Source organism: Lichenostomus cassidix, chromosome 5, assembly GCF_008360975.1.
Source record: "Lichenostomus cassidix isolate B80296 chromosome 5, HeHo_3.0, whole genome shotgun sequence".
NCBI classification, from domain to species: domain Eukaryota; kingdom Metazoa; phylum Chordata; class Aves; order Passeriformes; family Meliphagidae; genus Lichenostomus; species Lichenostomus cassidix.
In genome coordinates this window covers 30,398,665-30,470,753 of record NC_139486.1, presented here as the reverse complement: position 1 = coordinate 30,470,753, position 72,089 = coordinate 30,398,665, and positions in this window count along the sequence as shown.

The window sequence follows — 72,089 nt, the reverse complement described above, 5'->3', positions numbered from 1 at the left end:
ATCCCAGAGGAACAAAAATTGAGGATGTTCAATTGCCTCATTAGAAATTTGCAGGATCACAGAAGGAACATACATATTAGACTAATGAATGATTAAATTAAATATTTTGCTATGTAAGCCTATTACTGTAATTTGGGCTAACTTCCAAATATACTTCAGACAGTAGCTGTAATCTTTTTTTTTTCAAGAAATTCAAAGTCCAGATTTCAATAGGAAGAGCTGGTGTAATTTACTAAATCATGATGAATAGACTTTTTTTTGTTGATTATATTAGACCTACTGACATGAAGTGATAGTGAGGAGAAAGACAATTATATCTGCATGTGAAATGTAAACAGATTCTATAAGTACAAACCAAATTCTATTGCAACATAGCTATAAAACATTGATATTAGAAGCTCATATTTGACTGGATTCTTCTCCCACTCTTCATGAAGTAACTATGAGGTTAAACGCATCTATTTCCTTAGCACAGGCTATCATAATAAAGAGAAAAATTTAGTTCCATGTGACCCTAACATTTAGCTCATTAACGTTTTTGAAAATATTCCTTGTTAAGAGGTGCTGTCCGTGTACAAAGTATTGATATGGTACTGCAGCTATTAAGCCTTACAAATAAACACATTTCTACATTACTGTCAATTTAATGCTCACTTTCTAATCATTTAATGTGAATAAATGCAATGTAATCTGCATTCATGCAGTGCTCTTTTTGAAGGCATGTTTGTAGACCTGTAAAAATTACTGCAAACTAATGTTGATGATGTAATGCTAAGTTTATTTCTCACATTCACAATTAAAGAAAAAATCTAAGTACATACTGTGTAGCTGCATGCAGTGCTGCATGCAGGGAGACTGATGTTGAAATGCTGGGGGAAAAACAGTTTAAAATTATTCTGAATACAAACATTTCCCAGTTGATTAAAAGACCAGTTGTATTTTACCTTCAGATTACATCACCTTTCATAATGCCAAACATTCAGATTTTTTTTTAAGAACTGCCCTGCCTATCTTGTGTCCTGCCCATGACTGGGGAGTTGGAACAAGATGATCTTCAAGGTTGCTTCCAACAAAAATAACTCTATAATTCTGTGATTCTCATAAATTATTATAATGAGACCTCACGGAACTGTCAGGCTGAACATAGCCTGTCTTCAAATGTTTAAAAGAAATTTTAAAGGTCTAGAATGCCAATGAGCATTTCAAAATAAGGGAGCTCAGCTGAGAGTACCTTGTAATTTAGTCTTCCACAAAACAGAATGGAGTATTTTGCTTAATAACTACCATAAAGATTGTAATTATTACTATAAGAGGAAGGAAGGAAGGAAGGAAGGAAGGAAGGAAGGAAGGAAGGAAGGAAGGAAGGAAGGAAGGAAGGAAGGAAGGAAGGAAGGAAGGAAGGAAAAGAGAGAAAGAGAAAGAGAAAGAGAAAGAGAAAGAGAAAGAGAAAGAGAAAGAGAAAGAGAAAGAGAAAGAGAAAGAGAAAGAGAAAGAGAAAGAGAAGAAGAGAAGAGAAGAGAAGAGAAGAGAAGAGAAGAGAAGAGAAGAGAAGAGAAGAGAAGAGAAGAGAAAAGAGAAGAGAAGAGAAGAGAAGAGGAGCTGTTTCTGGCTCTGGGTTTGTTTTTTTTTAAAAAATTTGTGTAGATGTTTCTCATAGACAGGGACAAACCTATCCCTCTCACTTCATGGGAGGTGAGAAAATCAAATCTACATATGAAACTCAGTGATTTTCCTTTATCTCAAAAATAGTCCTGGAACAGAAATCCTGAAACATCTGAAAAAGACCAGAACTAGACTGTTCTTTTCACAGTGGCTAAAACCATTCAGGTAGTTCAATCCGCTACCCAGTGAGACAGAGGAATATCAGCTGCTGGATATAACAATATAGAATTCAAAAGGGTGTAAAGTGTAGAGCAAATATTTCAGCATGGAAAATGGTCAGGCAGATGCTGTAAATGATTTACCAAATCAAAGAAAAGGTAAAATTTTAATAAAAGCCTGAGTTCTGCACTCACAGATCCAGGATTTGATCAGTTGATTTTGGCACCTTTTTGAAATTACTCATATTTAGAGACAAATATACTCTGTGAAGTAAAAATGACCTCTGCATGAGAAACTGTACATTATACGTAAGTTTGCATAAACACAATTAATGCAGGATTGCTTACTAAAACCATAAACTGATGACAGATATTTTTATTTCTGTATATCAGAGTGTTCTGAAAAAAAAATACCATCCTATGTTACTAATTCACTTTATTTACCTTTTAAAAAAGTCTCAGATGCACTTAGTAAAAGCAGCATGTACCTGTCTGTCAGCAGAGCAGCCTTTAGTGTTTATTCACCTCCTATTCTGCGGAACACATGCATGGAGCAGCTGGCAGATGCATTCAGGGAAACAACTGGTCCCTGTCAACACCACCCAACCTTCTGAGGCCAAGCAGGCACTTAGAAAGTCACAAATAAAGACCAGGGTTTTGTTTTGCCAATAGCCTGGTGTGTTTTCCCCTCCTCTTTTGTTCAGAATGTGCAACACCATCAAAGGGACCTGATTAGAACAAAGGAACAGGGATCACTGTAACAATTATGATAGAAATGAAAATGCATAATAAAAAACAAACCCCAAAATCAGGAAAATAATGCCAGGTGAAGATGAATACACATCCGCTGGGAACAATTACATAGCAGATGCATCCAAAAATTCATTATCAACATATAATTTGACATGTTCCTAGTAATGTTATTCATTGCATTTACAAATAATTCATCACAGGTGTTGTGAACCAAAATGGCATACAAGATCCTTATGTTATTCACTAGGACAAGAGGAAATGTCCACTTTGTAATCGCACATTGCATTCAATTTTATTAAAAGGTTTTGTCTTTTGTTGTGTAAATCCTTCTGCCATGCTAGATAAATCAGATATAGCAAAACTGCTTTCTTTCCAAAACATATTTATTCTCACCAAGGGAGTGGTAAATATACTATCATCACTTCCTTTTTCTATTTTTCTCCTTTTTCTTAAAACCAAAGTACATGATTTTGCAAGCTCTGTTTTGTACTGTTAGTTTCGCTGATTTCAATTACTTCTACTGTACTTCTAATATCGCAGATCTTGTTTCTTTGAGCTCCTTTTTAATAATCAGATCTTCCAGCAGAGGCAAGTCCTGTTCATACAAGTGTAGCACTATTATTTTAAATAGAAAGGTATATACATGAATGAATGGAGCAGGGATTGATGAAGGGTATTTTGTCTTTCACTCAGCTCAAGGCAAAACTCTTATTTAAACTTTTTATTTATTGTTTCAGGATTAATTCTGCAATGAATTTTTGAAAATTTTACTTGTGTTAGTATAAAATCCAGTCATCAGTAGAAACTAAGAAAAGGTAGCATTTCATTCCAGGTCAGATTCCATAAAAAATGACTAAACAAATACACCTGCATTTATCTTGTAGTCCAAAATTAATGAAAAAGATTCACTGTCATTATTACAAAGCTTTATTGCAATAGTATAACAATAATTGATTAACACTTGATGCTAGAAAGTGACCCAGCAGCACTGTGGTTTTTAATCCTCGTATGCAGTGTCAAATAGGACCTTCAAGCACATATATACAGATAAACTCACTTTTGAAAAAAAGAATTAATTAATGATTAGCCCCAGCCTGGGTAATATATGATTCATTCTGATCGTATTGATCACTAATGTAAACATGGTTGAAGGTTTTTTAAGGTAATTTTTGAGTTAGCTACTGGTTGCTTCATATTTAGCCAACTCTTGTTCTTTGTTAGGACTTCTCCTTGCTACATTTGACTGCTACACCAGATGCAGGGTTTTGCTGTACAGTGATGCAATAGGACTTTACAGTTTTGCATCTGACCTGCTCATAGCTCACCTGGCTCCACCGTGGCACACACAGCATGTGCACATCTTCAGTGGCAGCTGAAGATGGCGACTCTCTGTACGTAATTTAGCATGGTGAAACACTGTGAAAGCAAACAAGACGAATTCACTGTTTGGAAGATTCCTCTGAGGAAACCATTCAAACTAATTAGCAAAAGATTTGAGTTCTACTCTCCCCACTGACAGCTGAGTGACGTAATCATAAGGCTAAAGAGTGCCATTGTTTCTGTGTGACAAGTACTGCATGAAAAGGCGAAAAGATTCAGCTAGACTGAAATCTCCACCTCATTTCAGAATATATATGATTTGAGGCGTAAAACACCTGTTGAAGTGATGGGGCACTAAAAACTTGTTGGCCCTAGATGACTACACAATCTACCAAATTATTGTCTTGGTAGAAGCAAAATATTGTCATTGACATTTCTTCAAGCGGGCATGATTTGATTATGGGGAATGATTTCTCTTCACCTCCCATACTTATTCCTTTAAAGAAGAGGGTTACAACTCTACTTTGAGCTATACATTTCAAGCTACGACTCTTCACTGGAAAAAGAATGTACTTCCTTGTAAGGCATATTGATAGATAAAGGTCTGATTTTCAGACAGATTACTTCACTGATGAGGGATATGAAGAAGCCCAAGTGTCTTCTTCAGGTTTGTGGACTCTGCTCATTAATAGCTGTACAGTGTTGTGGTATCATGGCATTCAGTTCCTCAGGTAAGAATCTGAAAAAATTAGGAAAGAAGAAGTGACATTTGAAAATGGTCTTCAGAATTTCTCCTCTGTTCCCTGGAGCTGCTGCTTGCCAGTTTACATTCCTCAAAGAAAGCCCATTAAACTGCTGAATTTAACCCAACTTCCTGTTACGATTCATCAGGATAAGATACCACCTCCTTGTGGTAGTGCCACCAATTTTCTACAGCTGAGGGCAGGAGGCAGTGATCTGAAATCAGCAATGTTACCTTTTCAGTAACCTGATGATTCTTATTGATCATGATGTTAAGAGAAGCTTTAAAATTTTCCTACCTGTCTTAGGGAACAGAGTGGTGCTACTACATGATCTTTGTTTTTTTTCAAAGGAGGTATAGTTTTTATTTTCAAAAATCTCTTCTTACTTTAAAAAGAGAACCATCAGATCAGGCAGTGGGATTTATATATAATTTATACATTGATATAAATGATTTTATGTACAAAATGCTACAGATTAATACATTGATGCTGTAAGGAAATCGCCAAATAGAAGCAAAATATTATTTAAAAAGAAGATTCAGTGATTAAACAAAAAAAACCTGTAGATAATTCAGTGCAGTAAAGCAGGAAAATTAAAATTTGGTCATGAAAACTCTGACAGGTTTCTGTCTTCTGTAGGACATTCTTCTCTTAACACAGCAAGCTACTCTCCTGCAACTAGACTCTGCAACTAGACTCTGCAAGTTGCCATTGTTTTTACCTGGTGAAAAAAACTATAATCCAGAAATATTCTGCAGGACAAAGTCTGACTACAGGACCAAGATCCAGTTTTAAGACATTAAATCATGAAGAACGTCTGTGTAAGTCACCAAAGACATTTACATAAGTCTCCCTTTCTACTGAAAACTGTCACAAAACGAGTGCCATATCTCTTACAGAAGCTGTACAGTACCTTCCCATTATGTTTATTTACAGGGGACAAAAATAACAGCCAATGCTAGAATACAATGTAAGATAGCTGCAGACTAATTTAAGGAAAGGCAAATGGAAAAAGGGAAATGTAAAAGGTGGGGAGGGGAGGGTAGAGAAGAAAAAAAAGGGCAAACCTAGATCAGATTTCTCTTTGTGAACTTGCTTTCACAGTCCCCCTTTGCATTATTGGCTTCTTTTTATGAATGCAATGATTTTTTTTAATATGAAGATAAGCAGAGAGATGATGCACCAAAGTTTCACAATTGCAATGGTATTTGATATTGACTATTTACAAGCTAATATAGGCAAATTGTCGTTTTTGTCACAAATGTTTTAGTCTACAGAACATATGCCAGTGTTTTAATGTGGACAACCTACAAAAAGTGAATGGAACTTATTGTTGTGATTTGCTTCTGAATACCTACAAATATGGACATTTACACAATATCTTTATTATTATGTGTGTTGTGCTCTATCATAACTCACCAAGTTATATATGTTGCCATTCTGTATACTTGTCTGGAAGCAAGAGAAAACATTCATTAAAATTCTTGTCTTGCTTTAAGTATTTTTTCCTTAGCATATTTCAAAAAATAAATAAATGAAGTGATGGGAGAAATGGGGAATAAATTAATATTATGGTTCCATTATAGGCATTGCAATTATCAAAAAACCCTTCTTTCCTCTAACTCATCACCTATAACAAAGCTATCATTACATTTACCTGTTTCGTAGTGTATCTACTTGAGGAAAATATGTCAGTAAGCATCAGTTTCTAAGTGACTAGAGTTAAAATAATTCTCAATAAATCTTCCTTTGAATCTTTTAACAGCAATGTTAATAATGTTATATGAAGTGTCAAGTGTTTTCCTTTCTAAAAACCAATCAACTCACAATTTAAGATTTGGTGGATTTACACTTATTTTGAATAAATACATAAATGCAGCCAAAGGACAGTGATATGGATGCTTACATTTCCCTAAATAATGTAAATAAAGAGGAAGATAAAACTACAGCAATTGTTTATAGAAATGGCTGAGGTAAAAAAAGAAAATTAATTTGCTTAATTTTTTTAACATTCCAGCATGGAAAAGAGTTAATTTTTCAGGTATGAAAGAAGTTACAATAAAAAGAGAATTAAGGAAATTAAACAAAATTAAGGGACTTCCTATTTACACACCCTCTTCCTGCCCTCCTTTGCCTGAATTATATCTGACTTCAATCCCACATAAACATCCTGCCAGCACTTCCTCCACAGGTAGAGTGACCTCCTTCTGGACGTGAAGAATGACGTCATGTACATGTTCTGTACCATTTGGCCTCAGCCATTTCAGTTTTGCAGTTGTGGACAGCAACACAATCTGTCAGTTCTTATGCCAGACTTCTTTTTTTTTTGTCTCTGTACAAAAGTACAAAATTTGTCTGTAAACTCTGTGATGTTTATAAGCACTTCCTCAAATTTATTCTCTATGATTTTTGAAAACCTTCTACTCTTATTTAAATCTCCCAAGACGGGGTAGATAAATAACCCCTGGAAATAATTTTTGGATTACAATGCAGAAAGCATTTTTATTGGGTTGGATATCTACAGCAAAACAAATATTGTGTGTTCATAAATGGAAAAGAAGTCAACACTCCATTTTATGCTTCATGATAACAAATAACCACAGATATATTGGAATCTATTTCTACCAGGTCCATTCTAGCAGAGCTATTTTAGCTGGTATATCACACAATACTGCTAACAGGTTTCTTCTGTGGGTTGCCTGTTGTTTTGCCAGAGGAGCTCTCCTAATTCAGTTTTACGTTGTTTCTCCTGAGGTAGATAATTTGAGTAAATGAGTTTCTTGGGACATATTTCTGTATCCTAGTGGTTGTGGTCACTAGAATATTTAGTGACAGCTCAACATAATAGACCCTAAGAATTCCTTCTCTCTGTAGAAAAAGGCATATCTGGATGTTCTGAATTTCTTTTTCAATAGTGAAGAATTTATTGTCATTATAAAAAATACGGAGACTGCCTAAGACAATGAATATGTGTGAATGTTAAGCATCTGGCCAAGATCTGAGAGTATGAAAAGCCCTTCTTTTTTTCATCCTTTCCTTCTTTCTCCACCTGAACTGTTTCAAAAATAGAAAGAAGTACAAATAGCAATTTTTTATATAAACAGGGGAGCTCAGGCTTGAATTTTTAGTCTTTAGCTCCATCTTTATCCATGTGGCTTAGCGTCCAGTGCACTGCTACCTCCATACATGGTTTTCTTCTGTTGGCAACCTTTTTAGACTCTAGTATTCCATATCTTTAACAAGCCAACTATACAGATAACAGCAGTGTACCTTATTTTCTCCTGTGGTGTCTCCTATAAAGACTTTTAATGCAAAGGTCTTGAGCCAAGAGTTCCATAGAGGAATTATGATGTGGTATAAAAGGTAAAGGTGATAGGGAGTATCTGTAAGGGGAAAGAGAGAGTGTGACTGTTAAGTGGTGGCTATTAAGGGTAGCTGCAGGGAGAGCTGCCTTGTAAGGTCTAGCAAAGAACCGGAATGTGGGATGACATATCCCAAAAGGATTAAAGCAAATGAAATCCTAACTAAGTATTATGTGCAAGAAAAATGTCTTTATCTTCAATAAGATTTAATTCTGAAAGATGATGCTGATGATTTTTAAATGAACTCATTATGTGCGGTACAAATGTATAGTAAGGTGTAATTCAAAACAGCATATGACATTCTGAAACACTTAAATCCATAATTGACTGGATTTTTACCTTTATCTTATATGGAGGATACTGGTCTTGAAATGGTATATAAAAATGGTATATTTGCAGAGATTATTCAAAAGATCTTGTAAAAAAAGTTGTGAAATAAAGTATGCAATGCCTCTTTTTTATTTTCTCTTTTTTCCCCACCCTCATTTCCATACCATCTTTAAGCAGAAAGCACAGTTTTCATGTGACTAGAAAGATGAGACATTGTCCGCAGCTAGAACATCACTAGCTTTATAGTCATTAATCTCTATTTGAAATATTCATTATGTCTGTTATCTGTAGAATTATCTAGGACATCAGCAAATTTCTTCTTGAGTTCAGTAAAGTTTATAGTAAATTTGTATAAATGTAGGAATTTATACATATGCTCTAACCAAACACATCCCTATATGCGGAAAAATTAAAGAATTAGAGTGGTCCAGGGAAGCAGAATTCTTCCTGATGTACTTGTCTATTTAGAGAACTTTAGAGTTGCTATACATGGTCTCAGTGGTATAGAGAGCACATGGCAGTGGGAATAATCTCTTTCTCAATGCCATTGCATGCTGTGGCTGAACCCTCCCTGAAGAGCAGTTCTTGCATCATCTGTGACCTGAGAGAATGGTACTGAAGTAGCATGTACACCTAACACCAGTGTCGGATGTCTGGACATCTCAGGGTGCATTAAGTTCAACTACAATTTCAGTTTCACAATTATACAAGCACTATACTTGCTTTTCACAACTATTCCTACAAGAAACTCTGTTTCTCAGAATGTTTACGGGTGCATGAACACCTTCACACATGTGCTTACCACACCTAATGCTTCAAGTCCTTCTCTTCCTCATGAATATTTCAACCATGCAGACAGAAGGAAAAAGATACCGTATTATTCAAGTAACCACTAAGATCAAGTGAATAAAGATAGGCAGAAATAATCAAAACTATAGTCTTAGCAGGTACTTCATGACAAACCACAAGACTTATATTGTTTGCATAAAGAAGAGAAACCACTTGGAAAGAAAATCACTTTCAAAACACAAAATTCGTATTTATATAAAATCTGTGAACTGAAAATACGCTAAGTTTATTAAAAAAACATAGCTGCTGCAAGTAGTTTACATAGCTGAAGTAGTTCACCAAGCTCTGATAACAATGCAAACAACTTGCAGTATCTAGAGCTTTAACAGTACTCAGAGATCATGTATATCTCCCCGGTTGATATTTGTCTAGTGAAAAAGAAGAGATATTCCTAAAATGCACATAAAACTAGAACGAAATAATTTATAATCATAGGAGCTTGAAACCCAGCAAATAGTATCTCAATCTTCCTGTATTCTTTTTTATTCACTGCACCATAGCATGAGTAATTTTGAAACTGTAACATTCCATTTATTGTACAATTATGTTCTATTATTTTCCTGTTGCCACAAAGCTTCCATGAAAACACGCTCCACATATGCCTTAGCAGTTTACCTTGTATGAGTATTTGCATTAAATAAATGAAAATTCACCTCTTTCTAAAGATATCATGCTGAGACACAAAAGTGTTCCCTGCTATTATAAATGTGCTTGTACAGATCTAAAAATTGTAAATGAATTTGTAGATGGTTGGTTCCATTTAAGCAAAATAGACTGAGCATAGATCTTTATGAAAATGTGTTTACCTAACCAGAAAACACAAATATTTCTATTAAATAGGCTGATTTCTTGTGGATGTAAGACTTTAGAGAGCTATACTTAAAAACAGCATTCCGAAGACAGTCTATAGTCTCTTTCTCTAACAATATTTTAGGGTGCAGGAGAAGCTTCAGAAGTCCAGTGGAAAGTTTATATAAATGCATGGTATAGCATCTAGGGGAGAGATCTGTCCATTTATTTCCCCAGTACTGAGCTAGCTAAATAATTGATTTGCTTAAAATGGGGATCTTACAGCTTCCATTGTAATTACGTCTGCTATTGCAAATTTAAAGAGTCAAGCTGACTGTTTATTTCTTCTATTAAATGCAAAATGCATACTATTGAACTTTATTTTTATTTAAAATCACATTACTTTTCTGAATGGTTAATGAAGAAAAAAACAAAACAAAACAAAACAAAATGACCAGCAGTGTGTGTGTGTGTGTGTGTGTGTAATACACATTGTCTAGGGTTTTGCAAATGGAATTAAACACCAATAGGCAAAAAATCACTTGAGGAGAAATGAAGCTTCAGAACAAATGTATTTCTGTGATACTGTCTGTAATTCATGCTAGATAATCATGAACCCAGCAGCTAATGACCTCTATCTACTCTGATACATTAAGTCCAACCAAAGATAATGGTGTCCTGCGTAAATTAACAAACCCAGTGGTAAACTTGCTTCTAGTTCAGCGGGAGACAGTGTGCAAATTAGCATTGGTTCTTAATAAGATCAGTGTCCTGCAATCTACAGTTCTATAGTGTTCATAATGCTGTTTCTTTTCAGGTGAAAATTTTTTCTCTAGAGGACACTTGCACAATACATTTTTCTGACAGAGAATCATCCTCACCCTAATCAGTTCCCTCCTTGAAAACTTTCCCTGTTTCTTGTACTTTCACGCTGTGAGTGCTGCTGTGAGTTGTTGGGAATGATTATTCATTTGTAAGCTTCTTTAATAGCATTTCCTTTAGATGTTGAGGTACCCAACAGAGCAAACCAGGATTTGATTTTATAATTACAACAATTCAGCAAAAGTAATGGTCACTCTATTGGCAACCTTTTTCTAATTTGTTCATCATCGTTTATTATCTTCTGAAAATTTCAAATAAACTATTATCTGTTATATAATTCAGAGGCAAACTATTATCAAGGACCTTATTCTGGGAACTACACTGCATATTGCCTCTGTATGCTTCGAGTCAAACTCTATCCACCCAATTCAGAAATCAGATTGCTCAACAGCTGCCCTGCGGTGTCCTCTGCCATTTGAGAACAAGTCCCCATACCCAGCTCTCCACACCATAGAGCACATTATGCACAAAACCACACTCAGGAGAAATTTGGAACTTGCAGAAAAAGAGCAATGGTATATTGATATTTAGCAAGATTATCCATGTGTCTTAAAACAATTTGTTGGAGTTTCTCTTTCTTGGCTATAAAATCACAATTGATTATTTGAAAGCAAGATATATTTTTAAATACCCTCTTGTCAGGTTTTTTTCAGCTTTTTTTAAAATACCGCCTAAAACTGGTAGATGGGATTATAGTGGGAACCTTTGTATTAATATTGACTCATTCATTTGATCAATTTCTTCTGTCCCTCTTTAAAAAAATATTAGTGGGCAATCTTTCCACTACCCAGCAATTTCTATAGAAAATAAGACCACAAGTGACAAATAAAGAAGTTATGTATGTTGTCCAACAGTAGGTGAATACTTTTTCTATGAACAAAATTTTTACTATATTAGATGAGATCTAATGAAGGCATTTCAGCTATAAATTATGTGCTGAAAAATGACAACGTTCCCTAATTTGTCTGTGTATAGTGAGGAATGATGATGAAGCTGGGGGCAGGGGGATGTTCCGGTACATATCTGCTAGAGAGACAAGACTGTGGTATATTCTTCTAATGGGAGTTCTGTAAGAAAAAGTTTAATACACAGCTCTTGTCTGAACAATCCTCTCACTGTAAAATGTTTACCTTTAATGACACGTACTATTATTTCATGATTATTTTAAAATACACTTAAAGAGTTTTACATGTTAACCAGCTACTAAGAATGCCTTAATAGACAACTAATTTTTGTTAGAGGTGTCTCGACAATTTGAATTTTATATGCATGCATTATGTTTTCTTAAAATGGGGAAATTATGCATCTGAAGGAATCTGTCTAGAATAATGGGGTTCTATAGAGGTTACTTTAATCACGTTCACCAGCAGTTATAGCTGTTTTACATCTTATTTGCAACAAAAGGGAACTCTAATTATCTTCCAAAAGAGCATAAAATGGTGTGCTTTGCTGCTTATGTAATGTTGATTCGTGAATGCTGCTGATCGGAACTGACAACTAAATACATGTCACACTTTTAAGAAATCAGTGGTGGTGACAGGATAACCCTCTTTTGTGACCTGGGGACCAGGAGATGAGGTATATATTTGCTTGCTAAGTAGAAACAATTTACAGTTTTTCACTTTGAAATAAAAATCAAAATCCTGTTGCAGATGGGTTATCCATGTTTTTTAACAATGCACCTCTTCTGTTATGACTTGGAAGCTACCTTCCTAAAACAGATCTAGTGCTTGCAAATCCCAATAAAATAGTAAGGTTTTTGCATATTAGTCTCACTTTTTATAAATTCCTGACTCTTTGTTTTATATTGGTATATACTTACAGGAATGTAAATCCTTACAATATCTATAATAGGTATATATTTGCTGCACTTGTCATAAGGGACAATAAAGAAATTCGATACCTTTACAGCATGGTTTGAAATGCTTCAATTCAAGCTCACACATAACTGCAAATTAGAAACATTCAGCCCACCAAAACCTGCAAAATTCATCAAATATGATTTAACTGTATATCAACACCCATGCCACCCCTGCATACAGAACAGTTGGCTTATATTCCATTTCAATATGGATTTAATCCACAGAGATATAAATGCATTAGGCATAAGTGATATTTGCTACATGGCACTGTTTAAGAGTCCTGGTGGAAAGTTAATACTTTACATCCCATGCCTGAATGCTCTGTGTTTAACCTAGATACTGTGATACCTGCCCTGTATGAAAGTTTAATTCACAGCCTTGTTTATTTAAACTAAAGACAGTAATTAAAATGCTTATATAGGCTGCATTCAGCCTTCTTTTATCACTGTCAATTTTCATCAGCATTGCTGGGATTTAGCACCTTAGTATGTCTAACTCTGACTGTATAAATTTAAAATAGTCTGTATTTATTACTGTATACCTTGTCTATGGTACTTACTGAATAATAAATATTTGTGCAATATTTCTTTTTACAAATTTGTCAGCTTTGCATGCAAGTGGTATTTGTATGTGTGACTGTGTGTTAATATGCAGTAAATCATTTGTAGATGATAAAATAAAGCTAAACATTCTCCTCAATTGGAAAAAAAAAAGGAAAACTGGGTCCACTTCAACCTACCCACACAGTCTATGGCTTAGAGATGATTAAAGGTGAAAATGTATTTTATCAGAAGTCTTTCTGATAGTAGTCTCTCCTCCTGTTCACTTTCTCTATCCCTAAATCATCTACTCATGTAAATAATGCCAAATCAGTGATATGAGTACCATTATATTCCAGTGCTTTCACTTAAAGTGTTCTCCAAAAATTTATTTTATACCCATTTTATATCAGTATCATGTAAGTAAAAGATTTGATCCACAAACTCCTACAACTAGCTTCAGCAAGCAAATTATTTTAGAGCAGAAATAGGCATATGTCTGAAAAAAGATTGGTTTTGAGAGAAGAGGAATGGTCCCAAAAGCTTTTCTGTCTAGGTTCCTTGAGATTTTAAATTACATTTTCATTAGATGTTGTCTATTTATTCTGCTGTGTTTTCTTTACTTTGCATCTGAGCAATACTCTTACACAGTCTTTAAACGGACAAGAATCGATCTCTCCTGCCAAATACCAGGGGAATGTCCTCTGTACTTTATGATCTATTTTTTTATACTGGGTACAAAGACATATTTTGTTGTAATTATCAGTACATTATTCATATGGAAAGAAAATACAATTTTATGAACTATTGAATGGTACCTTTTTGTTTAAAAAGCAAAAATCAGGTGCAAAAAAATCAAGTAAAAAAATGCAAGGTTGGTCAGTTTTTTCTTCCTGAATCTCTTTGAAAACTTTCCTCCATTTTCATCACAGCTAGTTAGAAGCTCTGCAAATCTGGGACAGAAGCAGTTATTTCTCAATACTTAAGAAGATAGAAAAACTTATTGGTTTGTCTTATGTGTATACCACAAATCCACAGTTGCATTTTTCATCTCCACATTTCCATTAGCTCCACATCTCCATTTCACCTATAGCTGAGACTTGAGACTATGTAGGATGTTTTCACATCTATTACCATTTGAAGCCAACTTCAATACCCTAAATTAAATTTTGTTCTTTAATTCCAATTAAATGTTTTGTACCACTTTAATTTGCTGCATAAACAAAAATATGCTTTTCTCTAACAAAAAGGGGCTGGAGATATGGATAGTTTCATGTGTTGGTTTCTTTTAGTACAATTTCACTTGATCTAAATAGCACTTTGGACTATTTGGTGGGAGGGTCTGGTCAGCCTAGTCTTGCCTCTTCTATGAAGCTCCTTCCTCTTACCACACTCCTCAGAAGGCTACTTTATACTGAGAGTTCCTGGACTGCTAATGGCCCAAACTACCCCACTTTTGAGTCAGAACATTTTATACACGGAAAGCAGTAAATATATAGAAATGCAAATGTATATTTAAAAAAAAGTGAGTTTTTGTATTTTACTCAGAAATAAATGTTTGCATTTCTAAAAACTCTGAGTTCCTCTCAGTCTTGATATCTGTCTTCAGAAAACAGGAGAACAGTGTTTTGATATTTTTATGCTTTATTTCAAATAATAAAAATGACAGTATTGAGGATTTTGACCTGTGTTTCTTTTCCCAAATTCCCTCTCTCTGCATTGAGTCCTTGTAAAGGAGAAATCTGGAAAATCAGCAATGTGATTTTAAGCATTTGGAGCTACGTAGAAACATAAAATGGTCTGATGAGTTCTTCAGCAAATAATTGTCAGCCCTGCACCAGGATGGTCTCCTCCTCTACCAGGCTGGCCCAACTCAAACCCTCATGTGCCCAGCACTGATGCAGGCAGACCACCAGTTTGCATCTCAGGCTCTGCCTTCTGCTCACATTTCTCTCAAATTTTCTCCCAATCTCTCGTTCCCAATCTCCTGTAAAATTTTACAGGCACACCAGCCCTTTTTCTCCAGAGAGCCTCCTCTTTTCCATCTCTTTACTCTGAAGGATCCTTTTTAAATTCCTTTTTCAGCAAGTAGACATAGCAAGAAGCAAGCCTCATGTCCTACTTCATGTGAAAGGTGGGGAATGAAGGGGACAGTCATCTGTCAGGTTGGTGAGAGAAGAGGAAGCCCTCCCACATCAGGCTGCACTGGCTCCTTTCCTCGGGAAGTGAGTGAGCTTGGGACGCAGGTAATACAAAAGGCTTTCCTTGTGACAGAGCCAAAATTTTTTGGAGGCGTGGAGGTTCCCATGTCATCTTGCAATCTCCGCCAGAAGCCCATTACTCATCCCTAATTCATGGGTGCTGGCGTTATTACTACGCTACTCATTAGTGTTGCTACAACTGTGAGTGGGAGCTCCAAGCAGACGTGTTACTCTCCAGGCCTGGTGTTCACAAGCTGGCCCTTTGTGAAAGCAGTTTTATTTTTAAATGTCAACTGTGTATTAAGTAATGACTCAAGGGAATAACAAATCAAAGCTCAAGGCTTTGAGTGAGACACATCTGTCTAATAAACATAGAGTTAGATAGCAGTGGATCTCATTTAACTACCAATCTCTCTCTAAACTCAGCTGCTCTATTTCCCTTTCTCATATCTAAATATGCGTAAACCCAGACCTTCCACAGGTAGCAGGGCCAAGTGTGAGAAGCAGCAACAAAGCCATACTTCAGGTGTCAAGAGAGATCTTGGCACCTGAAGAGCAACACAAAGGAAAAGAATACTGTTCATTGACAAGTTGTTTCTTTTCTCACTACTTAAAAATCCAGGCCCAAAATATATGACTATAGAGCCTGATCAAAGCCCGTTAATTTCCATAGTATTCTTGGCATTGACTTTGATAGGCTGTGAATCAAGCCCATCCCCAAGTAGAACATATGGGTCTCTTGCACAGCTTATTTCTATTCATACTTCACTTTTTTTTTATTTATTTCATACATTATTCACAGTTTGTGATGGCAGAAAGACAGTTTATATCAGTGACACAAAGAAGACAAAGAAAGAAATACAGCATATGTGTTGTCATTATTATGAAAACTAAGGCATATTGGGCACAATGCATTTCATTTTCATTATATTACAGGATTCTAATAAGCATCATTGATAGTGAAGTTACTTGTCCTTAGCACAAGCAAAGAAGAAAGAAATGAAAACTTTTCAGGCTGTTTTTGAAAATCTTGTATACTGTCTAGGCATTTTAGGCACAAATTTAATTTCACTTCAACATCACAAGTTCCTTTGATGACAAAGTCACGTATCTTTAGTCCCAAACACAAAAGTAAATAAGACATTTAGATAGTTTTCTTTTACTTTGAAGGCAGTTTTATATTTGAAACTGTGAGTGCATATGTCAGACACATTGAATTTTCTGGTTCAGTCCAGCTTTTGGCTTAGTAAGGGCGATTATCTAATACCTGATAAAACACAACTGTGTCTACCTGAAGATCTACAGAAATATATGAAATATTTAAGTAAATACAGATTAGGATAGAAAAGCAGGATGAACTGTCTCTAATGACCAGGCCTCTAGGCCCAGCCCTATGCAATGCATGCATTTCTAACCGAGCTCCCATATTCATAAATCTGAGTTATAACTCGGGGTCTCAGAAGATCTGGGGAATGTTGAGATTTTATATATTTTATTTCATCTGAATTTTAATTTAATTTAATGAAATTTGTTGCCTAATATCTATCAAGGTTTTTTTTACCCAAAGCTCCCAAATATTTCTTTCACACAATGCCTGCACTTTCTCTCCACTTACATCTGCTTTTTTTGTGCAGATTAAAAATTAATGTCTGGTTGCCAGGAGGAGAGAGTGATTATGAAATCCATAGTAGCAATATTTTAAACAAATAAATAAAAACAGCTGGGAAAAGTCAACAAGATCTCCAAGTCAATAGTATAATGTCTCTAGAAAATATGGACAGAATATTTTCCCATTGAGATGTGGCAATGGTATTGCTAACAACATGCAGCAACTAGGAAAGAAAACACTAAATGGCAATAGCCTTTTGTGGTGATTTTTCTTTTGGAAGGAAGAAAATGAATGAGTATGATTTTTCTTGTGAGTCAGTGATGAATATTTTCCATGTATGCCACTGCTGAGTTTCCTGTAGGTCATAACAGATACAAGTGGGAGGATAGGACAGTGAGATCACTGGGAGAAGTTCACAGAATTAAAAAATATATCCCCAATGCTATTTCATTATTTTAGTGAACAAAGAGAATTCTATTTAAAACTATCTATTTTAAAAGATGCTTTCTCAGATTTTTCACTCTGAACTGAAATTCACCCCCCACCAGAGCAATAAGGTCATATTTGTATGCACTTTGTTTTACAAAAAATTCTCATTCATCAGCTCTGTCCCTAAATTCTAATAATGCGAATGTGCATGCTGTTTAATACATTAAAAAAAAATACTTCTTATGAAGATAGGTAGACAGAGTGTTCCTATGTATGTACATAGTTCCCACATTGTAATGCATATGTAGAGATAATGCTACAGCCCTAACCACTTAAGCATAGCCAGTGTTTAGATCATGGCTGTGTTATTTAGTGGTTAAATCATTTTTAAACTTAGGATTTGCTAGGTCATCACATCACAGTTTAAAAGAGCCAGTTAGAAAACTCTTCCAAACCTGAGAAATATTTTTCAAGATTTTTTTTTGCTTTCCTTTTTCTAGGACCAGAGCTAATTTTAGTTCTATGCCAAATAGGCAGTCTCCTGGCCTCTTGGGATAGCAAACCCATTCTTCTAATAGGTGTACATAGCTCTGATGACCACTCTGCCAGTGCTCAAATGCTGTGCACCACCAAACAGTTTATACTCACTTTATTTCTCAACAGCTGGATGGACAGCCTTGAAGAAGAAAACAGGGGTGTATTAGGGTCTTCCTGAAGGACACATGGTGGTGGAAATATCTTGTAGCATTGTGAGAGACCAGCTTGCTCTTGAACCTCACCTTGTAGTGAGATTATCAAGGCATTCTACCTTGCCTGAGTCTCCTTCCTTCCATTTCCTCTGTGTCAGTCCCTCTTGTCTGGGCACACAGGAGTTTGCACAGGGGAGGACTATTTGAAATTGAAAGGTGGTAGGCACAGACTGCATGAACCATGGCATCTTTCCATCTCTCCCATCTGCCCTCCAAAATCTTCCTGACTTTCCAAGACCTATTACCCATTCTCTTTTCACTACTTTCTCCCAAAACACCTGTGTGGCTTCTTGGTTCCCACTCCTAAATACCTGGGAATGTCTCTTTTGGTACAGCAATTTTGAATTTTCTGCTTCCAAGAGAGAGAAAGATGCAAACTATTTTATCCTCATCCTCAGAAAAACAAATTTCCATTGTCTCTTCTGCTGAGGAAGCTTGAGACACCTCTAATTAAGAAAAAGAGAAATTTCCAGTTTTTCTAAAAGAGAAAAAATACAAGCAAAGAATGTGACAATGAGATAAAGTGCAATCATCAATGGAATATAGGAAAATGCCACAAGTTACTAGAGTCAATGTCTTTCCAGCTGTGACCCAAGAACCTATCTAAGATTTTGACACTTAAAATATGACGTACTGTGTGAACAGATATTCGAAAAATGTTTCCAGTGAATCTGGAAGAAAAATTCAATACACCTAAAGTGTATTGCATCGCTACAGAGACTCTGGCTTGTTTTCAAATAAGAAAAGTGCAACTTTTCTTCGTATTTGTCTTCTTAAAAAGAACAGCCAGCCTATGCTATATGCTCTTTCAACTATATTTCAACTATGACTTTTTATTAATGTCACAGTGATTACTTGCTTTCCTGACTCCATGTAAGGAATAAGATTTGTTTAATCTCCTTTTTCTCCAAGCCTACTTGTCATCCTGAGTTCCAACTTTAAAAAAAAAATCTTAATCTGGCTAGTTGTCTCATAGCATTTGGCTTCTTCTAGATTAGGGTGGGTTTTGTGTCTTTAATAAAAGGAGGATATTTTAAGAGTAACGCAATGCTGACTTCCAATATGAAAAACTTTTAATATTGCTGACTTAAGGACTATTATTACAGATAAAATGTCTTTTGATCTACTCAGCAATGTGAAAATACTATGTTTGCACCAAAGAAATATTTAACTCAACCAAAACCAGCAAAGAGAAGAAAATTCAAGAATTAAAAAATCTGGGAACAAATCATTAAAGAACAAATCTTTAAAGTATATAGCAACTTGTCTCATAGTCTGAAACAAATGTCTGAGTAAAAATCTTTCACTGAAAATCTGTACAGGTACAGATGAAAATTATTCCTTGTTCAGCAGCTTCCTGTAGCTAATAGCATAAAGGAAGTTTTAAATATTGTCACATCTAAAACTGGATTCTGAATTTTATTTTCCTTTTATGACAATTCTCAGGACTGAGACTCCTGAAACTCATAATTCTGGTTTACATGTTTAAACAGGGAAAGGAATCAGTTCTGCAATTTTAAAAGGAGCCTCAAAAACAAAAAAGAATTTTACAAAACTGTGTTATATTAGGAGACTGAATGAAAGCATCAATTAAAAAGCCATACAATGAAGTGGCTGAATTTATCTACAGGTAAAATATAAGTCTGAAGTTTAAAAGTAATACTTCTTCAAGACAGTGCCTATGTGCCTTACTCATAAACTAGGGCACTGGGATTAACCTGAAAACTAAGCAAACATATAAGATTCTTCATATGTCACAGAGAACACAATTGTTCCCGCAAGATGAGTTTTCATTGTTACCACCATCTTCTAAGTGTATAGGCAGACACAGGTTTGCAAAAAGTAGTGTAATAATGCATTAACCCAAAGAATACAGCCAGAAAATATAAACATTTTTAGTCAGGCAAATCTTTCTTTAGGTCATGTGTTTCAAAGTAACATAGATATTTCATGACTATGTCAAAGCCAGTTTTGCAAATATTTAGAATCAAAGTAAATGAGGTCAGAATTTTGTGGAAAAGACCAGTCAATTATCCTATAATTAAAGCCTGCATAATAATGTATTACACCATGGAATATAATTCACATTCAGTGTGCAGCTGTACAACTTGTATTTCCTAACACCAGAATAATAGACTCTGCAATCTCAGTAATTGTAGTACTGACTTGAAAATCTTGAAGATACAGAAGACGTAAAAGACATTCTCTCCAGAAATTGTTGGTTTGTTTTTTCTTTGATAAGCACAATGACATTATGTCTCTCCTCTTCATTCAAAACTGTGGTGAGCAAGTCAATTTTGTGCCTTGCATTGTTAAAATTTTGTAATACTTTTGCAAGACTGACATATGTGGATAAGACTAATAAAGCCACACCTTTTAAACACATACTCTTGTTTCTCCTGGCCTGCAACTGCTTACCTTATTGCATCTACTGTACATTCTGCCCTAAGGAGGAAATATGTTCACACTCTGTATTAAATACCTTTACAGAGCAGAAATGCACATGCCTGTAAGAGAAGAGTAAACTGGCCCTCTCTGAGCTAGAGAAACAGATTGTGAATGATTGATTTCTCAATCAAAACCAAGTATTTACATGCCTTCAGCTGTATCTTGAATAGAGGTGAGCCTTCCTGGTTCATTTGCTACAGTCTCTTGGCATCAGTAAGATACTGATATAGAAGGCAGTGTTACTCATGCTTAAATACATTTATTTGATGAAAGCAGAAGTTGCTACTTAGTCTCATCTGTAAAAGCTTCAGAAGGTAGTAAATTATTTCAAACATCAGGCAAGAAATCAGGCTATTTACACACATACATGTATTTTTAGAAAAGCCTCAATGAGAGTAAGATATTAGAAAAAGGCTTTAATCAGACCCAGTAATATAACCAGCAAACTGAAGAAGTTCAGGTGTGTCCCAGCAGATGTGGCTGGTTAGTGAAATACCCAGGATATCAGAAAACTCAGGTATCCTGGGTGCTTCTTGTAATTTCAGTGATGTTTCCTCAAGACTTTTTCCTCTGAAAAATGCATTATTAAATAATGTAACATTATCATACGATCCATAAATAGAGGCAATGACCTTTATCCACTTTGTAAGCTGTACATATGATGTACGTACCAACTTCGGTGTTTCTCGGTATACAGTATTGCCAGCTGGGAGGTGAATAAATCAATTATTGTTCATGACTGTTGCTTTATGGGTTGTAAACAGTGGATCTGAGTCAATCAAACTCAGATTTTTATCCAAAGGAATAATTGACTGTTTATGCCACTAGACATGAATTGCTGCTTCATTAATTATTAGCTAGCCACTATGTCCAAGAATGGTGATAGAAGAATATTATGTGTGCATATCTTCATGCAACTTACACCAGAGCTGGAGTATTATCATTAAAATAACGCTTGTTGTCAGTCATTAGGGCTTTTTTCCAAGTTCCGTTCATGCTTACATACTCATCATGCCTCTTCTTGTTTTTGTAACTCAGTGATGCACAGTGAGTTCTAAATACCATTTGCTTGTTCAAGGCCTGGATTGTTGGCTCCTTCCCTTACAGTGCTCTGAGCAAAATCAACATTTTTCTCATTCATTCTACTCCTTTGCTTTTCAGTGGCAGAGCTACCAGTGAAGATGATTTGCAGTTTTTGATAGATCAACAGAGCTCCCCAACAAATTTTAATGAATTTTAAGCACGATGCTTGACAAAACCAATGACATTTCTGTGTATGTAAAGTCTATAGGTAATTGTCTGCACTGCCTCAGAAAATGACTAGTGTTTTTCACTGCAAGCACAAGGTTATACATTCACTAAATTTGTTGTATTTGGTAAAAGTAGAAAGTGCACATTTCTAAGTTCTAATAGAGGCATATAAATAAAGAGCTATGTGTAGCTGCAATTAAATCTTCTGTCATTTTAAGACAAAATTTTAACAGAAAACACCTGGATGTGTAATTGCTCTCTATCACAATAAACAGAATGTTCATTTTGAACTGTATTCCATATAATTTTTCTAAGTATGTTGGGGCTTTTTAGTACAGATTTTCTTAAATTATATGGATACAACAAGCAAACACAATGGAAAACAAGAACAAGACCTAAGTTAGTTTGTCTCCCTTCTTGTAACAACTCCCCTATGTTGTTAGAAGGAATGACACTGTAAACTCCATTGGGTACTGTTAAAATATCTTCAGGAATTTATCAGTTATGACTATCCATTTCTATTCTATTTATTCTTTATTACTGGTCTGTCCTTGGAAATTTGATTTCACACCACTTTTTAAAGGGACATAAAATCCTTGCTTACCTTTGCCTTTAAGTAGCTTTGGAGGCTTGCTTACCTTTATGCCCTTAGCCCCAAGCAACTCAGTGTCTGGGCAAGAGCCTAATCAGCTCTCTGTGCCAATAAAATGAGCTCATAAATTCATGGTCAGCCTGATTTACCAAACTAACAATAACAGCTTTCAACTTGAATCAATAAGAGACATGAGTTACCACAACATTTTGAGACACCCCAAAAGGCAAATCTAGATAGTAAATCAACTACTGTCCCTGGTTTTCTAGAAATCTCAAAAATCACAGAATGATAATTTGAGTTTGGAAGAGAGCTCTGGCGGTCATCTGGTCCAACCCCTTCCTGTTCAAGTCTGGTCACCTAGAGAAAGTTTCCCAGGACTATGGCAAGATGTCTTTTGAATATTTCCGAACTTCATTTTCAAGAGACTATGCGACTCATTGTCTGTGACAGTGCTCAGTCACTTTCATGCTAAAAAATTGTTTTTCTTTAAGACAAATAGTACTGGTTAACCAGCAGTGATGATGAGAAGTAGAAACTAGGAGTGATAACTCTCAGTTTCCCTGTGATTACTCTGCGATTTCCATGGTCAGACACTACAGAGTTGCATTTTCATTTTTACGTCAGTAGGTGTGTGTCACGTCCTAGAACAATAAAAAAGTCTTAATAAAAATTAATAATGGAATAACAGAGACCCCATTGCCTGAGTCACCCAGTGAATTACTCAAAGACAACACATGCATGAATACTCTTTGTTCCTGTGCTAATTGTGTGAGGTAACTTCACTGTCAGACCTTAGCCACAGTATCTCTATTGCTGCTTCCTAATGTAAGGGGATTTATCCTATACATGACACTGAAGAACTGATTACAGAGGACAAAAAAGATAATAGTAAAAATATTTGAAGACATCATCCTCAAAATATTTGACCTCCACAGTACTTCATCTCAAGTGGAAAAACAAACCTGATGGGGAATGGTAAGGCTAGTTGCGGTTACTAGAGAAGTTTCCAGTGTTTTCTTTGTCAAGGCAAGATTTTTTTATTCCCACTCTCAGAAAACATTTCCTATGTTGATCTAATACATCACATCCAACACACATATATTGTCATTCCTACAGAAACCCTCAGTTTGGCTTTTCAATATAGCTAGAGGAAAAGTAAACAAGCAAACAGACATTCCTTTCTCCTAGCCCTGTCTGCAGTGGCAATGGCTAACCGTTTTGGGAGCGACGTTTTGTCTTGTTTTCCAGTCTGAACCAACAGTTACTGCTGATCATACCAAAAAAGGACAGCAGACTAAACTGAATTTTACCTTTGTCCTTTTGTGGTGTACAATGATTGACAGCTAAATTTGGGTTTGCCATAAGTAAAAAGAGCAAACTCTTGGCAAGTGTCCTGGGATGACTCCACCATCTCCACTGCTTCATAAATTTGTCAGTTCACTTTCAGCTGTTTTTTTTCTTTGTGAAGCTTCAATGAAGATCAACAACAGCATGTACATGTCAGCTTTTTCAGGTATGGAGGTGTCCTCTCATGGTAAGTAGCTTTCAAGTTTATTACATTGGGGGTAATAATATCATTACTATGGTAATGACATAATATGTGTCACTTTTGGGAATGAGAAATTACACATAATTTCTATTTGCTTCAGTCTTGTTTCTATAGTAACAAGACTAGTAATTCTCATTAATGACTAGGTTGTTAGCATTGTTATTTTTGGTAATTCCAGGTTATTAATGTCCTTAGTTTTTCTGCATCTTATTGATGACTAAATCTGAGTGGCTCTTAAATGAAAAAAATAGGTCCACTTGTCTAAAAACTATCTTTCACAAAAATCAAAGACTGTCTTTTGAATCTAGTTTTAAAATTAGTGCAGAATTAAGTTGAGAGAATAGAAGTACTAAATTGTTTAGACTAGAGGCAAAATTCAGACCGGCTGGTAAACACAAGTATTAGCAAAAACCATACAACTATGATGAAAGTGCTGACATTATCATTTAACATTTCATTTTGCCAAGTTCATCTTTCCACTAGAAAAGACATTTCCCCCCTAGAGTAATATTGCTATAAGAGCAGCAAAGCAGTTTCAGGCACAATGGCTGTCATGAGCTCATTTACCATTGGGATTCAAGGTTAAAGGTTGTGCCTAGATGCCACGAGGTCATTATTATAGCTACATATTCTGTTACATTTCATTCTCCTTAAGGGCAAACTGCATGCTAAATGCCTATGTGCTAAAGAATTACAAATATAGTCTTCTAATTATAGAAGATAGGAAGATTACTTTTACATTCTTTCTCTTCTAAAATGTTGCACAGATGCCATGAAATAATTCCCCAAAAATTTAATCCACCTCAAGAGAACTACACAGTAAGCTTGGCTTCTTTTCTCTGTAAATGCTTATGCATGTCCATACTTTTACCTACTGACTGTTCATTTGAGTAGTCACATGCTAGTACCTGCAGGATGGGGCGTAGTTTATCCTACTTGTTTTAACTCACTTTTCTTAAGATGGCCTTAAAGTTAGAATTCCTTGAAAATGCTTTGGTAGTAAAGTTTATAATTTCTTTTATGATGTGCTTTTAAAGTACATATCAACATTTTGCAATTACTTAGTAAACATTAATAAAGCATTAATAACCTCCTTAAGTTTAGAATGCTGCCATTGTCTTCCTAGCCAATATTAAGAAGTGGAAGTCAGAGATATACTTCTGCATTTCATGATTAATGTATTGTGGCTTTTGGATTTAAAAATATGTTACAGCAGGACTTTGGGAGACAAACAGAAGACTTGGAAGAAAATGAAAGACCAACTGAAAGTAAAATGATCTCATCCCTTATTAATCCCAATCATAAGAAGTTTACCTGGACCAGATCTGTGACCAAGATACACCAAAAACATTTGTTAGACTTTATGTTGCACCTCTCAAGGCAGAAACTGATTACTTCTCCTGCAATCAGGCGGGTGAAGATGACTGTGTGGGCCATGAGAATTTTCTTTCAAGGTGTTTCTTTTGCTGGGCTGTATTGGTATTTCCTACTTCAGTAGCACAGCTGCAACTTACACTTGTGTGCAAACTTTTGATAAAATCTGCCAGTTCTGACACATGCATTTACATAAACAAAGACAAAAATCTTCTCTCGATGAAGAAATCCACCTAATTTCTTTCTTGCATTACAAATCAACTCAGAGCCTATTTTTACTGCAGGCTACTGGACTGAATTTATGGAGCTGTAAAGGATAATTTATTTCAATTAATCATTTCCTATCCTAAATATTATTAGTGTTAAACATCTTCTTGCATAAAAATATAAGCTTTAATATTTTAAATTATTATTTAAAATAGTGCTTTAAATTCATGAGAATGGATTCTTAGGCCTTCTGTCCCTCTTTTGGGCAATGGGGGCAAAGTAGCCAACTCACCCTACTACTCAACGTACCCTACTACTCAACTCACCCTAGAAAGACGAATTGTTGGAGACAGGAGATTGTGACAGAATGCACGGTGCTAGTTGCCAACTGACACTGTGGGTCAACAGCCATTTAGCATAAATTAAAGCAGTGCGTAGGCTGCTGCAGTCTATGCCAAGACCAATGAATAACTCTTGCTTGGATGAGGATGCCTGGCTCATTCACAGCTCTTTTCAACCTCCTGTGCTTATGGCTTCCTATCACATCTAAGAATGTAGGAAGTATTCCTGTTCTTTACTGTAAAAAGATGATCAGCTTAAAGGAATCATTTAAGACATGGATCTGTGACAATGAAATTAAGTCAATCATCAGCATTTGCTTTATCAGCTATAATTTTTTACATACAAAATTAGTTAAAAAAAGGCTAATGAAACCACCCACATTTGTTTTGAAATATCTAATATTTTAGCAGAAGAGTCCTTCAGATTTTTGTCGATAAAGCATATGATATTTCAAATCACAAACTTGGCAAATTTCAAGCACCTGACACTGAGAAACAGAATGGGAACATTCAACACGGGCAGCTTTTCTTCCATGTAGCCTAAGAAAAGAACATTAGTGGTAGTCAGACATTTTCTGACAAGATAGATTACAATCAGGTTTTGTCAGAACTGAGGCCTTGGTAGGGGTCTTTGCATCAAGATGAAATTTCTGGTCAAAACTAAAGGTAGAATCACATCTTGAGAAAGGCCACTGATTACAGGGAATTACAGATATTACAAGGAAAATTCACCTTGTTTATTTTCACCTCCATATGCTCTGCACTTGTTTGATCTTTTCAGAAGACAGAGAACAGAGGGAGAGAGGTAGCTCAAAGTGACTTTTTGATTTTCCTAATGTGGTGGGCTGACTACCCATGGGATGCAGTCCTTCAGGCACAGCCTGTTCCAGCCTGGGTCCCTCACAGGGTCACTAGCCCTGCTGGGAAACCTGCTCCAGTGTGGACTCCTCTCTCTGTGGGTCTGCAGGTCCCTGCCAGGAGCTGCTCCAGCACAGGCCTCCCAGCAGGTCACAGCCTCCACTCAGGCACCCACCTGCTCCAGTGTGGGTCTCCTCCAGGGGCTACAGGTGATCTGACATGCTCACAAGTTCCTATAGCCTGCTGTCCACTTGACTGCCTGCACATTCAGCTGTACCTGTCTCTGTAGTACAGCCAATTGCTCCATCCTCAAAACATTAAATGGTGATGGATAAATAGATATTCATGGTTCTGTCCTGACAGATTTTGAAATTCAGCCCCTTCTGATGGGAACAATATAACCAACAGACTGTGCTGTTCTGTGCCAAAGCTGATTAATCTTAAACTAGTTGTTCCTCTGCAGGGGAAGACCCTCTTCCTCTAAAAGTAATAGTTTGTCCAAAGACTGAACCAATTTAGGAATTCTGAAAATCTTTATTTAATAAAAAAATTACTTCTCCCACCAGCTTTAGCTCTGCTATTTTCTTATCTCTATAAGAATATAAAATTAAAAACCTTTTCAATTCATAAGAGCAATTCAAATATTGGAAAGAACAAATATATTTCATTTTTATTCTCTTTCTACAAGGTTTCATTTAATTACAATCACTATTATATACAGTGGTAAAACCTCAAAAACTTCAGTACTTGCCCTAACAGCAAAACCCATATGCAAAAAAAATATTATTCTAATAAATAATATATACCATGTTTAATTTTCTAGAGATTTCAGTAATGTCCTCTTTGGGTTTTTTTGAGCTTTCAATTAATTTTCCGGTTTAAAATAAAAGGTGCAAAACCTTACTGTCAAAATATTTTCCATAGTAATCTGTTCCCCCTTACTGAACCAAACACTGTCTTAACGCTTTAACCATCTTTCCAGATTCCCTTCAGATATCTTACTATTTTAAATATATCCATGTATATATATATACATTCACTGGCAATTCAGCTAACAGGAATAGACACATGCTACACAAGTTACATTTTGCCCATCCAATTTTTTACCATGGGTTTTGGATTATGTTCTGTTCAAATAATTTAAGATGAAAAATTACTGCTTTACAGTGTCTGCTAACTTTGACCTCTTTGATACTGATTTTAAAATATGCTTAATTTTGATTCCAGCCTATTAAGCAGGATTAAATGTTTTAGTGAGGACACCCAGCAACATTTTAAGACTGCTTGCCAATATTGTTAGTTTGGTTGCTACACCTGATTTCTGTGTACCCATGTGGGTAAAGATATATTTAAGACCCCTTTTTTTCTTAAAAAAAAAAAACAACCCAACAGTGCTAGTGGGGGAGGCATTATGTTCCTTCAAGATGAATACAGCACTTGCTAATTCTTGGCACACAACATTCATCTCCTAGCATTATGTCTCTTGTCAAGCCTTGAGATCTTCCATGGCCCAAACTGACATTATATGTCAAACATTTACAAAACTTCATTTTCCAAGTGCTTTTAGAATGAATGATCTAGCACCATTCATGTAGTAACATCAGATATCTTGGAATATCCTACCCACATAGATTTTCCAAAATGTAGCAACTATTGGAAATCTGTCATGGCATTACACAATTTTTTTAAAATGGACTGTCAGTAAATTTTCATATTAGGTTTTAAAGTTTCTACTGATTTTTGTCTCATAAAGTGGTACCACTATTTTATTGCTAAAAAGTGATGTCATCTTTTTTCTCAGTGCAGTAGTTATTAAATTTTCCTCACTATAAGAAACAAAATGCTAAACATGAGTGTTAACAGTGGTTTCATGATTTGTCACATTATATTAGCTATTGACATTGCATCCTAATGATCTCCAACCTGTCCTTGTCTGTATTTTTAAAAATTTTATTCAATGTTGCACCTCATATGCTTAACATCTATCTTCCATACTGCATTGTGAAGTCCTGCCCATGCTTCAGGATAAGTACTATAGTATGAGAAACAGAGGATGAATTTCAAAAAGTTATTTCTGATGTTATGATATTATATGATTGATATGATATGGTATGGCATGATATGATATGATATATGTGGTTTTGTCAGCAAACTGTTCTAAGTGCATTCCACCTTGTTTAGTTATGGTTGTTACTCTTTTAGTATTTTAAGATACGTGTGCTTGCAGAAATAGTAGACTACACATTGTGAGACAATGACTCTTTTAATCACATTTATGCTTTTTCTAGTAGGTGATCAATATTGTAGTTGCTTCATAACAATTTACTTTAAATATAAAAAAAAAACCCTATGAAATTTCACAGCAAAAGATGTTCTCAAGAAACAGGCTATCTAATTAGTTTTTGCAGAAGATAACCTCAAGTCCCTGAGTTTTGGATACTCTGTTCTTTCTTTGTAACACTTTCTTCATCAAACATAAAACATTTCAAGCTACGGATGTCCCAAATATTTTATTTAATTTCCAGGTGATTTATGTGATTTGTCCTTCAACACCAAGTGTTCTTTATCACTAAACAGGCAGCTGATTTGGTTCATTTATTCTGAAATAGCACATTACTCTCTGTTCAGTAAATAGATTCAGTTTGTGCATTTTTTTATTATTGTTGTTGTTGTTGTCTAGAGACCATCTTTTAAAATCACAGAATGCTAGAAAATTATGGCTGGAGGGGACTTCAAAAAGTCATCTAGTTCATCCAATGCCTAAAACAAGATCAAATATACCTGTATTATTACTGACAATTGTTTGTTGAACCCATTCTTAAAAACTATCAAAGATGGTTATTCTTGAAACCTCCTCAGGCACTCTTGTCCAGACCTTCGTTATCCCTCCTATTAGAAAGTTTTCCCCATAGCCTATTCTGAATAGTTTTTTATTAATTTAATCCTTTCAGTTATGCTTTCTACAAAGGATGTTTGGCACAGATAGTTTTTCTACTCCTGCAGCAACCTTCTAGACACACGTTGCTGTTTTCCTTCCTGTGTGAAGCCTGTTTGTTCAACCATGGTCAGGTTCCCATGACTTATCTGCGTTACTAGATTTTCTCCAGCAGAGAAAATGCCATGCTTAGCATTCTGAGATCATAGCAGTGCTGAGCACACACATTTTTTAAACAGGTTGAGAGTTCTTATCTGTTGGCCTTGAATGCAGATGAACTCCCAGAAGAGACACTGGCAAAGTAAAAGAAAAGCCCAGAATATGGAGACCCAAGGTGGTACTCTGAGATCTCTGAGTTCTGCAGTTTAGTATTGGGACTCTGGAATTGGAGCTGGCACATCCAGCTCCCTGTGGCTAAATCAACTCCTCTGCCATTTGCCCATACCCCTGTGCAGTGTGCTAGCTTGAGCCTGGTTGTATCAGCTGTGTGTCCTAGGGTTTGGTTCCCAAAGAGTACAATTCCAAAGGTACTCCCAAGGATACAAGCATGAATACCCAACTGGCTTCTTCAGAAGCTAGCTCTTCCAAACTATGCACAAAAGTGGTTATGGGGGTGTTTGCATGGAAATTATCAGCGTAAATGTGCAATTTTCAATCTGCTCAGGTGAAAATGCAGAGGTAGTGCTATTCGCCACTTAGTCAAACAGCTATGAAATTTTCAGGATTTAATATTGCATGAGTTAAAAATTTTGTTAAGCCTTACAAATAAAAGACATACTGAGAAAATTCCTGTCCCTACTGATGTCCACAGCAAATCTAAGGTTCTAGAGTTGCACATTGTTTGTTAGATGTTAGGCACTTGAGATGTGTCTATGCCTACCTAGGTTAGAACATAAAGCTGATTTTGTATTCAATATTGCATGTATAGCTAATACATACCTTTCACACAGAGAATTCAGTGAATATCTGACTGCATGACTTAAGCCATTTTTTCAGAGGACTCTATCTGTGCTCATAAGTCCATCAATTTGTACATTTTCTTGCCATTAATTTCTTACTAGTGGAACATGCCCTATTCTTAAGTTGCATTACTGTAATTTATCTGTCCTTGGTCCCTCCTCTCCTAAACTCTTACAGCATTGAGAAAACAATAGGTGTGTGCTGTTTTCATAACAGCAGCTGGGGCACTCGTGATTTGTTCTGCATGTTGGGATTTTTTGGTACTCAATGTGATAATTCAAGTAGAGTGTGTTAAGGAGCCAATTTTCATACAAGACAACCTGTCATACAGACTGTCCATCTTCAGTGTATGATATTACAACTAATCAATTGTTTAGGCTTCTACTAATGCTTTGCTTTTTGCCCACAGGTAATCTTGTGCAACTAACAATGGGACCAAAATGCATGATATGAAAACATTATTAATAGCTCAGGGACAGACTTCATTATGCATCACCCAACTCTTATAACAAATTATGCATATTTTTTGTAGTCCAGGTTACCATTCCTTTAGCGGAGAATAAAATGAAAGAGAAAAACAAATAAATGCAAAATTTGTTTTTAAGGAAAGCAACACTATATTAAGCAACATTATCTTAAGCTATGAGTGTGGCAGTGGTTTTTCGGTAAATAAATAAAATACTTCATTACATTAAACCAAAACAAAAAAATTGAACTAGCAAATTCCTCAAGTGCAATATAGTTGAAATGGCTGCACAGTCAAAAGCATATAATTCATCGTACAAGTATTAGCTTAATTCAGCTAACACAGAGGCCAAAAATTCAGTGTTCACTCTTTAAAATGACAATTGCCTAGTTCCATACTACAGAACCATGAGGTTCCATACTTTTCCTTTCAATATTCACACTTACCACTTTTAAAATTGACATTTTCAGGCCGGATAGAAACTCAATTTAAGATCTTAATGTCCTCCTTGTAGTCCTTTCAGAAGTGTTGCTACTGGCAAGAATTAATCTCTAAATCAGTCTCTGCCTCACTATGCCATCTGAAGGTAGTGCCACAAACTTGAAATAAGTACAGTCTTAGAGAGCTGGATATTAATCTCACAGTTCAGCCTGAACAAATTACAGCTCCAGGAAAAAAAACCTAAAAGCAACACTAAACCTTTTCTTTAAAGAAGAGTTACATTATTTCAGTATACCCTGATGTGGACTTTCTCAACACAAATTTGAAAACACTGGCTGGTATGCTGGAAGGTGGAATCTCTTTCCTCTCCCTCTTCTCTGCAGAGTAAGAAAGAAATGTTGCCTACCTCATTTGTTTCTGTTGAAGCAAGGACCTTAGCTACATGCAAAAAGAAACCATTCCATGTATAATGGAATACAAATTCCTCACAATTTCACTGAAGACAATGGCCTTGGAGACATTATCTGGGTAGAGGGTAGGCTGCAGTCCAAATGTGCTAATTACAGCACAAATTCCTGCCAACACTATCTCTATCAGAGGAGTAACCGGGGACAACTTCCAAATAAAAATATGTGTTCAGTACATTGCCACTGAATGTTTCAGGAAGTAACACTGGCTACTAACAATTTTGCACTAGTATTAGCCAGTGTTACCAGTTTCTGGTACAGACAAGTACAGGATGGTTCGCAGATTAGCATCAATTGCCTTCACTTCAGTAAAGCATCACTTGCTTTGTGTCAGGACTAAAATCTGTTTGCTGGCTTTGAGTAAAATGCAGAACAAAGGTTCCAATTGCAGTTTCCTACAGTCCATCACACAAAAAATCCTGGAAATTTTTCATGTTTATTACACTGCATGAGAGTCTAATTTATATACTTTAATTATCAAGGCTTCTTGTATAATTTCATATGACAAATAATCTTTTTATGTTGTTACATGATGGGGAGAACTGTTTGGTACTGGTGGCAAAAACCATTCTTCATCCATAAACTCCCAATAAACACCCATTTACCACACATAGATGAAGAGATATCCAGTTGCACTTCAGCAATGGATATCTCTTTACCTATGCAGTTTACAAAAACAATGCGTAGTTTTGTGTTTGTGGCCCGTTGCTTGGAAAATGTAAATTCATTATCCTTGTTACCATTCAAGTCTATGTTAATGAAGTGCTAGTGTCTCTATTTGGTAAGACTGTTCCAAAGAGTGTATTTTCATGTATTTGTTGGAAAGAACTCATCTGCAATATTTATTATTACATTGCATGATCTAAATATATTCTTTAATTTATCATCCCCCAACAAGACATTTTTGGGCAGTTTACTTTAAGTGCATTCTCTGAGTTCAAAAAAGGAGGGGTTATGAACCAATCCAGAGAATATCATCAATTGTTGCAGTCTCCTAAGTCTTTCACAGTAAACTTAAAGTCTAAACAATAAAAACAGATAAATAGAGGAAATGTCAAACTGAATTCTGGGTAATGATCAGATCAGCATGCTTTTATACAATTTCCATCACTTTGAATTTTAAATCACCTTTTAAAGGGCACTAAAGCATTCTTGCAAATTAGTCTGCACTCCAATTAATGCACCCAACATGACAATAAGACCAGTTTCAGCTTGGCTAAGCAGACCAGTCAACCAGGAGGATGTGACTTGAGGACTTGGAGAGCCTGTGCCTCCACCTTTTTTCCCTCTCTCTTTACAGCAGCTTAGGTCCAATTAGGCCAGTTAATCTGCCTAAAACCATTGGAAAGGAAGGATTTCTCTAATAAAGATGAAGCATAGTCTGAGAGGACATACAAATTAAGTTTACTTTTTTCAAAAGACAGAAAATTCCAAGATTTCCCCCAGCCATATATCTTAAAGAGGTACTTCCTTCGGTGAAGACCAAATGATTTTTCTCCATGGGAATTTTAACTTCAAGAGATCTTTCTGTGACATTTGTTAACATGTAAAGGATTTCTCTTTTGTCTATTTATTTTTCATACTGTGCTCATTTTTGACAGCCATTAAATTTTATAAGACTAGACTGCAAGCAGTAGTGATGAGAAATGCCAGGTCGCATTACAAAAAAATGTTCATAAATAGAAGTGACTTTGTGTTTTTGAGTCAGGAAGTAAATAATACTTTCATGAATATATAGGTATTTGAGTAGTCTAATCTGAGATTTTGAAAAGGAAAATTGAAGGGGGCTGAAAACCAGCTTATAAATACATGCTTATACATTAAACACATTTTAACAAGTTGAAACAAAATTCTTGCAAAATGGATAAACCATTTTACATAGCATTTAGCTCACTCGTTAAAAAAAAAAAAAATCTTTGTCCTATTTGTTGTTAGCACTGGTGCATGGGAGCTACATTGTATACTCACAGCACACTTTGAACATTTCTTTTGTGCTTCACTTATATTATTTGACTTAAGTTTATATATGTAAAATTGTAAGATGTATTTCAACAAAAATAGATTAGAAACATTCAGTCAGATGCACAATAAATGCATATTACTTTTGAAATTACTTCCATTTCTCCTCAGAAAACTCATGCTACTCTTGACTGGAGCAGCAACTTTTTAATATATTGAAGTAGGATTTAGGACAGGAGAGAGAAGTATTAGTGCCTCTAGTTCAACAGCAATATCTAATGCATTAGTAACATTTTGAACTGCTCAGGAATTTTTAGCAGGGGTCCAAAAAAATAGAAAAGGCATGAAATATTTTTAAAATTAAAAAATTATACAGAAGTGTAATGATACTGCAGAGAACTTTATGCTGTTTTCAGCTAGAATGGAACAAAAGGTTAAGCCCTTTGTCACAAGCCCTTTTTTTTAAGAAATCTGTAATCATTTTCCCTGGAATCCTTGGCTCTGACATAAATTTTTTTGGGGAGCATGCAAAATATTCATTTTCAACATCAGTGCTTTAAGGAAAACATTTTTTCCAAAATAAAACTGAAGGTTTCCTACTCTCTCTTTTGACCAACACAAAAGCCTCTAAAGCAGTGAGATTTGTAATAGGCTGTTTGTTTAGTCACCATCTACATCGTGTAACTTTTGTTGATATTCCATCCCACCTCTTTGTTCTGAAGTCAAGTTCTGAGCATATTAGCATGCTTACAAATAAACCCACTGGCTGAGCAGTTGGTCAACCACTGACCACCACATTTCAACCTGATCATACTTCTCAGAGTCACGTTGAGAAGCCAGTTTCTCTGGCTGCTGTTTGAAGCTGGTTGTATATTAATTCAGCTGTGCCAGTCCAGATTGTTCTCTCAGTTGGATCTAAGCTATATCTATTATAACTGATAGGAGAGATCAATGTCATTGGCAAACTATTTTTTATCAATGAAGCTGCACTTTAGCAACAACTTCCTTCCCTCCTTTGGGATAGCCCCAGTACAGCAGGTAAGAGGTTAGTATATAATCCTGCTGCTTTATGTAATGGTTTATAACTGCAGAGTTTATATTCTAAAAAAAATTACCAAGATAGGCCAGAGCCTATAAAATTCCACATACTTCCATATACCAAAGACATGGATTTTTAGTGCCGTCGATTCCCCATCCTAGTGCACCAGCTATGCAAGTTCTGTGTCTTGATTCATGGATTCAGTGTGCTCCCATTTTGTTTTTATTCCACTTTTCTTTCACACCTTATTCAAATAAAAGCTTTGTTTGAAATAATGGCTGAGCAGCTACAAAGATGCATGAAGGCTGTAGATGAGAGAACGCTGAGAAAGGACTTAGATTTAGACAGCAAATTTTAGCTGTAGTAGTTGAAACATAGGAGTGAGAAAATACACTGGGAGAAGGAAAGTATCAGCATAAAGGAGCAGAAGAAAACTAACAATAAAAATAAACTACAAGAAAATATGAGTAAAAAGCTAGCAAGGAAAAAAAATTCATATCACAGACACGAAAAGGGTAAATAAAAAGGGAAGTTTTGATTAAGTACGACCAATCAGTAGTTTTAATATGATTTTGCCATTTCCTTTAAATTTGAATAAATGTTATTCATCTAGGAATTCAAATATATTTCAATTTGCCGCACCTGTTGCAATCAGCAGAAATCAATAGCATTTTCCAGCAGAGAAGAAAGGATGATAAGTATGGGCAGGCATGTGACAATACAAACTAAAACCTCAATTCGACCAAATATATTTCTGTGCCCATTTAAAATTCAGTAGCCTTTTTTGCTTTGTAGAAAGTATTTTTACATTCTTAGTAATAATCGATCATTAATCCTTAGACCCAAAATATTTTTCAGTTTGTTGTTTCCTTCTTCCTCAAGCTGTTCTATAGGATCCCATGTGAAAGGTCATGCTACTCAGTAGGACAGGAATATTACAATATCAGCCTAGGAGCTAATCACCAAATTGCCTGTTGGTTGTTTCGCATTGTATAAATTTCTTTGTTAACCAAACTTCCTTTTTCAGGTATTATTTAAATAAGAAAAAAGAAAAAAAAAGGGGAAGACACAGCCAGCACTATATTTCTCATTGATCTTTAATTCCCTATTCAGAGTCAGAGATATAACAATATTAAATAAATCCATGCATTTGTCTATTAAAACCAGTAAGGGAATAATTAAAATAAGTGAAGGCCAAGCTGCCAAAACACTTCAAGAATGACTGGGGGAATCAGATATGCCTATGAAGTTCCAGAATCTGAGGAAAGCACCTACTGCACAATACATGAAGATGTACCAGAAAATTTGCTTTAAAAATGAATGGAAGGACATGAAAGAAACACTTAGCAACTGCCACATACACACCTAATTACAAACAGAAACTACTGCATGAAATGCAATTAAACTTTTTGATAGATCAAAGCATTCTCCTGCAATAAAAAGGAAATATTCTACTGTATATTTAAATAGCATAACTGAATTGTACTAGGAAATAGCATGAATGCCAAAAGACAAAATTAAAATAATACAAAAGGTGCTGTAAGATTTGCTCTGTGTTTCAAATACTGCAAGAATGATGCACAAATACAATTATCAAACTCAACTAATAAAGAAAATTAACTTCATGGCAAAAAAATTTGGTAAATATCCTCTAAAAACTGCCATTAATAATTGACACCTATATTTTGCATGTGTGTTCACTACACTAAGTTCTGTGTACATTTAAAAATAAAACGACTGGCATCAAGTACCAGTCCCCATTCAGGAAGGGGCCGCTATATTTTCCTGAATACTCCTTCTGATGGGAGGAGCTCATTTTGGGGAGCTCTCTGGTCTGAGCACAAGTTTCTGAGCTGGGAGATGACTTCTAGTTCAAGTTGAGCTACTGGTTTGCTAAGCACTACAGACAAATTATCTGGTCTTCTGTTTTCAGCTGGTCATGATAGAAATCTGGGAAAAGCAAGAAAAAAACTAGCTCAGAACTCCAGTTAAAAATCAAAGGTAATGCTTTAGCAGAGTTGCTGGATACATCCTTATTATTTTATTTAGAAGGAAATAATTAAATTACAGAATACTTTCTTCTAAAACAGCTAGAGGATTTCGATAAAATGGAATCTAATACAGAAATTTATGAAGTGCAGGGTTGTTGGATGCAAAGAAGTCAGGATGACATGAGTTATTTGATTACAGAAGTCCTCTAAGCATTCATTGTGCTGAATAAAACTGATAAGAAAAAAGGTGCTAACTCATTTCAATCTGAGCAAACCACATCAGAAAGGCTGTATTACAGCTTGAGGAAAGGTTTAAGAGAATGAGCTGTGCAAAAATTAAATCTAGAAGCAAGAGACTGATAACATAATACCCATTTAAGGTCTAAGAGAATGTTGATATGTTTGCATGTAAATAGAAAAGGCTTTTGCTGTTGCTCTTCTTTCTCTAGCATATGTATATTTGTCAAATTACATGTTGCTGTAGATTTATAAAGTGAAGGAATTCTTTATAACCTGTCACAAGAGGATTAGTAACATTTGAGAAAAAAAACCTCACTCTAAAGTGTTTTTCAACTCAAACACAATTTCAGGTAGCCACATGTAGTGAAATATTTTTTTGGTTATGAGATTAGGAAATTACAGTAACTGCTATATCAAAGTGGAGTAAGATAAAATAATAAATAATTTTGGTTTAAAGGGGAAAATACTTTGCAAGTAATTATTCTCAGCTTGTAAATGGTGTCTGTATAACCAACCAAGCATATAACAAGAAGATGAAGACGAGGCTTATTTTCACTTCATTTCACTTCTTTGTAATTGACAAGCTCTCACTGAGTGTCAACTTTAAAAGATGACAAATCCTAAATCTTATAGGACTCAATTCAATAGTTCACCTCTCTAAACTGTTTGCAAATTAATCTACATTTTCAAATGAATCAGGCATGAAATATAAGGTGACATCTATATTACAAAAATATTAATTTGCTTGTCTTTTTTCAGCATCCAAAGTAGCTTTAAAATATTCAGTTTGTTAATAAAATGCATAGAAATATACAAATGTACAATGTTCCCTATTTCACAAGTTTACCTTTCTGCTTTCCTGCTCTATTCCCATATGCATTAGTTTCCTTAATCAAAAAAATACACCTATTTTGTATTTGATATAGTGTGATAATTATACTTCAACTATTTCAAATGACATAAATGAAAACACATGAATGACGTGATGATGAAAAGACTAAAAAACTGAAAAACAAAAAATGAATAAATTTGGGGTTATGTTTTCCTACTGTTCCAAAATGTTAGCCTGTTTCCCACTATGATCCTTCCCTTCTTCAAATCTGGTAATTAATCTGCTCCAAACAGTCTGATTCTGAGAAATCAGAAGCCTCTTCTATTTTATATGTGTGTTCTTTTCTTTCTTTTTCTGACACATTTGGCCACTGAAGCCATCATCACAGGGCAACCTTCTCTCTTAACTAACATAAAACTACAAAAGCAGATTTCTTCCTAAACTTAGACTTGTTTTTAATTCTGCTCAAGGAGATTGAATTGAAATAAGGCTTTTCAGTCAAGATGGGGTGCAGTTGCAGAGCTGCACAAATTATATATCTCAGTAAGTAGATAAAAATTTAGATTAGCCTTCTCTTGGAGAGTTGATATACCATCATGCTTCACATTGCTTGTACATCCTTGATCCACTGCATTTCTCTTTGGAGCAGGAACTGCACCTGTTTTACCTATTTTTCAATTACAAAGGACTGTTCCCGTTTCTTACCTAAGAATCATCTTTCTCTGTCTCTGATTACTACATTAAATTATAGCAGATCACCGTTTTGAGTATAAGTTTTACATGTAAAAATGATAAAATTAATGAATTAATTTAAAGCATATGTTGCAAAACCTTTTCCTCTTGTTTTTAGAATTTAAAGCAGGACATGAATTGAAATTGTCAAAAATTTTGCAAAGTATTTCAAAAAGCCTAGCAACCCCCTCCCCCCCCCACCCCCAAATAACTTATCAGTTAAGATTTAGGTCTTCTCATTAGATGATTATTGTTTTGCCCATGGCTCCATGGCTATTCCACACTAGTAATCTATGCTTCCTCTATTCACAATGGAATATTTTTGTCTATGCCTGTACTGCATTAATTATCTAAAAACTGAAAGGCATATTTTAGCTTCACGCAGCATTCTGGAAACTAAGAACATATGATTGAATGGAAAGCTCTTATATATTGTTTGATTATGATTTCATTTTTTCCATATAGTTATCCATTCCAACCACAAATTTTGTCTCAAAAATAGGCTCACTAACCTTTTGCACCTGAGACCCATTATAGTTGGTACCTATTAATTAAATACTCTATTTGTTTCTCTTAGCAAGTGGAAAGTGATGAAAGGCAAATACTACCATGTAAAACAGAATGTGAACATATCCAGAGAAATGACTGTACAGGAAGCTGAAGTCAAGGATCCTTTACACTTCTATTTCTATTCTACATTAAAAAAACAAGCAGGTATCAAGCACAGGGTGACTTTCTATACAGGAATAAACCCTCAAATTTGTCCTTTTTGACATTAAGGAGTCTTGTTCCCAACAGATATCCAGCATGTACTTAAAATCATCTGTTCCCTCCTGCAACTACTTCCTGTCTGCAACAAAGTTAAGGGCTGATATGGACAGATATAGAAGGATATATCAGGTGTTTGTGCTCGTGTCATCTACAGCCATCTTTCATACACTAATCTTCATGGCCTTTTCTCTTTCAGAAATAAATGAACAAGTCAGTCCTTTTCCTCCCCCACCCCTTCTCTTTTTCTGCCTCCCTCCCTTGCAAACTTTCTAATTCATCCATCTTCTTTTTTATTGTGAAAAATATCTATCAGATTAATTTCATCCATCACTTTTTTATATCATCTCTCATGTTTTGCTGTAGTATCCAACAGTACTCAGTCTAAGAGATTTTAGAGACATTCTATCAGTCACTTTATCATCAGATTCTTACTAACCCTGTATCTGCTCTACAGTGTGCCAGTATCAAAAGCCATCTTGATGTCCAAGCAGATTATGTTTGTTGCTTCACCCCTGTCAGCTCCCATTGTCACCTCCTCAAACAAGTTAATAGCATTTGACAAGCATGGCTTCCCCTTTATAAATGTCCTGGTTGTCTTTGACCAGTCTGCACCTGTCCAAGTGTTCTGCTATTTTTTCCCTGATCAATGACCCTAGAATTTCTCCCAGTTCCCTTTAGTGTTTATACACTGAAGTGTTCAGTTCACTCACTCTCCAGCTTGAGAATCTTGCTCTGAAAAATTAGGAAATGTGAGTAGCTTTGAGTACAGCATTTCTAATGTGTATGTGCACATGATATGTATTTCTACCAACCATTGCCAGAAAATTACACAATATATAAAGAGCTCATTTCATGTGGAAAAGGAGAAATATTGTATACCAGCTTTCCAGAGAAGGAAGAGAGCACCTCTGTAAAGGAGACAGTGAAACAAATCTTTTATGCCCAAATCACTGAACTATCCTGTCACTGTAAATCCTTGTCAGTTGGATGGGGGTGGAAAGGACAACTTTGAAGATCCTCTCTGATTTCTGATGCGATAGGTAGTGCATAAATTTGAGCAAGAGAATAAGCTATATCATGTTCAAAATGCAACTATTTTAAAATAGTGTTTAATAATGCTGAATTTAATAATGTTTATTAATTTCTCAGGCTTTGGTAGGTCTTGAAGAAATATATTTTATTGTACATTTACAAGGTTCAAATTCCCCATCTTTCCTCAGGGCCATCTCATTAGCAGTGTGTGAAATTAATTTTTTAGGTAAAACGAGGTCCTTAATAGTAAGTTTCTGAATCTCAGTGTGTAGGTGGAGTATAAACCATAGTAAAAAAATTCTGGAAGTCTAAATTTCAGTATTAGTAGTGCCAGTGTCATTCCCATAGTGTTACAACTCATAAGAAGAGAAAAACACTGGTACAGATGAAAATATTCACCTTGTTTCACTGATAAGAAGCAGCTACTGTCCCCTTTTCCAGTTGTACTGTATTTCTAGTTACACAAGTAAAGTTTCTGGCAAAATGACATCTGAATGGTATATGTGCTAATTTTAAATGATCAAATAATTCCTTCATTGTTACTCCTTTTAATCTCAGCCAAAAGTTCTTGCCAGTCACTCTGGAAGAAATAAATTAGAGATGAACTCAAATGTTTCTTTGACGCAGTGTACAGAGAAAACAAAAAGGTATATTTCTGTTGCATGCCTCTTCAGGCAGCACCATATCCTAAAAGATTTCTCCCTGCTATGATATAATTTAAATAAAAGGTCACATCCATTAACCTTTTTTAATTTCCATTTAGCTCCATATTTCCTCTAACTCCATGTCTTCTTTTCCATGATCCAGGAAGATCTCAAAATGTTGGGTTTTTTGGTTTTTATTTTTAATTGCTTCCAGGGGACTTTTGCCCAGTGTCATTTAACAACCCTGGCACACCAAAAAAGAGCAACTGCACTCACTTGAAATTGCCTCCCAGAAAACAGCTAACTTCCATCCTTTCTTATAAAGAACACCACTCCACTTTCTGTTCTTGCAGAAAGTCTGCAAGTAAACTTGTAGACCTACAGGGTGTAGCAGTGCATGCCTACAAGGTCTAGTGGCTGAGACACCAGCCGCAGAGGGCTGTGACAGCTTAGTCTGTTAGGTCTTGGAGACCTGTGGAAACTGACCATGAGTCCCTGCGGCTGGGGAATTGAATATGCACCACAGCCAGAGATCATTGGTCCTGCACTCTCCCCCGCCCCTTTTCCCTATATGGATTATGTTCTAGAAGTTTCTCCTTTGTTCTCCTTAGTACTGTATGTTATTGGTTCTTTTGAACTTTGGCTCGCTGGAGCTAACCCGGCCCCCTCTCCCTTCCCTTATAATCCCTGCCAACTGTCTGTTTGGGGCTCGCAGCCTCCAGACTTCCAGCCCTTCGTCTGCCCCTGTTCTCCGTCCCCCTTCGCTGTCCCTGGACCCTCTCCTGAAGACCCTCAAATAAAATCCCTGGAAGCCTGCAGACTGCGTGCTGTACATTCTTCTGTCCCACCTTGGTTCCTGCCTGCCTCTGTCCCCCGGGGACTCCACAGACCGGACTGTGAGCTTTGCTGCCGGGGCACGCCTGGCGTGTGCACGGCGCGGCTGCTCGCCCTTTCCTTGTGCCTTCGGGGTGTGCTGCCCAGACCCGAGACTGAGCGAAGCCACAACAGGGCTGGCTTAACAACGTTATCCTGAAATAACACTCTCTACATTTTATTTAGTAAGACCTACAGCCACCTATTGAGTTTCTTTTAGAACTTTGTAGAAGAATGTGAATGACCTCCCAAAGGCTACACTAGACCCCATCTGTGGTTAGGTAGCTAACTTAATCCTCAGTGTAATAATTCACTTTCCCTTCGTATAAAGCAGTAGGCAGAGTTTTGTACATTGCAAAGAAAAAGGATGCTTATTCTTCTATGCCATTTTGATTACCTTCTATTTCAGCCAATTTTTTTTTCTAGCAGGTAAAAAAATTCTGCCATATTTGAAGGACTCAAAATTAGCTGTCATGGTCAGAAGGCACAAAAAAATTTACATAGAGAGTCTCAGGTCTTCAAGAAAAAGCTTGAGCATTAAAAATTGCCTATGCAGTTTTTGGCCATAAGAAGTAGGTTTCCTTGCAGAAGAAGCACCTCAGTTTCTTATTGTTTCTCTGCTGTGAATGCCAGTCCTGACAACTTCATTGTCAAATTTTGTTGAAGGAAATGACCAGCTAAGAATTGCTCAAAGTGAAGTCACAAATATCACGTGATATGTGCTTTTGCAAAATAAGGCATCATTCCTCTACAGAAAAAGGGAATATTTTCTCCTTTATGAGATGAGCCTTTGTTTACTTAAATTAATAATCATCCCAAATAATCAGATGAACTTGCTCTGGTATACAGAAAAAATAGAGTAAGATTATAACTAGAAAATTGTAAGAGGTTGTCTGTAGTATGCTATGCATAAAGAGTACAAGGGAAAGTTTATATTTATAAGATAGGATCATATATGAATAGACTATCTCTTGTTTCATCTTTTGTTTGCTGCTACTATGCTTAAGTGGATTCAGGGATGGGATAGCCACAGCTTCTCCGGGCAACCTGTTCAGGTGCTTCACCATCCCCACAGTGAAGAACTTCTTCCAAATATCTAATCAAAATCTGCCCTCTTTCAGTTTAAAGCCATTCTCCCTTGTCCTTTTACTACATGCCCTTGTAAAAAGTCCCTCTCCATCTCTTTTGCAGGCCCCCTTCAAGTACTGGAATGCTGCTGTAAGGTGTCCCCAAAGTCTTCTCCAGCCTAAGTAACCCCAACTCTCTTAGCTATTTCTGAACATCTTCAGTGTTCAAAAACTCCATTAGACCTACTTAACCTTTGTTCAGGAATGCTAAAGTAATTATGTTTTATATTCTTGGCAATGCATAGCAAAATGCATAGTGATAGAGATGTAATAGGATACAATGTTTTAAATTATTCAGAGGTTCTCAAAAACAAAATCAGATGAGTTAAAAATTATTTATATATGTTATACAGTACTAAAGATCACATTTTCAAAGGAATTTGTTAAATCTCACATTCTGTTATATTTCTTTCTATAATTTGTAATCTTCATTTGTGATTTGAGACTGCAGAAATTGTGGATAACACTTTTACTTCAATGGAAATTTTTGTGCTTCTATTTTTTGACCAATTGTCCTTCCCTTGGTAATATTACTGTTCCAGCAACAATTCCTTTTTCAGAATAATCAGTACAGAAATAAAGCAGAGTAGTAGCTTTAGTCTCAATTTCCTTGACAGTTCTCTGCCTTTCCTTTTAACTCCTGAATACTTTAAACCACATCAGTAAACATTAAAAAATAAATACTGAATTTTTAAGTTATGTTTCTTATGTACAGAGGAAGTCTGTTTAGAGATACATTTTGCCTCCTTTTTTGGGTGATATGGAAATCTAATAGCTCATTTTTGCTGCTAAAGATTATGAAATAACTTTCAATGAAAGATCAGTGTTGCTCTAAATTTTTAAGTGCTTGTTCCTAAGAGTGAAAGAATTAGACCTGCTCAATGAAACAGCTACACAAATCATTTAACACTGATGAAACAACAGCAAATGTTTAATCCAGTGTCATCTGTAAAGCATTTTTTGAATTTTTCCAGTAAATATTTAACTGAATTAGTCAAGCAAAAATAAATCTAACATACCACTCCCTAATGTCAATTAGAAGCAGTTTGCAAAACTATTTTCTCTTTGAAGATTAGATTGAATACATATAGCAATGTTCAAGAAACCCACACATTGTCAAAGACCCAGTCATAGTCATCTAAAGAGCTATGAAAAATGCTAATTCCAACCATCGGTAAAAATCACATTGCTTGTAAGTCAATAAAGTAGTGAATACCCGAGCCCTGTAAGTTTTCAAGGCCAGGGTGTACGGGATCTTGAGCAAGCTGATCTAGTGGGTGGCGTTTTTGCCCATGGTGGGACATTTAGAACTAGATGATATTTAAGGTCCCTAAAGTGAAATTTGGGGGATAATTGAAGGGTATAAAGCCCTATTGTTTCAACGTAGATAATAAGACTTTTTCCTGTTTGTCTGCACTTCACAAACAGGTATTATTTAATATTATAGAAGACAATCAAAACAGCTTTACTGGACATTATGACAGTTTCTGTGAGAGTCAATTTTTAGCAGGTTTTTACAGAGGCTGATTTAAAACATAGGCTCTGTTTTCCTGCTGTTCCTGTAGGTGATTTCTGCAGAACATCTACTGATTTTCTTTCAAAATGTTATTGAATCACCAGGGTTATTTGTTATGTTTTCATTTACTATAGTGTCATTTTATTTCAGCATTGTCATGTGAATAATAGGCAATCAAGGCTGAAACTTTTCAAAATTGCAGCCCTCTAGATGTTACAATTAAATCAATTACAAACCCAGAATAAACAGTTTTAATCACATCAAACATTCCTGCTATTTTATACTATTCAATTCTGTTATGATGGAAATCTAAAGCCCATAGAATACTTGAAGAAAAAATACTACCATTTGTACAAAACTCCCGCTTAGCCTGATTAATAAACTGAAGTTCAGAAAATGATGTGCATGAAAACAGCTGCCCTTGCCAATAATGACATTTTATTTTCAATTTTAGAACTAACACTGTGTCAATCTAAACAATACTTAAGTACATTATGTAAGTATTACAACAGTGACACGACATAAAACAGAATGTACCACATCCAGGAAGAATCAAAAGTAAACAGTGCTGAGAGGAAGGCAATCGTAGCTGCGTAGCTGCTGGTGAACCATTGCCATTAGGAAGAGGAACGTGAGGAATGGCAGAAGCGTGCTGCCTAAATATGCCATGCAGATGCCCTGAAAGATATAGGAGAAGTTGAGCATAATCCAGTGATGTGGCTTTACAGCAGCAGTATTTTATACATGGGCAGGCACAGTCAGCAGAACAGTTTTGCCATAAAAAAATAAATTTGATGAAATCCCATTCATTGTCTATAATATTATATTTTAACAGCTTCACCTTATCCATACAGGTAACCATGCATAGGTATAATTGAATTACACTGGTCACTTTCAAAACATAGCTCCAGAAATATAATGTTTAAGATTACATGCTTTCTTTGCCCCCCCCTAAATTTGTGATCTGTAATAGTAACACCAGTGACAGGCACTTATACTAAGCAGCAGTGAAATTGTCAAAATAATTCCTTCTTTTATTTAAGGATCATGGTGAACACTGAGATTTCCAGTTTGGGAAATATTCCAAAACATATTGGCAAACTGAAACTCTTAGTGTATTTATATAATGGAAGTTGTCCTTCTTTTTTCACTCCTTATAAATGTGCATATGTGAGCAGAATTCAGACTAACTGAGCAGGGTTCTTTCTTGTATCCTTTGAGCCCAGATCTTTGAAACAAAAATGCAAAAGACACTTGGTTACTGTTAGTGACAAAGAGAATTTCATGTCACCACAATGTCTATAGCAGGTGAATTTAGCTGCGTACTTGTCAAATTTAAGATTAACCCAGGTAGCAGGGTTGCCCACCCTCAAATATACAGATCAGTGATCATGGGGTAGAAACTCAAAGAAGCACAGTTAATTGTTATACATCCAATTAATCTCTTCAGACTCTGCTGATGCAAAATTGAAGACTTCAGAGGTGCACAAAATATTCAGTTGGAAAAGAACACCAGATGCATTTATATATTCATATATTATAACAATTATATACCTAAGTGTAAAACAAGGAAAATAAAAATAATCCTGAACCTTCATGAATTGCATTGGTTTCTTTACCAGGAAACGTGGCAGGCTATGCCTGCAAGTTACAGTAGCTAAGGGGCCCACCGCAAGGGGCTGGGACAGCCTATGCTGTTTGGGTTATGGTGACGAGAGAGAGCAGACAGTGAGCCCCTGCAGCAGATTATGCACCAGCGAAGAAAATCATTGGCCCAGCACACTCCTCCGCTTTTTTCTCCCTTATATGGACGTTGTTCCAGACACTTCTCCTTTGTTCCCCCTTGAGTTGTGTATCATTGCTTCATTTGAATTTTGTACCCTCCCCTGTTACGTTACTATTGGTCTGTGTCCCTGTCCCTCTTCCCTCTGACTGTCCTGGTTGGTCTGCACACCAAACCTCTCCCTTTTTCCCTTCCCCATATAATCCCTTGCCACTGGTCGTTCTGTGCCTTGCTGCCTCCAGACGCCCATCCCCGTCTTTCCGTCCTGCCTCTCCGTCCCTGGACCCTTACCGATGGACCTACAATAAACCACTGGAAGACTTCAGGTAGCTTGGCCGCACATTCTTTAACTGCCACACATCGTCAGGGCCTGAGAGACCTCTCCCTCCTCTCGGTGCTGGCTGTGACCACATGAGGGAGAAACGCCATCCCTCTACCCTCTGCATCCTCCCCGTTGCCACCGCGCCGTACCAGCTACTCATCGGAGGCGGGGCTCGCCTCGCCGGGAGACATCCCCATGTGCAGGGGGTGCGGGCAGGCTGCACCGAGGCTGACAACCAAGACCTACACCTCTGAGCCAGAGAGTCAGTGCCCTAGGTGAGGGCTGGGCAGACTTCCCTGGGCAGACGTTCAGGCACTACAACAAGGAAACCATGTGAATGGATGCCAATGCAGTTTACTGACGAATTGTAGCCCAGAATTATGCCATCAAAGCAGGAATATTAAAATTGACATAGCATTTGAGCCCTGCACTGGGAACAAGTCTGTTTCTCTGTATCTAATTCTTCCACCCTTGTTCCTGACCATCTTCTCATATGTATATGGCATAGGGTATATCAAAAACTGATTCCCTCATTTGTCTTCCACAGGTGCAGAAATTTGTGCAGCTGTCCCAGTCAATACCTTCTTCAGAGTGACTAGAAGTGTCTATATATAAACTCCTGTGACTGGCATTCATTACTTGCCAACTTCAGCCAGTAAACCTTCTGATGGATATCTACAGTTCAGGCATCAGTGCTACCACTTGCTTAGAAATGTCACCATCCTTCTGGGTGGACTTCTTGTAAATCAATATTTTAAAGTACAAAATATTTCAAGCTTGAGATTAAATAAATTATTTGTTTATTTCGAAGAAAGAGACACCAATGGACTGAGGAACCAATGCTTTCATAAACTGGTGCTTGGGGGAGTCATTCAGCTTTTGTTATGGGCCATACTTTTATTTAGGTTGTGTTTTGGACTTTCATTTTCATACTTTTGTATGGTTTTCCAACTTAAAATCTGGGCAAAGATAATTTCTCTATAGATTTTTTAGGCCTGATTTATTATGTGATGTCTTTTTAACCTAATGTGTTGGGTTTGTATGACCAGGTTTTGTTAAAGTAGGGGGCTATAGGAATAGCTTCTGTGAGAGGCTCCCTGAAGCTTCCCCATGTCCAGGTGGCTCCAAGATGGACCTGCTGCTAGCCAAGGCTGGCCCCTTAGAAATGGTGGTAATGCATCAGAGATAACATATTTAAGAAGAAGGAAAAAAGTTTTTGTGCAGATTTAATTGTGTCCAGAGAAGAGTGCCGTGGCGAGCGGTAGCAGGCTCAGCTGCAGCCTGGGTTCACGGAAGCTCAGTCCTGGCTTGCCCCGCAGGGAGCTCACGGGGAAGTCTGCAGGAAGCGCAAAGCTTCTCGGGTGGGACGCAGCAGTAGAAGGCACAAGCGCAGTAAAGCAGGAGACACAGGCTCTTGAGTTCCAGTAGGTTTATTAGAGGGTAAGGAGAGTGACGAGGGGATGGAAGAGGGCTGGAGGCGTCTACCGAAGAGCCTCGAGAGGGGTTGTGTAATGGGTTATAACGGACACTGAGAGGGGAGGAGTTTTTGGCTCGCAGGCCAATAGGATTACTAGTAGGGGAGATTGACAACCGTAGCAACTAATGAACTTTACTCAGGGGAGGGGACAACATTAGACTGAACCAATTACAGTTAACTTAACCTCAGAACAAAGACGAACATTCTAGAAACTAATCAAATAGGGAACTGGGGAGGAGGAGAGGCAGGTAGCCATTCAGGTGCCACCAAGGTGCATATTCATGACTTTGGCTTTGGAGCATCCTGGGAGTGATCCACGAAGTCACCATCAGTTAAATGTTCTCCCAATCCCAGGACTCCTCCGGTGCCCATGTGCTCGCTGGAAATCATGGGGCGAACAGCTCCACAAGGGCTACCGCAACAGAAGAGTAGGGTGAGAATATGGGAGAGAAACAGCTCTGCAGACACCAAGGTCAGTGCAGGAGGTGCTCCAGGCACTGTGGCTGAGAGTCTCCTGAAGCCCATGGTAAAGACCATGGTGAATCAGCTGTGCCCCTGCAGCCAATGGAGGAAAAAGGGGGTTCAGAGATCCACCTGCAGCCCCTGGAGGAGACCCAGGCCAGAGCAAGTGGGTGCCTGAGAGGAGGAGGCTGTGACCTACTGGGATGCCTGTGCTGGAGCAGCTCCTGGCAGGGACCTGCAGACCCATACAGAGAGGAGTCCACACTGGAGCAGGTTTCCCAGCAGGGCTAGTGACCCTGTGAGGGACCCAGGCTGGAGCAGGCTGTGCCTGAAGGACTGCATGCCATGGAAGAGCAGCACATTGCAGCAGTTTGCAGAGAGCTGTGGGATGAACTCGTATAGCAGCAGTTAATGGAGAACTGTCTCCCGTGGGAGGGACCCCACAGTGGAGCAGGGGAAAGGCTTCTCTCCTTGAGCAGTGACAGGAACAACATGTGATGAACTGACCATAACCCCCATTCCCTGTCTCCCTGTGCTGCTGGGGGAGAAGGGAAAGCTGAGAAGGAGGGAGGGCTGAGGGGAAAGGTGTTTTTAATGTCTATTTTTACTTTACATTATGCTGCACTTTGTTGGTAATAAATTCAATGAGTATCTCTAATTCAAGCCTGTTTTTCCCGTGACAGTAATCAGCAAGTGATGTCTCTCCCGGTCCTTATGTCAACCCATGAGCCCTTTGTTATATTTTCTCTCTGCTGTCCAGTTGCGGAGGGGAGAGATAGAGTGGCTTTGGTGGGTGCCTGGCATCCAGCCAGCATCGACACACTATGCCTATGTATTCTTCTAAATGCCTGAGTTAGGAGCTATTTCTGTAAAACTTTCTGACATTCTTTTCTTTACTGTAATTTCCAGAAAGGTACAGAATACTATTGTGCAGTATCCAAGTCATTGGTTGTTTTACACTTTAGGATGAAAAATAAACCCAAAGTCTCTTTAATTATTTAATTGATTTTTGAAATAATCTCATTCCATGTTTTTACCTGAACAGATTACTGCAGGTAATTGCCCACACCTTAGATGGACTTTCATATACCACATTGACAAGTAAAAGTACTAGAATAATATAGAGGAGAATGTAGAGCATAAAACTGTAGATATGAATTACAGACACTACTTCATAGTCCAAGGGAAGGCAACTGCACTGTAACTCTTACACCTTTAGAGACATACTCAGTTTGTACTTCCTTAATAAGAAAGAGGACTGAGATTGAAATATTATTGTGTAGTTTCCAGAATAAATGGATAAACTGATCCTACTCTATGTAAGATGTATTTAAACTTGCCAATTATATTGCTGTCTGAAAAAAACCTCTCTTCCAGGGGAAAAAAGGAATTTCCAGCACTGTCATTTATACATTGCCTTTGGCCCAAACATTTATTCTATTTAATAATGCCCTGCAGCTTAATGTGCTTGTTCTTGCCAGGATGCCACTCTTCCCAATGAAATATACTTTTTAAAACTCTTTTGGCTACCTTAATCCCCTATTCTCTTATTTTTCCTATTAAAGGCAAAAATGTAAGAACAATTGTGCCCATGATCCTAGAAGTTCTTTGGAGTTTGCAGACAATGAAATGTGTCAGGTTCATTTTTCTTCACTTTCTATACTCATCATTCACCAACAACCACTACAATAACAAAAAGGAACAATACAATAACAACACTCAGTGACACACTTGCAGCTAATGTTAAAATTCCCAATGACTTATGCAGGTATTTTGAAAGACACAAAGTCAACTTTGTCATTTACGGAGATACATTATCTGGAAAAAGTTATATCTTTAAAAGCATTTCTACTTATAGCAGCAAGACTGAAATGAAACACAACTGCCAAATAACTACTAGGTTTTGAATAGGAAAAAAGGCTTATATGGTAGTGATAAAGTAAAAATACTCCTAAGCTGAATTTTCCCCTTAGACAGTGTAAATCTTGTATAAAATCCAGTGGGAGTGGGACACGTATATGAGAGCAAAGAATTTACCCCCTGTGCTTTTATAATAGAAAATTAAGATGGTTAAAAATGGCACCCAAAAGATGAATGAATTTCCAAGGAAATAAATTAGGTTTGAAATTACTATTGGAACATATGCATTATACAAAAGATCATGAAATCCATTTCATCTGACATATTGTACAATGAGCTACAAGAACATTTGCAACTGATAGAAGCATGTAAGATCTCATGTATTATTCCTACAATAAAGATTACACCATAGAAGCCAGATATTATACTTCCTATTGTGATCTACCAACCTGAAGGTCATGAACCAGGGATATGACTTGAGCACCCTGGTCAAGATTTTGAGTTATACTGTGCACCACAGGAGTTAGGAGCATGTTTCATATCCTATACACATTTACTTACCTGCAGCAACTTTGTCATACAAAGTATAATGAAGAAAAGGAATTAAAACACACATTTGGAACAACTGAGGGAGAAAAAATATATCATATAAGGCAGAAGTCATCTTCTAGAGGAATTTTACAACTGCAGGGATAAAATAGCCCAGATTTAAATTACTGTATGTTTTCTTAAAGATCCCAAAGGAAAGCAACATATGGATGCTCTATGTTTAACATAATGAAAAACAAACGCTCAAACCCCACAAAATTCCATTTAAAAAAATCTGAAAACTGCACTCAGAATCAAATGCAATATGTCCAAGAAAATACAGGCCTGTCATGAGCATGCTCTTCTATCCAGAATTATTAAATCTACAAGATGAAAGCAACCTTTAGAAAGATTTTTCAAGTGCAAGGAAAGAAATCATAAATACATTTTCAATATTTTTGCAGAAAATATGTGCTGGAAAAGGATATTTTTCAGTCAGATGGAGAAAATGCAGAGGAAAACAAGAAGAAGCTTATGTGGGATATAACCTCACAATGTCTGCGATCTCTTTGTACAATACAGATTATTAGTTTGAATTCAAGACAGAGCAACAGCTGCCCTGTTTTTTTCTCTTTGGTTGCAGTCCATCTGAAGCCTATGACATTAGAAATACTTTCTTCCATCATGGTGAAGTCTGGGGGTATGATTTTTGGATACAGCTGAATGGACACAAAGCCCAAAAGCCTGAGAAATGCACTATTCTTGGCAGAGATCATGCAGCCATCCCAGCAGAGCAGCCTTGGCACTTCCCATGGGCACACCAGATCAGCTACTGCTTTTTCCAGCCAGGAATTTTAAAAAAAAATTATCCAGTGCACCATGCATTTACTGAGCCCTTAGGAATCAGCATTTCTGTTAGACTTACTGTAAAATAACTAAAAGTAACAAGGTTCAGAAAATGTTTGGAAACACATACCTACCACTTCAGAAAAACATCCAACTTACATTTAAATATGTTTCTATTCAAAAAAATTTGATTCTGTGGCATTTATGTGTATATTTAAAGTTGAATACAAAATGAATACAAAATGTATAAAAGATAAATACAAAATAAAAACAAAGTACAAAATTACTTTGGGTCTCTGGCTTCTGATGGGCTTTACTGTAGCTCAAAACAGACCTGATTGAAGCCATTCTAGGAGTAGTGATATACACTCTTAAGCAAAAGGGCTCTATAGTGCTGTTGGGGATTTGTACTTCAGAGCTGCCTTTAGGGTCAGATTCTGCATCAGAAATTCTATCAATCCTTTACAAATCTGCAAAACTACTGACATGTGTCTAAATTTCTTAATGTTCAAGTACTCAGTTATCCCGGTGGAGCAGAGGTTGCATTAAAAAATGCCTTTGCAGCCTCCTCTGAGCCAGGCATATGCAGTTGGAAGAAGTCTCATTTCTCACTATTAAATGAAGGGTGAGGACAGGTGGAATTTACTCTAGAAAACCTTCACAATCCTCCAGTATTATCATATTGCTCTGGTAAAATCACAAGAGGCATGAACGTCAGACTCACATATTTAAAGTAAGTCTCCACTACAAGATGGACTAGCATATACTTTTTGATGTTATTTATATTTGTCCCTCTCTGTTCTACAGTGGTGCAGCCTGATCTTGAGTACTGTGAGCAGTTTTGAGGACCACGGTTTAAAAAAGACATTTAAGCTATTAGAGAGCATCCAAAGGAGAGCAGTGAGCATGGGGAAGGCTCTGGAGGGAAAGTCAAGTGAGGAGTGGCTGAGGTCACTTGGTCTGCTCAGCCTGGAGAAGAGGAGACTGAGGGGAGGCCTCATTGCAGTTACAACTTCCTCATGAGGGAAGGGGCAGTACTGATCTCTGCTCTCTGGTCACCAGTGAGAGGACCTGAGGGAAGGGCCTGAAGTTGTGTCAGGGGAGAGTTAGGTTGGGTATTGAGAAAATGTTCTTCACCCAGAGGATGGTTGGTCACTGGAACAGCTCCCCAGTAAAGTGGTCACAGCACCAGCCTGACAGAGCTCAAGAAGTGTTTGGGGAATTCTCTCAGGCTCAAGGAGTTAGCTTCGGTGATTTTGGGAGTCCCCTCCAACTCAGCATATTCCATGGTTTTATAGTTCTATGATTTACGTTATTACTTCTACAGAATTGGTTACTGAGCAGTCACCAGCTGGCAATGTCTCTCAGAAAACACCAGCTCCATTCAGATCTCAGTAAGGGAGCTGGAGGTAAAATGTTGCATATCAACAGTGCCAATGCTGGTTTACTCAACCACTCTTACATAATAAATCTTACATCAGTAACATGCACAATTTATGGCAAACAAATGAGGGATTTCACATGCTGCTCAGATTTGCGTTTACACCAAGAAAGAACACGGCCCATAAATAAGTTTGTTTGGAAAACATTTACTGCTGTCATACTGATAATGCGTTTTAAATCCTGGGGTTATCAAAAAACTGGATTTTTTTTTCCCCATATTGTTTGACAGCTGAAATTAAACAAATTCTATTGAAGTACAAAGCTAATAGAAGGTTTACTATGTGTGTCATTAGCACCATCCATATAAGGAAACAGAAAATATGAGGTGAGGATTTTAAAAATATGATAAAATGAGAGCACCATTAGATGCATATGAAGGTGTGACTTCAGGCCAGTCATTTTCTTATTAGAATCAAAGTGACTCTATCTTACATTTGTAAATAATCACTGTTATGTGATTCAAGTTGACGTCTTTCAAATTATTTTCTCATGCCAAAAATATATATTGCATTTAAAATATGTTTTAATTGTTAAACCATCTTAATAGAATATATGACATTAAATTATTACCTTACCATATGCTTTATGATGTTCAGGCATAGTGAAACTTAAATGATTGACTTAATTTATAAGCTGCATATTTTTTAGTTCTTGCTTTACCATTCTATTATTTATATGGATAATCTCAAAGTTAATATGCTAGATTGTTTAAATCTTGTTTCAGAGCTCAGGCTCAACACAAACATTCCACTGTATTTAATTTTTCTTTCCTTTTCCAGGAACAAACCCGAAATTGAGTTAGATTAAAACATTCTAGTTATGTCTGCCTCAAAAATGCTAGAAATTATAAATTCCACATTTTCTGCATAAAGCTTGGATGACTATATTTTGAAAATTTAACATAATCTTTAGAGATGTTTATTTATTAAGGCAAATAGATGAACATACTATTATTTTAGTTAGAAATCAGAAACTTAGAAAGGGACAAAAGGTTTTGGGTTGTTCCATTAGATAATGCTGCACATACATACTTTTAAGATGGTCAGTTTTGAAAGGTAAGTATATTTGGAGTGCTTGCATTGGAATAATAGTTAGTGCTAATTTCAAATTTATGTTTAAATGTGATGAAGTGTTAAAATGTTGATGTTAGCAAAGTTATGGACAAAATCATTAACATATATACAAATTTAATGTAAATGAAATAATGTGTTTTTTAAAGATTGAAGTACAAAGGCCAGCTTAGGTCATTAAGAAATTTAGCCCCCATTTTGGGATGGCCTTTTTCAATAATCCCTGACAATAGGTGTATTATTTCAAGATTTTCACCTGTGCTTCAATATATGCCTTTCTCTGACACACTTAACTGTTCCCCTGTGCTTCTTGTCAGTTTATATCATTTTATCTTAAGCTGACTTTTTTCTTGTGTTTCGCCCATGATTATCTTCCATTTGTTAGTTTTGTTAGAGAGCTGCCAGGCCAGAAATACTCCTCATCTACATAAAGGGAATTTTAAAATGCTTATTTCTTATGGTTAAACTCCCTCACATCTCCAGCTTTTCTTTCTGTGTTTCTGAGGAGCAAATGCTCAAGGCAGAATATGTATGCTACATGTGCTGATGCAACCTTTATGAAAAAGGTGCAAATATTTTATAACTAGTTAGTGTGACAGATGTATTCACATGTGTTATTCTCCAGCCCATTCCCAAATGCATCTTCTCCAGTTGCCTTGAATTTGAACATTAAATGGTTAAAATATTTAAAACTGGCTTTAGCTTTTTTTTTTTTTCTTAAAGCAATACAGCTGCTAGTTGTTAGTGGATTAACGAACACCAAAACTGGATACTTGTAATATAGGTATGAGCTACATACATGCTTTAAGAGAAGAAATCTTTTCTTCAGTTGGGTTTTCCATGTGGGGAAAAAAAAAGAAATTCCCTCGAAGAAAATATAGATTGTCCAGAATTCAAAAGCTTGCAAAAGAAAGAAACTTTTAGCAAAGTAAAACTATCTAGAAGCTTCAGGAGAACTGAATGATGTGATTGGCAACCTGCATTCTGTTACTTTTATGTTTATGTACACTTCTATGCCTGCAGCACATAAATACTGTTTGTTAAACTTCTGTTGTTATGGCAAGTGGAAATCACTGCAAAAACATATAAGCATGACAGGCAGTTTCTGAGTAAAAGTAGCCACCTATAACTTTCAAAACAGTTCTTTAGAAAGTCATCTACATTTCTACTATCAGTCATGTTTTTCAATGACAATCTACCTCGTTGAAAGACATTTCTTTAAAGTAAATTATACCAATTGTAAATTTCTGCTGATATTATTGATGAAGTCAGATACGTTGCATAGAAAAACAAACAAAATAACCCTGTTGTTTTCACTTTTGATCAAGGAAAAATACTAATAATATTTTTTACAAAGAAAAATCTGAAATAAGTATAGAACTAAATATTTATGTCTTATTAAATGGAAAGATATTCTTTACGTAAAAACCATTAAAAAGGGAAAATTCCAGCTCATTTCAAAGCATTTCTAATACAGTTTGCAAATAAGCACTTGCAGCTATGAATAGATGCATAGTGTCAAGACACAGGTCCACCTAGCTAGCAAGTATCCTGCATCTGACAGTGCCTTAAAAGAGTTGTCAAAGAAATAGCATAAGAAAATACATAAGATACAAGCACATCCCCCTAGAAAACTGTCCAAGCTATCAACTATTTCTCTCTCAAAGACTTCTTAAGCCAGCCTTACACACTCAGTTTTGTCCTGATCCCAGATGAAGTCCCAGCATCCTCACAGTCCACTGCTGTGGAGCAGAGCTGCAATTCTCATGGGGCATTGCTACCCCTGTGCTGATTCTGAACACGACACCTGCTAGATTCCCTTGGTGCCCCTGTGCCTCCTACTAGCAGTGAGACCTCCTAGGCATTCCTGTTCTTCCCTTCCATGCTGCTCTGTATCATACTTTTGTTCCGTCTGTAACACACTTGTGTTTGTCCATAATTTTTCTTTCTTCAAAATGGAAGAGTCCGAGTCTACAAGATGTTCTGCACAGGGAAGCTGTTCCACACTGTTGGTCATTTTTCCAAATCCTCCTTTACTCTTTTTCAGAAAGTACGAATTAAAAAAAGCAATTAAATTCTCAACAGTTTGTGTATTCTAATGCCAGTGGTTTTCTTCCTCAAACATCTATGGAGCCAGTTTATGGTTAGTTCAATGATTTCAGGTGTATCACTCCCAATTAGTCTCCTGTTACTTGCATTACTTTTAGATGCTTTGTACAAAAAAATATGGTCAAAACAATAAAGAAATTAAATGTCAGGCCTACAACCATGTCACACTCTTAGTTAAGGATTTGTGTGGAATTAATACAATTTCCTTAAAGAGCTGGAAGTAAAGCTACAGCATTGCTAATACAAGCACATGCATATTAAAAGGCGACTTTCTCCTGACACCATGAGACAGCTAACAGACCTGTTCTGTCAATGGATGGTGACTGCCATAATATTTTTATTGCTGATAAACCTTTTCTGTGTCTAAGCTTAAACACGGGAATAATTGTTGGGAGTACTGCTCTAGTAAAGAGCTTCCCAAATGCTATAGCTTATTTTAGCATTGTAAACACACTGTGTAAATTCAGCATACAGTCACCTTGTGCATTACATCAACTGCGACTTGAATGGGAGTTTTGTGGTCACTACAGAACAGCCACACCAGATTCCCAAAAGAGAGTGAGCTGCCTTCTGGCTGCACTCACAGGATCCTGTGTCAGAATAATATTTCCCTTTAAGCCTCATATGAAGGGAAAACAAATTACCAAATAAGGTCAGTCAGGGATTTCAATTTTTTAAAATTTCTGCCACTATACTTTAACCGGTTTTAGAAGTGTCACAGGTTTTTTCCAAATGTCATCTTTGTGTTCTACTTGTCTTTCTTCGCTAGTGGAGTACATACAATAGCATACATGTAACTTCCAAATAGGGAGATAATACTAGCATAATGTATGAAATAATAGCATACGCTTAATACAAACATATATGATACCATCTAATTTCTTGACCAAAATAACGAAAATCTGAATAAGCTGTGCTGATTTGTCATGGTTTTTCAGTTCAAATTCTTGAAGATCCTAAAAAAATAAGAAGAGGAAATAAAATAATTTATTATGAAGAAACTAGATATGGGTAAAGAAAAAGTTTAATTACATCTAATCATATTTGCAGTGATTCATGATGGCTATTTACATCAAATGATTTTTTAAATATTAAGTATTAAGTCCATTTAAATGTAATAACTTGTATGGCAAATTTTCATTTTTATTTCAGAGCCCTGCTATTTTAAAATTTGTCATTAGAGCTAATAAGAAATTATATTGAAACTGCTCCGTACATTTAAATGAAGCATAAATCAATTATTGAAGCAAGGAATTTTTTCATCATTGTAATGATTATTGGAATAAATTTAATCTTGAGATGTTTCATAATGAAATCTGCAATAGTAAAAAAATTACACGGACTTAATTTTTACTACGTGCTATTTAAAAATGTTTCTCAGTAGCGAAACATTTAAGGGAATACACAAAATCCACAGAGTATTCTAGGCAATGAAATATAAAACCTAGGCTAATTTGCTCTAACATGCCGGAATTCTGTATCTGATTTTTTGTCAGACAACAGTATTGATTAATTCTTTTACTTCTTTCTCTATCCTGCACTCTTCAGAAAGAACTACATAGAACAAAGGTGGTTTATAATCAGGTTTCTAATATGAACAGATAAAAGTGTATGAAGCTTGGAAACTTTTTAAGAGTGGAACATTTACACTTGTCGGCATCTCATTTAGTAGAAAATGAGAATAGTTGTGGTGTGGCAGCAGCAATATCTGACAAGTGTATTGCTGTGAGAAGGGCAGCACAGTGGATGCAAATGCAAAGGAGGTGCCCAGTGACCGTTTCATTATTCCCAGTTCTTTGTAACCAGGCAGGCAGAACTGCTTGGTCACAAGATTTAATGGCTGCACTTTGACAAGCTGTGAAGATGGGGCTGGTCACTGACAGAAAACTCCGAGTGCTGAGAAGGTTATTATGGCATCATCCCTCATCCCCTCTCCTCTGCTAATGATGCTACCCTCGTTTGCCTCTCTTCGAAATATCTCTGCACCTTGTTCCCCTTAGGCACAGAGCACTCTTCCCAAATGGGCCTGCAATCTAACTTCTTACCTATCACATCTCTTGTAATGCACACTGTCTGAAAAGCAGTATTTTTTAACATTGCTGAGTGATTTCTTTTTTTATAAATACATAATTCTTCATTGCATTGTCAACAGGTTTCATAAACAAACACATACAACTACAGTAGAAAGGCACAAAGTGGAAATGAGTATTCACAGTCACATTACTTCTACTGTTCACAGAAAGTTTACAAAAGCACAACAAGGCTTTTGTAACAAGGGAAACTTAAATTCCCTTTTTCAAATACAAATATAATGTGGAGGTTAGACTCCCAGAGACAGATCCTTCTGGGTCTAGCAAGAATAGTTTCCTTGGAGAGAATTTACAAGAATTTGGTCTAGGTTACAACCATGCTAAAAATATAAAACAAAGCTTCCCTCAGCTTCTGTGGAACCAGAATTTATCTACTACAATCTCATGTTTCTCGTGTTTCTCGTGTTCTTCTATCTCATAAATGAAAACAGTTTGTAATTTCAGAGCTTTAATCTTGTTTCCCTTAAAAAAAAAAGTGGTCCTATTATCCTCTGTATCAATGTCTGTTTCTCTTAACCCTGTATGATTTTTAACTTAGTTTGACCACATTTTAACCAAACTTGACAGATGTTGTGTAAATACTTCTCCAGGTAAAGTGCCTTGCCTGAGGGAAACATAACATACTTACCCATGACAGATGCAGGAAGCAGAGGATGAAGCCATTGCAAACCAGCTTCATTATTATTATTTCTTCAGAGTTGGATCTTTTTTTGAAAGGTGCAGGTTTATTAGACTAAGAAGTGCTAGGGAATCATCAAGACATTATTTATAAATTGGACAGTAATAATTTGATCTATGATTAAAGGAAGCCCTGTATTTTACATTTGTTTTCATTCAGTTGAAATAAAATGTAAAAAGACAGTTGTACCTAGATGGCTTTTCCCTTCTTTGTACTGAAAGGTACTCTGATTGCCAGGTTTATTTGAAATGAAAAAGTGTATTTATGGATGGTCTATTCCATGTCTCTATTTGTTTTGTAAAAAAAATTATTAGCTCCTTTCAGTTTATTCAGCCCACTCTCAACTATAATTGGATTGCTTAAGACATCATCACAAGGATCATGTATTAGATATGCTTTTGAACACTCTGAGTCATGGTGTCCCCATTTTTCCTGTTTATAGTACTGTTAGAAAACCCTGTTTTAATACTACTAACATTATGTTGAAGGAAATAAAAGACTAAGTATACATAACCCTTTTGAACAGTCCTTTGTGCGCTGTTGAAATAAAACTTGACTTTTAATGGATGTGTGAGAGTCAGGGCACTGAATTACAAGTATTTTCTATCTTTGTTTTTTTAATTTCCCTTTTAAAGACAGAATGTTTTTCTTCCTCCCCCATTGGGAAAGCATCTTCTAGAAGACAAGAGAAAGAACCTGGAAGATAATGTTGCCAACAGCATGTCAGGGATGGTTACTACAAATGAAAAGCGAACCTCCTGTTTTGACATTGGGCAGCCAATAAAGAACTGAAAGAAGCTAAAAAAAAATTGCTTACATATACAACCATGACCCAAACTATATAATTGTTAGGCAATATTCTCTTCTCAGAAAGCATGCTCAAAACAATAAAAAAAAGCCTGCTTTTGACAAGATCTTGTCCAGTGCAAGAGTGAGAGGTACGGCAATACGACCAATGGACAAATGGCTAAAAATTGCTAAATCAGTAATGTCTGTGGTGCATATTAGCTACTGAATCAAAAGAGATGGTCCTGAGTCACTGTCACTGGCCAAGAATTTGTTTACAGCAAAGATTTAAAATTAATAGAATTCATATTAATGAAAAGTCATAATTTACAGGGCATAACTTTAAAGACATCCTTCACCCAAAAGGGGAAGAAATGAGGAAGAGGATGGGAAATCCTCCATTAAAGTATTAAAATTCAAGAGTGAAATGAAAATAAAAATGAAAATCTTTTTACTCTACATCACTTTATCACATCTATGATTTTCTTATTCCAATTTCCCTTGCAGTTATAATGAAATCTCCTCAAAAAGATTAAGGCGAGTATCTTCACACTAATACTTCACTGCATAGCAATGATTTAACTTTTCATTCGCAAATATCTTTTCTAACATTCAGCTAACAAATTCTAAATCCAATCTCAATCACTGTGTTACAGGAGCTGGGATTAATTAGCCAATACACAAACAAGTGGACAGATGTGGTGCAGAAAGGTTACATTCAGTATTTTTATAACTGTTCCCTAACTTCTGCTACATTTACATTATAATTAACTGCATGGCTTGATTTCCCAATCAAGTTCTAATTGATCCTAATTTAGTTAGATAGAGATAGATAAATTAGTATTTCTTAACACGAGCTGTTTACATCTCATTCATGTATACTGGAGCTCTTATTTTCATATCTCTGCTACTCTGATAGTAGCAGAGATCAACCCTAACTCCAGCTGCTTCCACTGGGATGGTCTATTAGGTTGTCACGGGCAACTCTGGTTGCTTAAGAAGTGAGCAGAAGCAGAATTCTTCATGTACAAGGATTTAATTAAGTTCAGTGTACTTAATTAAATGTTCCCTACTCATGCCCCTACAGTCTCCGAATCTGTGTACTTCAGATGAGTTTCAAGGAGAATTTTCCTAAGTTGTTTATAAATAGTTTGCCAAATCTTTGCCACTAGGTTTTACAACCTTTCCTCTTGCTACACTGCAAAAGATATGCTTAATACCTGTCTCTGTCATCTATATAGAGGAAGCATTTCTGTGTTACTTTTCAGGAAGCAAAATAATTAATGTGGGTATCTTTTCCCTGAAATGTATATAAACATAAGAATTCAAAGTAAAAAGAAAAATAAAGGCTGATGTAAAACATGAATTATAAGAGGTGAAAAGAATATCTGTAGAAAGTGTGATCAGATTTGCTGCCCTTACTTAGTGCAGTAAATAAGAGCTTTACATCTTTAAGGAAGGCAAACCTCCAAACTGGACATCTGCATTGCTGTATCATTTAACCAGTTTATAAAGTTATGTGAACCAGCCAGCTCATTACTGCAAGTTGCAAAACACTTAATTTATTCACACAAAATTGAGTGTTCTATTTTACAATGTGTTAATCCAGAGGGATCAGAAAATTATTCTAATAGTGAAACATTTAAGTATTAAGTACTGTATATTTTATTGATTTACATGACAGGTGAAAATATATCTCAGTTATAAGGCTGTCAGAATAAAAGAACCTCCCACAGTTTCTACCTAATATACATTTAGGTGTGAAGAAGTTGGTAGTCATGCAAAGAAGAACAGTTTAACCTGTGAATATTACACTTTGAACCACTTTTTTTGGTTTGTTTATTTGTTTATTTTTTGTTTGTGTTGGGGGTTTTTTGGTTGTTTTTTTGTTTGTTTGTTTTTTGGGTTTTGTGTTTGTTTTTTTTTTATCATGGAGGAACAGCTAGAAGTAAGATTCACTTCATGTTTTCTGCACTTGGAGAAAATTGTTAGTTTTTTTCCGTGAAAGTTGGCTCTGAATCCTTTCCAACCTGAACCATTCTGTAAAAATGTGCAAACCTCTTTAACTGACAGTTCCTCAAGTTTAGATCTAAAATTCAACACAAAGCACCTGACCCTAATGATTTCATTGCCTTCATTGGGCTCTGGATTACGATGAGATGCACTCAATTATGATGCAATGTATTTGTGGTACTGTAACTGTACCCTCATTGCTGGGGTCAGGGGAATACTGTTTTCATAGCCTTTGTCCAAAGACGAAATAAGTGAGTCACAGGTCTGATGTTAGATCTCTTGTGCCTATTAGTCCACACCATGAAGGAGCATTCATTTAAATATGATGTCTTACTGAGATATTACAATGCTTTCCAAGGTATTAATCATGTATTCTAAAATATGTAATATAAAATGTTTCCTATGTGGTTGACTTAACTCCAAAAAGGACTAAGTACTAAAAGTCTTTAAAGCTTCTTCTCATAAGACAGTTCTGTATCCTCCTTCCCCCAGCTCTGGCATGGGCACCATGTCACTTTATTCAGACACGACAAGGCACTGAGAGGGGGTGGCCTCAGGGTGGAAGCAGCTAATCTGAAATGTATGGAGAATGCAGGATTCAAGTTGGTTTGTGAAGAACTATAAATCAGAAACAAAATCAAATCCATTGGTGAACAATCTAGACACTAGGAAAACAAACAAAGGAAAAACTGAAATTCATCAGCTTAAGTTTTTTTTCATACAAGCAGTTCACCCAGGTCTATTAAAGCTGCTGGAGAAATCTCATAGAAGAAACCCATTAAGCACTTCAAGTGTGTTATTTTCGCTCTGGGCTCAGAGAGTCTTTTTCTGTGTCATTGCACTGGTCCCACTCAGATGAAACAAGCAAATATAGAAATATTGGCAGCTTTCATACTTGCTTTTTGTCCCAAGCCCAGCGGGTGAACAGCACTGAATTTCCTTGTTTGTAAGCTTTTCTAAATGAGCCTAAAGGGTCTTGCTCATGAAGGTTGAAATATCTGGCAAATTGTAACAGCTCTAGATTGTGGCTTATAATTAGAATTGCTTGAGCCAGTTCAAAACCAGTGAATTGAGCCAGAACTTAGTCCATTGACAAATCCCCCCATTTCAAATAAGACTCCTTTACATAATGAAAGATTTAATATTTAAAAGTTCATATGCAGCAAAATATTACTAGGTAGAATTTTCTTTTCAAATTATGAACCCTGGTCTCCAATCATGAATTACTGTTCATTTTTTGTCGTCTGTGAAAGAGACAGCTTTCCTAGAGAAGTAAGCTGCAAATTACTACATTTTACAGACTTTGGCATTGTGTCACAGAGGAGAATCGGGTTGGACGGAACAGAAATAGGATGAATGCAAAAGGAGGAGTAACATGCTAAAGCTGAATTCACTGAACTTGAATCAGAGAGGGACCACAGCATTCAGAATTTTAAAAAAACCCAAACAAACAAAAAAGAAAAAACCTCCCAAAGCAAAACAAAAGGAAAAAACCCAGATTTGAGAACATTTAATCAAACTGAGGGACAGGAAAAAAAATATGGAGGATCTGCTGAGATTTGAGAACTCAAGCATGAATTTAGGGGGGAAAAATGAACTGAAAAATATTTTATTTGATTTGTCTTGAAAATTTGTTTTTGACTATGAAGCTCTAAGAAGCAAAATTACCATAGAAAGGTAAGGTTTATCATCTTCTTCCATATGGTCATTCAGTTTAGTCACACTAAATTTAAAGTTAAAACATTTTAACTAGCACATTTTAGCTATAAAATTTCTTTCCTGGGTTTTTTTTTGCCGCCAATTGGAAAAAGAACAAGCAATATATTACTTTACACCTTTGCTATTTCATTAATACAGATGATTGTTGATTCTGGGTTTAAAAACAATTCTTTATCCAAACACAGCTAAACAGAGATATTGTACAACTTGGATGTATATCCTAATGCCTTTTGAAGATCAAACAATAAGCAGAAAGGTGAAACCTATCAACACAGAAGCAACAAAAACCTCCCTAGGTTTGAAAGATTTCTCTGATTTGTCCCATTTCTCGACTCTTACGTGATTTTTTTTAATGTACTCCTTTCATCTGAATTGGAAATACCAGTTTTGCTACCATTTGTTCTATTTGCCTTTTGGCAAGATCTAGAAAGTATGAATACATGAAAATAGATAGATAACAGAAAATAAATAGAATTAAATTACTGTTCCAGGTTCCAAAAATAGGATCTCTCCCAGTCACTTTTTGTTTTATTGACACCTCTTCATTTACTGCTATGAAATGTGAGGCTGGATTCCAGAATAAATGAATATACAAAGTTTCATTCAATGCAGTCTGCTTAATTACATTACCAAGGTCAGTAATGAAAGACCTCAACACACATTAATTCCCCATTTACCTTTTTGCTACATAGTCTTCATAAAATGCCTATGCTAATCCTAGCTATTTTCACATTTCCTTTGAAAACTGTGAAAGAGAAAAAGATATGTTCCCATTTGTATTTTTGAAATCTTCTCATAACTGTAATACTTAGCATACTTTATATAGTTTGCTAATAGATGCAGTCAGCTCATGAATATATACAGTGATAAACAGGAATAGTATGTAATCCATGTTATTCACTATTTGTAAATCATGAGGAAAAAATTGTTTCAAGAAGCAACACTGTCACTGCTACCCATGGGGTTCATGATATTTAGAGTTAAATTAATTTATGTCAACTATCTGGAGCTCACAGAGCACACAAAGGCTTTAGAAGCACTTGTTTAGAACTCACTCTGTACTTTATATTCTAATGCTTCACTATAAGATAATTGGTGAATTCATGAAACTTCAGGCTCTGCTAGGCTTATTTCCTGAGGTGTGCTTGCAATCACCTCTAGCTTTCTCTGAGAAGTCAGAGGAGACTCCATTGAAGGACTATACCCACTCTGATGACCCTCCTGTTGCTTTGTTTACAGCAATAGTCATCAGCAAGCTGTAATACATGCACCTAGGGGGGCTGGATAACAACATGTCCTTGTAATGTAGAGGGGAAAAACTGAGTGGGGGAATATATTTTCTTTTCTCAGCAACAGATACAGTGGTGCTAACACTAGAACTTGAAACCAGTTAGCAGTTCAGTGGCTCATCAAACTGGAACACTGATCTCATTTCCTGCAAATCATTTTCCCCACATGCCTAATGGTTTGATCATCACTCATTTTTTAAAAAATTACCTAGCCATGAAAAAGCCTGAATCCCTTCCTTATAGTGAATAAACTCTAAGGAAATAGGGTTTTACATAAAAATTTTACATACCTTCCGAAAACATTTCCAATGCCTAAGAATTGAGAAAAGGTTTGTTGTGAAAACCACTGTATTAGAGGAAGCAGTTAAAATGGTTGCCTTGGTAAGAATGTAGAAAGATCAAGTCATAAACATAGCTGAAAAGCTGGACAACCTTTTACTTGTCAAAGCTGATAACACCTTTGTCCAAGAAATAACACTGCCGCTACTAGCAGTGGTGGTAGTAGTCATGGTGGGGGGAACACAGAAGAGAAATCTCATGTCACTTCTGGTCAAGTACCTCTCTTTTTAGGGTAGTTATTTTCTGGACAGTTTATACTCTTTGATAAAGAGTAAACAAAACAACTCAGTCCCTCAGACTGAAATCTCCTATTTCTGCATATCGTCTTCTCTGACCTATTCTCAAATGCTTAGAGAAGACTATTCAGTTCCTCCTCCTGAATGGAGAGTTGCATTTCTTGTTAGCTGTATAATATATGAGATCTCTAAATTTTATTTGTCTGCAAATTCATGCACATCTTTCTGCCATGCCAGATAATATCAAGCACAGTAAGACTTTCACTGAGTTGAAACTTTTTATTTCAGTTGAGCTGTAAAATGAACGTTTAACTCATTGAGAATTTTTCTTCTTATGTTCTGTTGGAAAATATCTGCCCATAAAATGTCTGAATAGCAACAGTTTGTGTGTCCCATCCAAAGATGTCCAGCAGTGAATGTAGTTAGAATGGAATTAATAAATGCAATCAAATTTTGGCAGTTGTCCAAGTACAGCATATTATACTTGCTTCTGTTCATGGCATGCACAATGATATGTTGGAAACAAAAGTTAGTATTTATAAAATAGAGTTGGAAGCTACTTGTTGTTATATATCTCCCATAATACATTAGGTAACATGATATTTTAAAACCTTTAAATGAATTCTTTAAAAGAGTGCTTTGGTTTTCCATAACACGTAATAGTAAAACTAATAGTAATACTTATCCCACCATGCAAGGACATCAAAGTGCCTTACAAAATAAAATAGGTACCATTATCTCCATGTTACATCAAGAAACTGAGGCAGGGGCAGGGTGTATTAAATACCCCATGGCAATAAATAAGCCTGTAAGAACACAACCTGTGCCTCCTAAATTTTATGCTCATCTTCTTCTTCTTGCTAACATTGTCTCCATAATTTTTTCAAAACAATCCATTTTTCAATCCATTATTTGTCCCTATGAGTGTTTGCAAAACAGTTTGACCATCATCCTGTCACTCACTGTTTGCAGCCTTTGTCCTAATCTCTGTGTAATCCCTTCAACCATAACTGCCTCATCCAACGTATCATATTCACAAGCCACTGAAAATTGTATCATAGAAGCATAGACCTGTAAAAGACATCATAATATGAATTTGCTATTGCCATGAAATCGTGGAACTTTTCACATGAAACAAAAGCTCTTGATGATTCCTGGTTAGTAGAGTGCTTTCCCATTGATAGCATTGAATGAGAAGGATATCTGAGGTACCACAAAGCATAGAGGGAAAATTTATACAGGAGCAGTTCAGAAACTCTCGTAACACAATCACAGTGATTAGCTTTGTCAAACATAATTCTAAGAACCAATTTTTATACACAGAAATGCTTTGTTAGCACCTCTGCAGAACAGGAAAGAATTAAAATTTTACCTGAAAGAGATTTTCACCCTCTGATGGAATTTCAATATACCTTTTCTGGAAAGCTGAGGTAAATAGCAGTGCACCTGTCACTGACAAGAGAAAGAGTCATTTTGCTTTGTGATAACTAACAGATAAACATCCCAACTTATGGTCTTCTGGTATTTAAATTCTATCGAGAAATAATATTCACATATCATCTTCATAAATATTTCTTCTGTAGTAACAGTAAAGGTTTCTGCACAACAAAAGGGTTTTAACACCACTTATAATATTGCTTCCTTTTGGCTTCTTATTATCTTTTCAATCGGAATAATGGCCAGAGAAAATACTAGAGCTGCCATTTTAATAATAGTCAACGGTGTTATTAAAGTTGGAGACATTGAAAGATCTGTTTGTTTGTGTTTTTTACTTAATAGCTGAGCAGTTTTTTTTTAAAACTCCAATTACAACTAGAACATGTCAGATATTCAACTTCAAATATTATTTCACACAATTTTTAAATGAAATTTCAAATTTAAATGGCCTAATCAGTGAATGTATCACCTTGTAGATCTAAAACAACTAACAGCAGATCTTGTCTATCAACTACCTTGACAATATTAGTGACAGTGAAAAAAATTAGGAGTTCAGGTGATTTTATAATTGATCTAATGGCCTTTCTCACTCTCAAATACAGGTCATTTCAGCCATCAGGTAATCATTGTGTCATGCAAATTATTTCATGATCTCGTATGCCATAAGCACTTTCTCAGTTTTCAAATGAGGAGCCTGGGTAGAAAAGTCTGAAAGGCAAATATTCTAGGGATGTGTCACTGTTTCCTTATCCGGCTCCTGTACTCTTTGCTAAACATCTACTCTTGGCCACAGTTTTATTTGGAATATAAGGATGGATGGACTTGATATCATCTGGCACTGCTGTTCTTACTAGAGAACATTGTAATAGAGAAAGCAAATTCTTAAGCAATATCAGTAGTGCTCTCTCTATTGATGAATCCCAGAACTGAACAAGAACAGGACTGATAAAAGTTTGTTCTCTATAAATATGGCTTGAAGCATGCTTAGAGGAGAGGTAACTAACATATGCTCTACCATTATCAACACTTTTCTTGTCCTGTGAAAAAAGCAAGCTTTCAAACTGTCATTTTGCAAGAATATCAAATACATGCACTTTCACACTGACGAGGGAAATTTCAGCACAAATACTTGGAATTAGTTATTTTGTGAGATTATCTGCGTACATATATGGTAACAATGGCTTTGTAATGCTATAAACAACTTGTATAACATAAAATAATAAACATTCTCAAAACAGAGACATCAACCTACTTTCAAACCAACCCCACATAAAAATGGCAATGAGACAGGCTGCCAATACACCTGAAAGTCAATGACATCATCCTGCATTCTGCTATGAAAAATCAATTTTAAAAAATTCAGAGACAAGGGTAGAATGATCATCTTTAGTCCTGCATCTGCAAATGCAATGACAACTAGACCAAGCAGTTCAAATGCCCTCAGCTTTCACCCTCAAGTCTGAGAAAAGTTGGTTCCTACACAAAAAAGACACAGTGTTGGAGCTACAAAGGTGTTTTGAGCTGCAGAACAGGTCCAGCAGTGATTCTGTGAGGAGCATATGCAGAATCCTCTGTCTTTATTTCAGGAAATGACAAGGTTTTGGCATCATAATTTAACATTGCAGTGTGGTCTCAATCATTTTATATAACATTGTTTTACCATTGTCTTGACATAGTAAAGTGGTCTCCATAGACTTACATTGGCATAATTTTGCCATCGTCTTGACACTGTAATACAGTCTCTATAGACTTGAATTGAATTTTTTGTCATTGCCTTGAAATTGTAATGTCCTCTTCCCAGGCTTGTCTTCATAAGCACATCCTCACCATTATGTCATCCTCATTCTGAAACCACTGGGCACTTTTCCTATTAAACTTTGAAAAAGATACTGCCTGAAAGCTTATCCTTGCATGTAATCAGTGACTAATTTAAAGCTCCTACCATTGTTTTACAGGTTTTGAAAGAATTTTTCAAATCAGAAGTTATTCCAAGAAAATCCAAACACTGGTAAAATGCTGGAAATACATGCAAATGCACTAAGCATTTGTGCCTTTTATGTTCAATATTATCTGGCTTTTAAGAACACCTTAGGTTAGGCCAGGTCATAACGGTTTTGATTCTGCATCCTCTACTCTGTAGGGCTGCTTAGAACCCTGGCTAAAACAGCATGGATTGATTAAACGAAGAATGCTTTGTGAAAACTTTGAAGCTCAGGATCCTTCAATCCTCTGGTTTTTATGATGAGCCAAGAATTTTCTATCTTATATTGGATAGACCTGTTCAGGACAATTTCATTTTGGGGCTTCCTGCTACTGGTCCCTCTTCTTAATAGAAAAATACTGAACCAATATAGTCATTCAGCCTTACTTCCTCTAAATAAGAAGCACAAATCAAAAGTGTTTTCCTGACTTCATGAAGATGACAGCAACATCCCACATGTAAATACTTTCTGAATTTTTCTTCATTTTAACAAATGCCATTTGAATCTTGTTTCTTGTAGTGCCAAACATATGGTGAAATAATACTTGAAAGAAGAATCAGTGCTCAGTGTTTGCAGAATACTTTCAGGTAATTGATGCTGACACTTGGAGACAGTGACAATGATATGCAGGGCCAGGACTTGGGATTGATGATCCTTGTGGGTCCCTTCCAACTCAGCATATTCTGTGATTCTGTGATTTCTAAAGGAAAGTGTTTCCTTTCTAAAGGGTGTTTTTCTTACACTGCTTATAGAACAAAAGGCAAACTTATTTATACGTTGGGCAGTCTAGAGATACTCATTTATAATCTATATCAATTGGCCTGATAATCAATGTATTGGTACACCTCTTCCTCACTGTATCCTTACAGAATGTAAGGAATGTATCCTTACAGAAATGTAAGGAACTCTTCACTGAACTCCAGCTGAAAGAAACATCTTTGACATGACAAAGTATAACATTTTTAGGAACATTAAGCTCAGCACAATATTCATACAATCTTTTCCTTCAAAGGTGCAGGTGAAATGGCTCTTGCTCTGCTAGTAACAAATTGCAGGCATAGAAGAAGAGTGAAGTTAATTTTAATGATGTATGAAATGATTAATGTCATCAGGAATAAAGAGACTTTGCCTGATAATTTGGAATGCAGAAATAATAGAACAGAATACTGACATTCACAAGCTGATCGTGTATCTTAATTAGAACTGAAAAGTAATAAGGTGGCACCTTTGTGCTATAGAGGGTGAGTCAGACACCTAAACATAGGTGCTTATGGTCAGCCAGAGATGCTTGGGGGCTCTACCTCTACACACCCTGCACATTCTAGAAGGGTGCAGACTTCCTGCAGTTCTTATCTTCTGTCTGTCAGCTTTTGCAAAAGCCTCGCAATAACCCAAAGCACTTCAAATAGCCCCAGATACCTGTGTTTCTGCATCTAAATCACATCCTGGAACCTAAATTAAATTTAGATTATTTGGGCTTTCACTGACTTATGTCAGTGAAGTAAAAACAGCAGGAGTAATGTTAATGGGCTTTTGATAGCATGTAAATGCTGCTGGTGGCAAGCACAATTTATGCAATTTGCCTACTAAAGGTGGTGTAAGATTTTTTTAACGGAACTTCAAAATAAAGGTTAATGAAAGAAAATAGTTGAAAATGATAAAATAAAATGTGTGTCAGGAAAAAAAGCAGTCAGGACAATTTTAATAATAATTTTCCCGTTCTTTTAAAAACCTCAGTGATACAGCAATAATATGACCGAAAACCTGTTTTTTCCCTCAGAATTTACCATTCACTTTCCTTTGTATCAAAATAGTATTTGTCGTAATAAGACGCAAAGTAACTGAATGCTATGTAGCACAACACGACACAATACAGTTAACAGAATACATTTAAAGAACAACACTCTTTTATTCTCAAATCAGATAGCCACCATCATTTCAGAGAACAGGTATCTAATTATAAGTATGTGTGTGGACTCATGCAGAGCAGACAATGAGATGTCTTGGCTACTTGCAAACCAGCAGATACTGTGGTTCACTGAATATCCAGACTATTTGAGGGCAGTTTGTCACATCTCTAGATATTTTTTTAATGAGTTCTTTTTGCATTTACCAAGCTCCATGTTCATTGTTTTGTAAAATTCTATTTGTTCAATTCCCGTCTAATACTGTTGAACTTTTCCAAGCAAAATTAGTTAGCATCTGAGGAAATACATACATATATATATATATATATACACACACATATACATATATATATGTATGTATATATATATACACACAAAATTTACCATTGCAAAGATTTTCTACAGACAAATTAGACCAATAGCTGTAAATTTACGGTGTTGAATTGAAACATCATAACAAGAAAGATGACCGGAATTATCCACTTAGTTCAAGTAGTGGCAAAATAGGACACCAGAGAGAAATTTATGGTAGTTTCTACAATACCTATTATCCTATTTAGGCCCTGATCCTATAATTGGGTTTGCCCAAGTGGATCTGATTGCAGGACAAGAGCTATATATCGTATGCTTTTCAGGGTATAAGCAATTGGGAATTTTTTTGCTGTTTGAGGGGTTTTTTTCGTTATAGGTGAGGCCTAGAGCAAAGCAGATGCTACTGCAACAAAAGATAAAATATTGAAATAAGTCAATACAAAAACTTCCTTCTTTTCACTGTGTAATGAAGGTCTGTAGATATATTGTGCCAGCACTGGCTACAAAAATAAGAA